General features: G+C 39.7%; 1 protein-coding gene and 2 long non-coding RNA genes across 6 annotated transcripts; all 3 read left to right on the forward strand.

Moving 5' to 3' along the window:
* Nucleotides 1-20,812: 20,812 nt before the first annotated feature.
* LOC138907139 (uncharacterized) lies at nt 20,813-39,660 on the forward strand. The gene is made up of 2 exons (XR_011414898.1): nt 20,813-21,020; nt 39,112-39,660. It is a non-coding gene; the product is annotated as an uncharacterized lncRNA (long non-coding RNA).
* LOC138907140 (uncharacterized) lies at nt 29,390-32,752 on the forward strand. Its single transcript, XR_011414899.1, has 2 exons — nt 29,390-32,108; nt 32,609-32,752. It is a non-coding gene; the product is annotated as an uncharacterized lncRNA (long non-coding RNA).
* A 7,105-nt stretch (nt 39,661-46,765) lies between the features above and the next one.
* Nucleotides 46,766-51,247, forward strand: LOC104120166 (uncharacterized). 4 transcript variants are annotated; one of them, XM_070197401.1, is made up of 4 exons: nt 46,766-49,317; nt 49,401-49,517; nt 49,591-50,460; nt 50,527-51,247. In XM_070197401.1, exons 3-4 carry the CDS (start codon nt 50,065-50,067, stop codon nt 51,004-51,006), a joined length of 876 nt encoding a protein of 291 aa, XP_070053502.1. In that variant the 5' UTR covers nt 46,766-49,317; nt 49,401-49,517; nt 49,591-50,064; the 3' UTR covers nt 51,007-51,247. The 4 variants fall into 3 exon arrangements, with proteins under 4 accessions (XP_070053502.1, XP_070053501.1, XP_070053503.1 ...); XM_070197400.1 differs by having other exon boundaries at nt 49,591-51,247; XM_009631893.4 differs by having other exon boundaries at nt 46,766-47,469; nt 49,591-51,247.
* Nucleotides 51,248-68,734: the final 17,487 nt, after the last annotated feature.

The raw sequence follows: 68,734 nt of genomic DNA on the forward strand, positions 1-68,734 counted from the left end.
TCAACATCAAACCTCAATTTAGGATCAAGACAGTGTTCAAATTAATTTCCATATCTCACATTGGGAGATTTTTAGTATCGATATACCATTGTCCGCAATACCAGTGTTCACAATACCAATGCCACCGTACTTTTAGCACGGAGTCCGATCACAACCCGATCGGCTAGGCCATCCATTAGGGACATCAACCACAATTACTCTCAATATCAATACCACTATTTTCAACACGGAGTCCGATCACGACCCGATCGGCTAGACCATCTCATTAGAGACATCAACTACAATTACTATCATTACCAATTTCCAACACAATCACCACCATGTGTGCGGCATGGTGTCCGATCACGACCCGATTGGCTAGGCCGTCTTATTTGAGACATCAACCTTTTTATATCAATCATCGCATTTCATAATACTTTCACACCTTTTCATTTCATTGACACTAGTGGCTATAATTATAAGATCATTCTTGGCACGTTGGCCATATTCAGTATTTCATGCTCACATTATCAATTTCAAATATCATCCTCATCATCAACAATAAACACAATTCAAATCAAAATGTGTAGTACACATGTGAGCAATTTAGAGTCTAATGCACATAGAGATACTTCACAAAATTTGGCATAATAGCCTTCATTTGAACTTGGCATAAAATCGAAACATTATTAATGCACAACCCATATTTTGACACATCCTCAATTGGTAACATAACATGAATAAAGCATTTGGGATGCTTGTTGAACATATATCTTTCAACCAAATCTTACTCGGAATAGCCAATTTCATAATGAATCACTCGGGACTAACATAATTTACATGAATATCGTGGGATTCAATTCTAAGAGAAGAGTTTAGCCAACATACCTCACTTGAGCTTCCTTAAACTCTAAAACATTCCGGAATTCTTAGCAACTTCAATCTATTGTAGAAATATAACAAATTGAATCAAAATTTGGAAGATGATCATGGTTCTAGCTCACTTGAGCATTTTATCAAACACTAGATGTGCATAAGGTTTCAATGTCCTTTTTATGAAGGATTCCATCATCCCACAACCCAAGCTTTACCATTTTTAGCTCAACAATCTTCCTACACCCTTTGATAACACATGCATGTAAATTAAACAACTCTTATGCCCAAAAATTACCTTGATAGTTACACATTTTCAGAAGATTTCGAAATTAGGGTTTATGGTGTAGAATCTTACCTCTAGGACGAAGACCTAGTGAGTTTCCCTTCTCAATCTTCCAAAACTTGGGCAAGAATTGAAGAACAATTATTGGAGAACACCTTCTCACTCTAGGGCACCCTCTCTCACTCTAAAATGTCAGATTACCTCTCAAAAGTGGCCCAAAATGTGTATTTAACGAAGTAGGGTCGGGTTTTAAAATCCCAAAAATGAAGCTCCGGAATATGTTCTGCGGTCGCATATGCGACCGCATAATGGTTATGCGGACCGCATATTGGTCGCATATTGTGTCCAAAGTAGGCCAAAATCTGCCTGTGTATGCGGTTACTATGCGGTCCGCATAACTGTTATGCGATCACATAATGCACCACAAAATAGTTATGAGGTCGCATAATCGACCGCATAATTTCCCCGGACTGGCCTTTCTCCTGCTCACTTCTGCGGCCATTATGCGGCCCGCAGAGTGATTCTGTGGTCGCATAATGGACCGCAGAATTACATTTTTCTGCCAAAAAATTTCCTTTTCATTCTCGTGCATTGTTCAACCCAAAAAGTCTAGCGAAAAATTTCTATAACCCTCAAACACGTAAGCCTAGTCCGGCACCATAAAACATTATTTTCTTTTCAAATTTTACCGGGCTTTACACTTAAGTTCTTCAAAAAAAATTGGGGTGTTACACTTTCACTAAATCGACAATAATTATAAAGTCACTAATGGCATTAAGCCTTATTACATTGAAATATACTCTAGTCTAGAAAGCAGTAAAGAACAATATCTCCTAGTCTACCTTCTCCATGATTGGCTCTATTGACCCCATCAATCACGTTCCCCAGATCACGCATGTCCAATAGCAAGTAAACTTTTGCCAGCTTCCCTCCTCCATCATCGTCCATGCCTTGACAATCCTAAAGCCTCTTTCTCATCTTTCCCTCTAGTTCCATCAATCCTTGCTCTAGATACTCTAACCTCTCTGTCGACTTATTGGCAATCTCCTTCCATTCTCTGATCGCCTCCATGTTTATTTTATGTTGCTCCATATGCTTAGCTTCGGATTCGAACACCCTTTTGCATAGCCTCTTATACTTCACATGTGCCTCAGCCACCTCATCTATGATCCTATCTTTCATATTGACCCCTGGTTTGACGTCCCCAGCTATGTCGTCCTCCAACCACCAGAGAAAGTACTACATATGTCCGACGTGATACCTGTCTAGCTCAATAGTCACTCCTTTCACGGTGATCTTTTGGTTTCACAAGTGTTGGCTTCAAACTTGAATGGGATGACATCTCCTTTGAAATTTGCTTTATACTGAGCCATGTTGGAAACCCGAGGTATGACTTGTTTCCTACTAGCTTGCCTCATTACCCTTATAAGAGCGTAAGGATAGATGCCTCATAGCCCGATCAGTAAGTGAGTAGTTCCTTTAGATCTGATGATGAACTCACTACTAGGAAACTATTCAAACATCCAATGCACTTACTCGTCCGTCAGATTGCTAAAGAAACGCACCCAGCCTACAACATTTCCAGGATTTGCAAACTTGTCTGGAATGAATATCATCTTCTTTGGATGGTGACTAGCTATGTAGTCATTCAGTGGCCTTCGTAGAAGCTCGTGGCGATAATCACCCCTTTGAAAGTGCTCTAGTAACCAAACTTATAGTAAGAGATTACAACCCTCGAAGTGCCTGAATCCATGCTTGCACCAATCCATAGCTCGGTACATCTCAGCTAAGATCATCGGGATGATGGTGTATTTCTGACCCTAAATACCCTCCATTAAGGTCCTGGCGACCATGGCTAAGCGAGTATGTATCCTTCCCCTTGCATTAGAAAGATCAACAGACCCAAGAAACAAACTATGAAGACATATACCCAGCGGTGCACCCATCCCAAAGAGGTAATGGCTAGCTCCTCATGATGAAGGCGATATGATTTGCTATGCCTATAATGCTCATATATAAATTCAAAAGGGATGTACGATTTCTTCAGACAGACCGGTTCGTCGTTTTTCTTATAACCCAACATTTTTAGAAAACCGCATGGAGTGCGATTTTCTGGCACCAATAGTCCTGGACTATCCCATGGTAACTTGGCGAAACCCCCTATTTATTCTAGGAGAGGAGTCATTTCTATATTTCCAAATTGAAAAACTGCTCTCTTCTCATCCCAGAATATGGTAGCGGCCTGATCAGTTCCCTGTTTGGCTAAATGTTCAAAAAAGATGGCAGGTCACCCAATACTCTTCTCACATGATTTCTGTCACAAAGCGCAAGGTCATTCCACCATTCAATTAGCAGGGGAGGGATATACTGGACCATTCCGAACTTGGGGATTTCGTGCTTCATTTTCTGCAAACAAATAAAAGTTAGCACTTTCCCCTTTCAGGTTCGACTATTTACGCAATAATGATCCGCATGCTAGCACGTTTTTCTCCAACTAATGCACATAATATGATGGTGTACTTTGGGAAATCCCGTTGGACTTTGGACAAGGTTCATCTAAACGGGTTGTTGCGTCAATGACGTCTCAATCCATACTAGGTTTGGCATGATGCATGTACATTTCAAATCGGAGTATGATTTTCTAGAAAGTTCTAGACTAGTACTCTCAAGTGGACAACTTGAGAGGGAAGGCATGGGACCGTCGACTGTACTGCTGATCGACTAGTCTACCACAAATAAGTTTTTCCAGTTTAAAAGGGTGATTTCAGGAAAGCACAGACACTCATCAAGCGTCGTTATGTTGATAATAATTACGAGTGGAGTATGATGTGGAGCATACATTATGCAAAATAGTAACACGTTGCCAAATATTTGCATGATAAAAGTGCAAAAATATAGTAAATAATATGGTAAATATGAACAGGAGGAGGAAAAGAAAAACGAAAGACAAAAGAGAGAAGTCAGTTTAACTTATGAAAATGTGCAAGAACGTAATGAAGCAGATAAGGAAATAGGGATGGGAGAGACAAGATATAGCATTCTTTGACAAGATGAAGGAAATGGAGATAGAGGACGTACATGTCATAGCAATAAAAAGGAAAGAGGGAGGGGATGTTCATGTCATTGCAATTTAGACAAAAAAGAAAATAAGGGAAAGGATGTGCATGTCATACCAATTTAAACAAAAAAAGGAAAATAATGGAAGGGATGTACATGTCATCAAATAATCCATACAAGCCAACTTCGTTATGGTAAGAGTCTCCATGTTGTCGGCACCCGGTTTTCTCACGAAAGCGGGTTTTGACATGTGACAACTCTTTTAAAATAGGTATTAAAAGAGAAGAGTTGCCACCTAGCGATATTAGGGTGCATTAGGGTACCTATTTGCAAACAGCTCTGATTTGACTAGTCCATGTTACCAAAGATCCGGTAAGGGCTCAAATTACCTCAAAGAGAAGATGTTAAGCACTCTTCGAGGTCCACAACTGTAGGTCCCGGCCGAAGTTTACGCTATGTGGATGATTAAGTTATGTGATCATATAAGTGAAGAAATATGTTGAAGTTGAAGGTCCTATTGTAACATAAGCAAGTGTAAAGAAAACAGCATGAGAATTAAACTACATAAATAATCAGTACAAGTCTTAGAGGACACAACTGTGTTGGTCTGTATTTAATAACTAAGGGTGAACGGCAAGCATATAAAAGAAAGGGGGGTCCTAAGTTTTTTAGCCTAAAGGATCACCCCATTCAATATAAATAATACTTTGCAACTCCCTTAAGGTAGGGGTTGCTCATATTATTCAATGGGAACAGACTATTAGTACTGTCACGACCCAAACTAACCCTGTCGTGATGGCGCATATCGTGAAACTAGGCAAGCTGACTCATTTTCAAAACAAACCGATATTTCCATTTCAAAGATAATTTCAAGGCTATTTAACATAAAAACCTTCGTAAAGGAGTTCAAATCAAAAGAAAAGTGGGGAAAAGAAGAAGCCCGACATCGGAGTGTCACTAGTCATGAGAATCTACTACAATTTGTCTAACAATATCGAGACTAACATAGTCTGGAAAATAGCTAAATACCTCTAAAGGAACATAAGAGGGAGAAGAGCAGGGCTGCGATCGCCAGGCAGTAACCTTGCTATCCCCTAGAAAATCTACAACCATAATAGTCAACAGCGCTACCGTGTCCAGATACACCTCGATCTGCACACAAGGTGCAGGGAGTAACGTGAGTACGCCAACTCAGTAAGTAACAACAATAAATAAAGACTGAAAAGAAGTGACGAGCAATAATGCAAGTAAAGTTCATATCACAAAACCAAATTTAGTAAATTACAGCATGCTTTTAAAACCAGGGTTTGAATCAAATCGGCTCTTTTAAATCCAGTTCCAGTAAAATCATTTAAAGACATCTTTCAACAGTTTTCAAACAAAGGCTCAATGAAAAGATGAGCAAAAATAATGAAATCATAATCATCTCCTCGGGCAAACCTCACAATCACTCATATACAGCCCCTCGGGCAGACCTCACCATCACTCATACCTCTCAGTCACTCAGCACTCGGAACTTGGCACTCGCACTCAGTAGGTACCTGCGCTCACTGGGGGTATGTGCAATACAACATAGCGAATAACCATACTCATACTCTCAGAGTATTAATCCACTCAGTCCTCCCAGTCACTCAGTTCTCCCAATCACTCAGTCCTCACAGTAACTCAATCCTCCCAATAGCTCGGCACTCGCACTCAATAGGTATTTGCGCTCGCTGTGGGTGTGCAGACTCCGGAGGGGCTCCGTCAGCCCAAGCGCTATAATAAGCCAATCATGGCATAAATAAAAATAACATGCTGTGGTGTGCAGCCCGCTCTAATAAATATCACTCACAAACAGGCCCTAAACCTCACTCAGTCATCAATCTCTCCAGTCTCCCAGGCTCACAATGTCATGAAAGATCAGCCCAAAAATAATGATGTGATGTATCAATAAATAGTAACAGTGACTAAGATATGACATGTAGATGAATGCGTATGACTGAGTATGTAATTTCAATATAAACAGATAACTCAACAACATAAATGACCCTACCGGATCCCAACATGATAAACATATAGCCTAGACATGGTTTCTAACATGGATCCAAGCGCTATATCAAGCCAATCATGGCATAAATCAAAGAGGTCCTCAGCCTATATCAAACATGATGCGGCATGCAGCCTGATCCCATAAATATCATCACAAATCAAGCCCTCGAAATCACTCAGTCATAAACCTCTCCAACCTCTCGGGCTCTCAGAAAACCAAGTATTCAGCCCAAACAACATTTATATGATGCATCAAAATAGAGTAATAGAGACCGAGTTATGTTGTAAGTATGTATAAACATGACTGAGTATAGATTTTTAATCAAAAACAATGAGAGGATAGCAAGAAAATACCTCTAAGGGTCTAAACAACACTAGCACAAGGCCTAAACATGGCATCCAGCTTGACTTACATAAATTCTTTCTAAAACACATCAGAATCATATAGTTTCAACAAAATATTCAACTTTACAGTTGATACGGGACGGACCAAGTCACAATCTCCAACGATGCACGCCCACACGCCCGTCACCTAGCATGTGCGCCACCTCCAAATAGTAAAATGATACTAAATTCCGGGGTTTCATACCCTCAGGACCAGATTTACAATCATTACTCACCTCAATCCGAGCATATCTCTACTCCGCAATGCCCTTTCCTCTCTAATCGGCCTCCAAACATCCCGAATCTAGCCACAAGCAATACAATATAATCAATATAGGTTAAAGGGATCAATTCCACAAGAAAAATACCAAATTATAGCAAAAATTTGAAATCGGCTCAAACCCGCCCCCGGGCCCGCATCTCGAAATTCGACAAAAGTCACAAAACCCGAAAGCCCATTCACTCACGAGTGTAGTCATACCAAATTTACTCAAATCCAACAATAAAATACCCTTCAAAACCTCAAAATTCCATCTCAAGAACTCTTCCACTTTTTTCCCAATTTTTCACCCCAAATCACAATTTAGATGATAAAAATCAAGATATAATCATGGAATTTAACCAAAATCAAGTGAGAAACACTTACCCCAATCAACTCACTGAAAATCCCTTCAAAATTGCCTAAATCCATGGTCTCTAGCTCAAAATATGAAAAATGGGTTCAAACCCTCGATTTTGAAATTGAACACTGCTGCCCAGATATCCTTAATCGTGATCGCGAAAAAGGCCTCGCGATCGCGAAGAACAACTTCGCTCCCACATAAATTTACTCTACGCGAACGCATACCACCTCACACAAACGCGATGCACTCGCTGCTCACACCTACGCGACCGCAATTGTCCTCACGCGACCATAAAGAGTAACACTCAAACTCTACTACTGCCTCACTTCTTCTTCGCGAACGCAGCCCAGCCCACGTGTTCGCGGTGCACTGCCTGATAACCTTACGCGATCGCGTCTTCGTCTTCGCGAACGCGAAGAGAAATTTGATCTGACCTCTCAGATGACCTACGCGATCGTGAGATCTCCCTCGCGAACGCGATGAAGAAAAATGTCTGCAATAACACCAGAAACTCTGCCAACTCCCTAAGTCCAAAAATGACCAGTTGAGCATTCGAAATATGCCCAAGGCCCCGGGACCTCAACCAAACATACCAACCAATCCTAAAACACCATACGAACTTAGTCGAACCTTCGAATAACTCAAAACAACATCAAAACAACAAATTACCCCCGGATTCAAGCCTAAGAACTTCTAAACTTCTGAATTCCACCAACGATGTCGAAACCTACCAAATCACGTCCGAATGACCTCAAATTTTGCATACAGGTCTGAAATGACACCACGAACCTACTCCAACTTCTGTAAATCCAATCCGACCCCGATATCAAAATTTCCACTACCGGCCAAAATCGCCAAAATTCTACTTTTCGCCAATTCAAGCCTAATTCTACCACTGACCTCCAAATCACATTTCGGACGCGTTTCTAAGTCCAAAATTACCTAACAAAGCTAACAAACCATCAAAATTCAAATTCGAGGTTGTTTACACATAAGTTAACGTCCGGTTGATTTTTCCAACTTAAGCTTCTACTTTAGAGACTAAGTGTCTCAATCCACTCCGAAACCACCCCGGAACCGAACCAACTAACCCGATATATCATAATATAGCTGAAAAGAACAAAAGGAAGCAGAAATGGGGAAAACGGGTCTATAACTCTCGAAACGACCGGTCGGGTCATTACATCTTCCCCCTCTTAGACAATCGTTCGTCCTCGAACGTGTCTAGAAACATACTTGGCGTCTCAAATAGGTGTGGATATTTGCTACGCATCTCTCGCTCGGTCTCCCAGGTGGCCTCCTCCACAGGCTGATCTCTTCATTGCACCTTCACCGAAGCTATGTCCTTTGACCACAACTTCCGAACCTGCCGATCCAAAACGGCCACCGGCTCCACACCATACGTTATATCACCCTCCAACTGAACCGTGCCGAAGTCCAAAACATGGGATGGATCGCCAATATACCTCTGGAGCATGGAAACATGAAACACTGGATGCACACTCGACAAGTTGGGTGGCAAGGCAAGCTTATAAGCCACCTCCCCTATCCTCTGAAGCACCTCAAAAGGCCCAATGAACCAGGGGCTCAACTTGCCCCTCTTCCCAAATCTCATAACACCCTTCATGGGTGAAACCTTCAGCAAGACCTTCTCCCCAACCATGTAGGACACATGATGGACCTTCCTGTCCGCGTAGCTCTTCTGCCTAGACTGCGTCGTGCGAAGCCGCTCCTGAATTAATTTTACCTTATCTAATGCATCCTGGACCAAGTATGTACCCAAGAGCCTAGCCTCACCCGGATCAAACCATCCTACTGGAGATCTACACCTCCTCCCATATAAAGCCTCATACGGAGCCATCTGAATGCTCGACTGGTAACTATTGTTATATGCAAACTCCACGAGTGGCAAGAACTGGTCCCACGAACCCCCAAAGTCAATGACACAAGCGCGTAACATGTCCTCCAATATCTGAATAGTGCGCTCGGACTGCCCGTCCGTTTGAGGGTGAAAAGTTATGCTCAACTCAACCTGAGTACCTAACTCCCGCTCCACGGCCCTCCAAATCTGCGACATAAACTGAGTGCCTCTATCTGAAATGATGGAAATTGGGACACCATGCGGGCGAACAATCTCTCGGATGTAAATCTCAGCCAACCGCTCTGAAGAGTAAGTAATGCCAACTAGAATGAAGTGCACTGACATGGTTAGCCTATCCACAATAACCCAAATAGCATCGAACTTCCTCGAAGTCCGTGGGAGGCCAACTACGAAGTCCATGTGATCCGCTCCCACTTCCACTCTAGGATCTCTAACCTCTGAAGCAAGCCACCCGGTCTCTGATGTTCATACTTAACCTGATGACAGTTGAGACACCGAGCCATAAACCCAACTATATCCTTCTTCATCTGCCTTCACTAATAGTGTTGTCTCAAATCCCGGTACATCTTCACGGCACCCGGATGGATGGAATACCGCGAGTTGTGGGCATCCTCAAGAATCAACTCTCTGAGCCCATCTATATTAGGCACACATATCCAGCCATGCATCCTTAACACATCATCATCACCAATGGTCACATCATGGCATCACCTCACTGAACCCTATCCTGAAGAACGAGCAAGTGGGGGTCATCATACTGATGCTCCTTGACATGATCATAAAGAGAAGACCTGGAGACCATACAAGCTAATATCCAACTCGGCTCCGAAATATCCAATCTGACAAGCTGGCCCGTTAGGGCCTGAACATCCAATTCCAAGGGTTTATCTGCTACTGGGAGATACGCTAAACTCCCCAAACTCTCCGCCCGGCGACTCAAGGCATCGACCACCATATTGGCCTTCCCCGGATAGTACAAAATAGTGATATCATAGTCCTTGAGAAGCTCTAACCATCTTCGCTGACGCAAATTAAGATCCTTATGCTTAAACAGATATTGCAAACTCCGGTGATCAGTATAGATCTCATAATGAACCCCATACAAATAATGATGCCAAATCTTTAAGGCGTGAACAATAACTGCTAACTCAAGATCATGGACAGGATAGTTCTTCTCATGGGTCTTCAACTGGCATGAGGCATAGGCAATCACCCTACCCTCCTGCATCAGAACAGAACCAATACCTACCCTCGAGGCATCATAATACACGGTATAAGAACCTGAAGCTGATGGCATAACTAACAATGGAGTTATGGTCAAAGTAGTCTTGAGCTTCTGAAAGCTCCCCTCACACTCATCCGACCACCTGAATGGAGCACCTTTTTGGGTCAATCTGGTCAAGGGCGATGCAATAGATGAAAATCCTCCACAAAGCGACGGTAATAGCCCGCCAAACCAAGGAATCTCCTAATCTCTGTGGCTGAGGACGGTCTAGGCCAACTCTGAACCGCCTCTACCCTCTTCGGATCTAACTGAATACCCTCACTGGACACCACGTGCCCCAAGAATGCTACTGAACCGAGCCAAAACTCACACTTGGAGAACTTTGCGTAAAGTTTCTCCTCCCTCAATCTCTGTAATACAATCCTCAAGTGTTGGGCATGCTCCTCCTGGATACGAGAGTACGCCAGGATGTCATCAATGAATACAATAATGAATGAGTCCAAATAGGGCTGGAATACACTGTTCATCAGATGCATGAATGCTACTGATTGGTCAGCCCAAAAGACATCACCAGAACTCAAAATAGCCATAACAAATCCTGAAAGTTGTCTTAAGAATATCGGAATCCCGAATCTTCAGCTGGTGATACCCGGACCTCAAATCAATCTTGTAGAACACCCTCGCTCCCTGAAGCTGGTCAAATAAATCATCAATACGAGGCAAATGATACTTGTTCTTGACTGTGACATTGTTCAACTACCTTTAATCAATGCACATCCTCATGGAACCATCCTTCTTCTTTACAAATAGAACCGGTGCACCCCAAGGTGCACACTAGGCCGAATAAACCCTTTATCAAGGAGTTCCTGAAGATGTTCCTTCAACTCTGTCGGTGCCATACGATACGGTGGAATAGAAATAGGTTGAGTGCGCGGCACCAAATCAATTCCAAAGTCAATATCCCTATCAGGCGGCATGCCCGGTAGGTCTGCAGGAAACACATTCGAAAAATCACGTACCACCGGAACAGAATCAATGGCAGGAGTCTCTGCACTAACATTCTTCACAAAAGCCAAATAGGATAGACAACCCTTCTCAACCATCCACTGAGCCTTTAAATATGAGATCACCCTACTAGGCACATAGTCTACAGAACTGCTCCACTCTCCTGGCATCGCCAACGTCACACTCTTAGCGTGACAATCTAGAATAGCATGACATGGAGATAACAAATTCATACCCAATATCACATCAAAGTCAACCATGCTGAGTAGCAAAAGGTCTACTCGGGTCTCCAGACCCCCAACAGTCACCACACATGACCGATGTACGTGGTCCACAACAATAGTATTGCCCACAGGAGTAGCTACATAAATAGATGAAACTAAATACTCACGGGGCATATCCAGAAAATGAGTGAAATACGAGAAAACATATGAATAAGTGGAACTAGGGTCAAATAATACAGAGACATCTCTGTGACAAACTGAGACAATATATATAATCACAGCATCTAAAGTAATAGCATCTGGTGTGGCAGGGAGGGCATAGAAACGGGCCTGGCCACCCCCTGATCTGCCTCCCCCTCTGGGGCGACCCCTAGCTAACTGACCTCCACCCCGAGCTGACTGGGCAGGTGGTGAAGTAACTGGTGCTGAAGTCGAAGGCTAACTCCTCTACTGAGATAGACCTCCATGACGACGAGGACACTGCCTCCACATATGCCCAAACTCCCCACACTCAAAACAACTCCCTAGTGCTGGTGGCGAGGACTGAAGGGAACCCCTAGCACCGGGATAACTGGTAGAAGAACCTAGCATGGAGGAGCTCTGAACTGATGGAGCACAGGACAAATTCTGGTTTGGGAGGGAGCTAAGTGATGGGTGGACCTGATGAGAACTGTGAGAACCATGGCCCGATGATGCACCACGGCAAACTGGGCGAGCTGACTGAGCATGCCTGAATGGATGGCCTCTGCCGTGCTGAAACTGACCCCCATGAGGAGCACCACTGAATCCACCCTGACTATGAGGCCTCTTGGCCTCCCTCTCAATCCTCTCTTGGCCGCGAACCATCTCAATCTGTAGAGTAATGTTGACAACCTCATCAAAAGTAGCACCAGACACTCTCTCTCTAGTCATAAGCAACCGAAGTTGAAAATTGAGGTCATCTATAAACCTCCTGATCCTCTCTCGGTCTGTGGGAACCAACCAGATCGCATGACGTGCCAACTCGGAGAACCGCATCTTATATTGTGTCATAGACATATCACCCTAGCAAAGCATCTCAAAATGTCTACGCAGCTCCTCTCTGCGGGACTGAGGCACGAACTTCTCCAAAAAGACCACGGAGAACTGCTGCCAAGTAAGGGATGTTGAGCCAACAGGCCTACACTTCTCGTAAGTCTCCTACCATCTAAGTGCAGCCCCAAAAAACTGAAAAGTAGTGAATGAGACCCCACAAGTCTCCAGAATACCAGTTGTACGGAGTATCCTCTGACACCTGTCCAAGAAGTCCAATGCATCCCCTCTCTCTGTGCCACTAAAAGGTGGAGGCTGGAGTCGACCAAACCTCTCCAACCTACGTTGATCATCCTCAGGCATAGCAGGAACCACATAGTCCTGAGCAGCTGCAATTGGCTGGGCTAGTGGTGCCCTCGGTGTCTGGAGTCCATGAACAACTTGCTCGGGTGTGCGAGCGGCGGGAGTCTGAGTGCCTCCCCGGCCTGAGAAGTGGCTACGGCCATCAATATAGAGACCGCCTGAGCAAGGCCGGTACATGTTGTCAGAATCTGAGCTAGGGCCTCTTGAAGGCCTGGAATCACAATAGGCACAGGTGGTGCCTGAGCTGGGGCATCAATAACTGGGATCTGATCCTGATCTAGGGTGACTGGTGGGTCTGCAGGTACTACCCCAGCTGTTGTGCGGGCTGCACCTCTACCCCTATCATGGCCTTGAACGCGGCCTCACCCTATGGCGGCCCTGGCTGGTGGTTGGTCCTCCCGTCCGGTAGTGCGAGTCCTCACCATCTGTGAGAGAATGAAACAACAGAAGTTTAGTTACTAAAATCAACAGATTCGCACGACAAGAAATCAAGAATGTGGAGTTTCCTAAGGGTTCTGTAACCTCTCAAAGATAAGTACAGACGTCTCCGTACCGATCTGCAAAACTCTACTAAACCCGCTCATGACTCGTGAGACCTATGTAACCTAGGCTCTAATACCAACTTGTCACGACCTAAACTAACCCTTTCGTGATGGCGCCTATCGTGGAACTAGGCAAGCTAACTCGTTTCCAAAACAAACCGATATTTTCATTTCAAAGATAATTTCAAGGCTATTTAACATAAAAACCTTCGTAAAGGAGTTCAAATCAAAACAAAAGTGCAGAAAAGAAAAGGTCGACATCGGGGTGTCACTAGTCATGAGCATCTACTACAATTTGTCTGACAATATCGAGACTAACATAGTCTGAAAAATAGCTAAATATAACTAAAGGAAGATAAGAGGGAGAAGAACAGGGCTGCGATCGCCAGGCAGCTACCTTGCTATCCCCGAGAAAATCTACAACCGGAATAGTCAACATCTGCTACCGTGTCCAGATACACCTGGATCTGCACACAAGGTGCAGGGAGTAACGTGAGTATGCCAACTCAGTAAGTAACAACAGTAAATAAAGACTAAGAAGAAGTGACAAGCAATAATGCAATTAAAGTTCAAATCACAAAAATTATTCAGTAAAATACAACATGCTTTTAAAACCAGGGTTTGAATCAAATCGGCTCTTTAAATCCAGTTCCAGTAAAATAATTTAAAGACATCTTTCAACAGTTTTCAAACAAAGGCTCAATGTAAAGGTGAGCAAAAATAATGAAATCATAATCAGCCCCTCGGGCAACATCACTCATATACAGCCCATCGGGCAAACCTCATAATCACTCGTATACAGCCCCTTGGGCAGACCTCACCATCACTCATGCCTCCCAGTCACTCAGCACTCGCACTTAGTAGGTACATGCGCTCAATGGGGGTGTGTACAGACTCCGGAGGGGCTCCTTCAGCCCAAACGCTATATCAAGCAAATCATGGAATAAATCAATGAGGCCCTCGACCTATATCAGACATGTTGTGGTGTGCAGCCCGATCCCATAAATATCATCACAAATCAGGCCCTCGACCTCACTCACTCATAAACCTCTCCATCCTTTCGGGCTCTCAGAAAACCAAGTATTCAGCCCAAACAACATTTATATGATGCGTCAAAATAGAGTAATAGAAACTGAGTTATGCTGTAAATATGTATAAACATGACTGAGTATAGATTTTTAATCAAAAACAATGAGAGGATAGCAAGAAAAGACCTCTAAGGGTCCAAACAACATTGACATAAGGCCTAAACATGGCATCCAGCCTGACTTACATAAATTCTTTCTAAAACACATAAGAATCATATAGTTTCAACAAAATATTCAACTTTACAGTTGATACGGGACGGACCAAGTCACAATCCCCAACAGTGCACGTCCACACGCCCGTCACCTAGCATGTGCGCCACCTCCAAATAGTAAAATGATACAAATATTTGGGGTTTCATACCCTCAGGACCAGATTTACAATCGTTACTTACCTCAATCGAGAAAATCTGTACTCCGCAATGCCCTTGCCTCTTGAATCGGCCTCCAAATGTCTCGAATCTAGCCACAAGCAATATAATACGATCAATATAGTCTAAAGGGATCAATTCCACAAGAAAAATACCAAATTATAACCAAAATCCGAAATCGGCTCAAACCCGACCCCCGGGCCCGCGTCTCGAAATCTGACAAATTTACAAAACGTGAAAGCCCATTCACTCATGAGTGTAGTCATACCAAATTTACTCAAATCCGACAATAAAATCCCCTTCAAAACCTCAAAATTCCATCTCAAGAACTCTTCCACTTTTTCCCCAATTTTCACCCCAAATCACAATTTAGATGATAAAAATCAAGATATAATCATGGAATTTAACCAAAATCAAGTGAGAAACACTTACCTCAATCCACTCCCTGAACATCCCTTCAAAAGTCGCCTAAATCCGTGGTATCTAGCTCAAAATATGAAAAATGGGTTCAAACCCTCGATTTTGAAATTTAACACTGCTGCCCAGATTTCCTTAATCGCAATCGCGGAAAAGGCCTCGCGATCGCGAAGAACAACTTCGCTCCCTCACAAATTTACTCTACGCGAATGTGTAACACCTCACGCGAATACGATGCACTAGCTGCTCACACCTACGCGATCGCAATTGTCCTCACGCGACCGCGAAGAGTAACACTCTAACTCCACTGCTGCCTCACATTTTCTTCGCGGACGCAGCCTAGCCCATGCGTTTGCGGTGCACTGCCTGATAACCTTATGCGATCGCGTCTTCGCGAATGCGAAGATAAATTTTAGCTGACCTCTCAGATGACCTACGCGATTGCGAGATCTCCCTCGTGAACGCGATGAAGAAAAATGTCTACAATAACACCAGAAAATCTACTAACTCCCTAAGTCCAAAAATGACCCGTTAAGCATCTGAAACAAGACCGAGGCCCCCGGGACCTCAACCAAACATACCAGCCAATCCTAAAACACCATAAAAACTTAGTTGAACCTTTGAATCACTCAAAACAACATCAAAACACCAAATTACCCCCGGATTCAAGCCTAAGAACTTTTAAACTTCCGAATTCCACCAACGATGCCGAAACCTACCAAATCACGTCCGAATGACCTCAAATTGTGCACACATGTCTGAAATGACATCATAAACCTACTCCAACTTCCGGAAATCCAATCCGACCCCGATATCAAAATTTTCATTGCCGGCCAAAATCGCCAAAATTCTAGCTTTCGCCAATTCAAGCTTAATTCCACCACGGATCTCCAAGTCACATTCCGAATGCGCTCCTAAGTCCAAAATCGCCTAACAGAGTTAACAGAACCATCAAAATTCAAATCCGAGGTCGTTTACACATAATTCAATGTTCGGTTGACTTTTTCAATTTAAGCTTCTACTTTAGAGACTAAGTATCTCAATCCACTCCGAAACCACTCCGGACCCAAACCAACTAACCCGATATATCAAAATATAGCTGAAAAGCACAAAAGGAAGCAGAAATGGGAAAAACGGGGCTATAACTCTCAAAACAATCGGCCGGATCATTACAGGTACAAAGTATCATCTCCTGCTACCCGATTACTATGTTAAAGTTGTTACTTAAAGGCGCTCTAATTCAATTCTAGGTCGTATCCTATGCGTTCACTACCTGTCCCATGCTTATGGTCCAGGAGGCTTTGGACCTACTATTTGGTGGTTCTACACTTTACTTAGGATGCTCAAAATGATAAAATTAGGCACGCATTCAAAACATATAGGACTTCACATAAAGGCAACAAATGGCTCTAGTTCGCCTCCACACATAAACAAAGAATGCACGCGGCAGATTAGGCAATAACAAATTTCAGAGTTGAGAAGCGTTATAGTCATCAAATACTATAAGCGTGATTTCTAGGTAATTCTGATTCCCAGTAGTGTGTAGTAGCGTTACAACTTTTAGGCTAATAGATTTACAGATTATAAACGTTACAAACCCTATCTATAGGCATAATATCTAATTAGAACGCAATGGACGGTAAAAACAACTTTAAGAGCCCAGAAGCATTGATTTCGTAAACGGTTTCTTATGCGGGTGACAATATCCTATAGGCAGGATTTTTAACAATTGACAATTAGACTTGATTTTATAACATTTTATCCCTATAGGCATGTCATCTAAGTGAAAAAGTAGCAGAAAGCAACTGATTAATTATTTAAAACCCTGTTGTCAAGGTATCTAGATGAGTATTATCAAAGGCGTGCATTATTGTATCCTATAGGCATGCTGTCTAATAATTAGATAAGTAGTTATTGACGTTTGATTCCTATAAACATGTTGTCTAATAGCGCACAACAGTAGGCATGGAAACGGGTACAACAATCACTCAAACCAACATACTTTGAACAATGTATATGTACTTAGACAAATTAAGTGAAGTATGTGCGATTCCTATAGACATGATTTCTATTAATGTGTAGAATCAAAGCACATCAAAGCAAATATCAAATAAGGCAATTAAACCTTATAGGCATGCTTTCTACCCGTTCATGCAAGCATCGGAATACTCCAACCCCCATTTTTTACTAATTTCCCCATCATTCATTGTTACAGACTATTACAGGCCAAAATAGAATAAATACATGCCTAAACACAAAATGTGAAATAACCCAGCGATGCATCTGGGTCTTCAAATAGGCTTTAAAACTCGGACATGACCATATCCCAGGCACAGACAGTGTGCTCAAAACCACAGTACCAAGAATCAGATCAAGGCCCAACAACAAAACAATTCTCTTGCCCATCCATTACCAGTTAAAAATAATAAAGACATGGATGGCAACTCATGCAAACCAAAATCATTTAAGGTAACTCGAATGCTAAGGAAGGGCATACACACATTTGGACCTTAATATTACACCTAGCAGGAGAAAGAAAATACCTGAAGGACAAGGCACACATTTGAATATCACATAAACACACATAAGATGTAGGGGATGTGTAGAATACATAAAATTGACATATACATGGGCTTTCAGATTAGCAAACAAGTTCAAAGTAATAGGCTTCTTGCGCTACACATGATTTGATTGCAGGAATCTGGCATACAAGAATCTATAAGGCAAAGAAACTAAGCATGAGAGTTCCAAGCAGGCAAGGTTATGCATTAATTCCAGGAAGGTTAACAAGTAGCAATGACATGTTCGAGAGGCAGGGACCAACAGTAATCTTCACAAGAAGATCTCAACATAAGAATGCAGGGCAAAACATAACTAAGCATTGTAGGTCAGTTCATGGTAAGAAGGGGTATTAATAAGGAAAGCTTATTAAGAAAATTAAAGGTCAATAGTATCACAAACTCAGCACAACAACTAATTAGCAAGAAAGTATCTAATTCTAAGAATGCAAGCTTATCATATAGCAAGTTCCATTATACATACCAAAGATAACACTAGGCATTAAACTGAGAAAACCTAGCACTAGTAGGCATGGCCTATAGAACAGTATTGTGGCAACAAAATTGTAGTAAAACATGCAACTATAGTACAATGTTGAGGTTCACAAGTAGCATAGAAATATGCAGCCTGAAAAGTTCAGAATTCACATAGGCATGATCATTTTAAGAAATTGAGAAAGTAGAAAGTTATGCATAAATGACTTAGCATGAAGATCTTAGGCAAGATATTGTCAAAATTGATCCTATAACCAAACAAGAATCCCTATAGGGAAGGGTAGCATGAACTTTAAGGCAGACAAGTTATGATAACAAAAGCACTTTCCACATGTAAGGATTCAACATGAAATTCTAGGGTAAGCATGGTTAAGGGCTAGTCCGGATAACTAGTAAGTAGTAATTCACGTATAAATCTAGAGAAAGGTTTTCAACATAGATATTCAAGGAAAGACACATCTATGAACTCAATGCTAGGGTCCTGACAATCATAAATACCCACATGAAAGGCTTATCACAAAAATGCATGGCCAATAGGATCATAAGCACAATAAAGCAGATAAATACCTAGTTCTAAGAAAGCTAGAAGATATTCGAGCCAGTCACATAAGAATAACTATGTGTGTCAACTTTGCCTTAATAGTTTTAGACTTAAGCAGACCTTAATACTAGTAAATATGGATTCACAGAACAACATTAAGACAGGGAAATTGTAGTGAGGCATAATAATATGAAAATTCACGAATAGCAAGGAAACTGAGTTATGCTTACCCATAAATGTTCAGCCAATATTGGTATACAAAACACACATGACATATCGAAGGAAAAATGTAAGAGTCAAGAACACTAACCAGTTGCAAATTAATGAGAATGTAAAGAAAAAATCAAGTGCCAAGAGTAGTTCAGACAGCAGTAGTAGAGAAAGAACAGTAGGACTCCCAAAATCTCAGTGCGTCAAAGTTCCCAAGGGTTTCAAGTGAACCTCAAGCAGTACTCACACTGAGAAAGAGCAACAATCGAACTCCGGTGGCCTTGAATTTCAACCGGCCAAGGTCTCAAGTTTCAAAACAATAGAATAAGTGAGAGTGAGAGAATAATAACAATGATTAAGGTCCATCTAGGGGAATAAGGGGAAGGGGTTTATATATTGTTAATTACAGGTAAACAAAAATGGAAAGAAACCCAATCATGCAGAATAAGAAAATAAAATCAGTCATACAGAATAAGGAAAAGACCACATGCAAACCGATTTCAAATCGGATTAGGGAAATGAGTAAGAAAAACCTTAATCAAGCCGGAATCAATGGAGATGTGCCCAATCGGAGAGATACTCCTTGTCCTTTGATGCACCTAAACGGAATCCCGCAAGATCTTCAAGATCGAGCCTGTTTGGACATGATTTATACGAAATACACCTTCCATAGATGGAACAACACTTAGTATTACCATATCAGAGTGGTAAGCATTCAGAAAAGGTAAGAAGATATCTGGTTCCCTGGAAAATGCAGGGAAAAGGGCGAGAAAATTCTGGTCGCTAGGTTTTAGGTTTGAGAGACAAAAAGGGAGTGTTTGAGGGCGACTGCGGGGTTGAGAATGGGCTAGGGTTTAGGTTGATGAGATATAAGGAGGAAGGGGGAAGTGTTGTGAGCCGTTGATCATTTTGTATCAACGGCTGAGATTTAAATGAATTGGGTCGGGTGTAACGGGTCGTGAATTGGGGCGGATCTATTGGTCATTTGGTTTTAGGCTTCTGGGGGTCGATCAGGAATGGTCTCATTTGTTTGGACCTTAATTGGTCCGAAGATTAGACATCACTTGGGCCATATTTTAAAATAATAAAATTAAGAGAAATAAATTAATAAAATAGCTAAATAAGTATAAATTATTATTTAAACAAATAATTATATACAAATAATAGTTGAAGGTTGTAAACATATAAAAAGTTATTTTGACCCTAAATAAAAATAATAAAATATAATTAGTTGTAAAATATAGACTATTATTGCAAAAAATGTAAATAGCTCAAAAATACAAATATAATTATATGAAATAAAGTAAAAAAATTTATAAATATATATGTGGGTATAAATAATAAATTTAGATGATTAGGTCATCATAAATAATTTGAAAAGGTAATTTATAAATATTTGAATAATTTAAATGCAATAAAAATTAATTTTAAGGCCTTAAAAATATGAAAGAAATACAGAAAATACTTATATAACCCCAATAAATTAGACAATAGTGCAAAATGATATTTTAAAAGTATATACAATAACAACAATATATCCATTATTATTTCACACTTTGAAAGTATATATAATATTTATAAAAATATGAAGAAAAAATTGGGTATCAACGTTAGATGGATTTGAAATAAACGTTCTTAAAATAGGAAGAAAGTGTTCAGTCTTTTAACTTTAGGACTCAAAGCGGTATTTACACAATGAAAACTCTTTTACGTTCTCTCTCCCTCATCGGATACAGAAGGAGCTTTAGGGCATACTAAAAGCCCTAGCTCAACATGCAAGTTCGGCGGCGGCGATACTCCGATGCAAAAATGTTTTGCCGGTCGGCGGCGGCGATGTTCTCTCGCGAGATTTCTCGAGGTTCGTAAACTATGCGAAATCGTCCTCGTCCCTCTTGTATCTCACGGGGATAGGCATATTATGTCCTACTCTAATTTTTTATTCTGATATTAACGTTTTTATAAAATTCAGGTCATGAAATATCTGAATCATTTATGAATATGAACACTTGAAGTATATCCTACGTGGTCTTTTGTGTTTCTTCTCTTTGTATTCAAATAAATCTTGAGCCAAATCTGAATGATCATTCTTTCTTTAGTTTCAATTTCAGCATAGTAGTGCTCTGGTGCCTGTATTGCAACGGTTAAATTCTAGGTTACCAAGAAATTTTCTAGGTTTAGACTTTAAATGTCTATCTATGTATTTGAAATTCTAATAAATTGACTGAGAAGGGAAGTGTTGAGGATAATTTAGAGGAATTTAAAACACTTAGAGCTCAAGTGTTGGTTAGAAATCTTGCTTTGAATGAAGCTTATTTCTTATCTAGTTTCATAAGAGGGCTTAAGGAGGAACTCAAGTTGTCCGTAAAACTGTTTTGCCCTTGTACATTAGGTCATGCTGTAGAACAAGCTAGAATTCAAGTAAAGGCAATTGTGTCTATTCTTAAGAATAGGAGAATGATGATAAAAACTGTAGGATCATACAATCAATATGGTTCCTTGCAATTTACTTCCAAGGTGATAGAAGCATCTAAACCTATTAAGTACTTAGCAAGGATTATTTTTGGATGAAGAGGAAGAACCATACAACAATGATAAAAAATGAAAGGCTACTCTAGAACTAGAATTTCCTGCTACTGAAATCATGGAAAATAAGGGGCAGAAAGATAAAGGTCCTCAGAGAGATGAAACTGGTCTGAAAACTGCAGACATCTCAAATGTGGATACTGCTCCAAGGAATATAACACAAGTAGTGCCGCGAAACTTATTGCAAATGCAAGTGCCAAACAACCTCCTAGAAGGAGCTATTGTTGCCTTCTTTGATTCTACTTTGGGTTATAGCCCAATGCAAAGTAAGCTCAAGAGTTTTTGATTTTGATTTGCATAATAAAAATGCAAAAATATAGGAGGAACAAAAGGAATATGGCATTAAGGCCGGAGATGGAGAACTGTGGCCAAAAAGAATTATTTCTAATGGATCAAGGGCGGTGTCCTGTTCTTTGAGTTATTTCAAAATTAGAATGAGGAACTGTCGACACGTGAGACTTGAAACCGCTGGGAAGCTTATTAACTGTAACTAGTTACCTTTAAGTAGTGAACTTTTAATATTAATTGGACAGAAGAAAGATATTGAGGCTTCCCGTAAAAAAATGGGAATTGAAGATGTTATGGAAGCTCTTTTGAGAAATAGTTTTAATACATTCTATGGGTAGTTGAATGCTTGGAGTTGCTGACAATTCCAAACACTTGCCATCATGCTAATTCTGTTTAGGGGTGGCAAACGGGTGGGTCGGGTCGGATATGGGATGAGTCAAAAACGGGTAATGAAAAAACTGATAAATTATCTGACCCAACCCATATTTAATACGGATAAAAAACGGGTTAATCGGCGGATAATATGGGTACCCATATTATCCATGGCTTCATGAATATGATCACTTTTGGAAGAATTCACAGTCTCCCAAACTTGAGGAACCCCCAATTTAAGGTTTTCCAAATGTAAAAGGTAAACCCATTAGTTATCCATGGGTTATCCACTTGGTTATCCATTTTCTAAATGGATAATATGGTTCTTATCCATATTTGACCCGTTTTTAAAAAGTTCATTATCCAACCCAATTTTTAATGGATAATATGGGTGGTTAACTGTTTTCTTTTAACCATTTTGCCACCCCTAAATTTCTGGTTGATGTATTCGTTTGCTCAAACGAAAACATTTATTTGCATTCCACATGGATTTGCAAATGCCAAAGCTGTGTCATTCCTTTCATTCTGAAGAAAATGACGCCGCTATTGAGGTACCTATTGAATCACTGATGTTTATTGAGGGTTTATCCTAATTTCTGGGATATAGCATTGTGTTGCCTTCTGAAGAAAATGACACCACTACTGCACTCTGCTAACTCTCTGGTCGCTCAAGTCTATGACTGCGCGATCGAGAGCTTACCGGGTCATAACGCAATTCAGATCCGCAAAAATTAGTTCAAGACACAAAGAAGGTAAAGGGTAGAGTACACTTCAGAAACATGTAATCGCTCCCAAATTAGCACAGCCTTCAGTCTTATCGTTGAGTGTGGGCGTATTCTACCTATGCAGTAAACAATAATTTAAAGCAAATAAGGAAAAAGAACAACTACCATTTGAATTCTCTAAAATATTTAAAGATTATACACGCATTTGCTATCAGTTTTAACAAATTTTATTTTGATTAAGGTACTGCAATTTATCTATGGCTGCTTAGACCTAAGAGGAACCCTTTTGACGAGCCTAACTTTCAGACTATCTTTCATTTGAAAGATAATAGAAGCACTTGGAGAAACTGTTTGTGGTTCCATATATGATGGTGGCTGTCACTATTTTTGTTTGAATCAATGTCATTTCCTTCCCTAAGCAAGTCCTTGGACCTGCATTAAATGCTGAGAATTTGAAAGTGGCTCATGTTTAATCATTCCTCGCTCTGAAATCCATCTTTGGCTTGAATTCTAAGCAATCTTTTCCCCATATAGTTCCCATTCTCCCCATTACTTAGAACGATAGCACCATTCTCGTACTTGGAATAACACTGTGACCGCTCGGAAGAATGTCAAGTTGAAGAGGGCACTTCATGATTGAAAGGCACTTGTGGAAATAGCCAAAGAGTTTCGCGCAAAGCACCTTGTAGATAGGTCAGTTTACGTGTTTCTTCTATGTTGAAAAACCTGAGGTTTTCATCTTCTTTTAAAAGCAATAGTTGTTGAATCTCTTTCCTGATCCTTGTCCCTACTAAGGGATTTTTAGCTAAGAGCAAGAAAAATCAAGTGAGAGCTGCGCTTGAGATGTCTCTCCCAGCAAACATCAAATTCAAGAAAATCACTTAGAAATTCTTTTACATTGCCCGAAACTCCAATATTCTTCCATAGGTTGTATGCTTTAACATAGACAGTTAATATGCGGAAGTACTCATCTTTGATTGTTTTGTTCATCAACTCCTCTGGCTTACGTGAAATGCAAGGATATAGAAACTGATCAAGAGTTTTTGATGCTTGAATGAACTCCTTCTCTTTACCAATGTGAAGCCCTTTTTTGCAATTTCTAACAATCTTGTGGTAAGATATATCCATAAAAAATTGCATCCACAATGTCGTCGAATGGCTTTTCGCATGGCACATGATGTAAACCAACATTGGATTAAACGTTTTGGATCATGATCAAATAACAGTTTGCTAATAGCATATTCCTCTATAAATCAGTTCAAGCATGGGAAAAAAATAAATTCAAGGTATGAAAACTGAAAATTAAGGACCGTTGTTTGTGGATTGAAAGTTAATTGAAACCATAAGGCGAATTGTACAGTCTTGTTGGAACGGAGCAGCAAAAAGCTTTATCGGTTTGTAAATTATAATGGTTAAACTGTTTGCAGAGGTGTTCTATCAACAAGTATATTATGAGTTGCTATGCTATTATTGTTATCTGTGACATTTTTTAATGTACACTGGGGAATGTTTTATACATTGAGCTATGCATGTTGATTAAAATTTGTTGTATAGTTAACTTTTTTCGTTAATCATGATAAGTAGAGAATAATTGCATCTCAGTTTACTATTCACTTCTCAATTCTCAAGGACTAGTTGTTTTAATTTTATTGTGGTAGGAAGGACGATAATATTATAGCATAAAAAGTTCAAGGATAATACATAATTGAAGAGACATCAATTAGGATACCAGGATTACCAAGTCTAGCTAAACTATTACATATACTAGCCGAAACATATCTAGGAAAACTTGTCCCTATTTTCTCCATTATTAAACATATTGCCCTATGGTGGAGTAACATCTTTACGGTAGTTTTCGTGGAAAGTTTGATTTGGAAGTTTCACCCATGTGAGGAAGTAAAATTTCATTGTCAGGGGGCTTTGGGATGTTAATGTGCATCGTTAAATGATAGGAACTGCTGGTTGGCATTGAAGGTTACGGCAATCAAAAGCTGATGTAATTAGGCTGCAAGATGAATGGAGTATATGGATTTAGTTTGGAGAGACTAAAACCTTTCTGGTGTATATGTATATATGCTCTTCCTTATCAAAAAAAAAAAAAAAAAATGTATATATGCTCTTGTCGAAAGTTATGGTTTTAGATGAATCCGTAGCCAAAAGACTACATCAGCCCCTGTATATTATAATGGATCTATTTTGTTTTAGGATATGACAGTAATATTATGACGTTGCTCAACAAGAGTGCTAAATATTGATATGTTGTTTTGAAGGGCTTATAGGACCAAAATTTATAGAATAACAAAGTTTCTGAGGGGGGAAGGGAACAAATCTTCAGAACTAATGGAACTAGAGGTATATCAATTTCTTTGCATTATGAATCATGCCCGTACAAATTGAAGATAATCAGAAAATTGGTTCAAACCAATTAAATATATACTATATTGATTATTTAGAGGAATTTGAAACACTGAGCTCAATTCTTGGTTAGAAATCCTGCTTTATGATGCTAATTTCTTATCTAGTTTCATTAAAGGGCTTAGGGAGGAAATCAAGCTGTCAATGAAACTGTTTAGACCTAGAACTACAAAGATTCTCTCTTATGGGTCAAGGGTGTTGTCCTGTTCTGTTGAGTTATTTCAAAATTAGAATGAGGAGACTTGGGACCCCTGGGAAGCTTGTTAACTATAACCAGTTATCTTATGGCACTGAAGTTTTTATATTAATTGGACAAAAGAAAGATATTGAGACTTCCTGTAAAAAAAGTGGGAATTGAAGATGTTATGGAAGCTCTTATGAGAAATAGTTTCAATAATGACATTTTCTGGTAGTTGAATGCTTGGAGTTGCTGACAATTCCAAAAATTTATTTGATGTGTTCGACTGACACTACTGTGAAGCATAACAAATAGCAGCAACCTCTGCATGAATGTGTGTACCAGTCTCCAGGTGTACGCTGTAAGACATAACCAAATCACCTTTATCTTTGTATTGGTGAAACAAAGACATGACATATGGAACATCAGTAAGCTGACGAGGCACGACGCGTGGAGCGTCTATATAGCGACAAGTGGCACTCTCAATTAATTGAATTAAGAATGCAAGAAAGGTACGAGAAAAACACCCACGGGGTAGCATAGAGAAAAGAACCGGGCCTGACATTTGTCAAAAGAGAAACGGATGGATGAAGGCTGCAAAGAAGGGAAGATACATGAATCAGGAATAAATAAGGAAGGCGAATCAGAGCAATTATGAGGAATCTTTAGTCATAAATATGCCAGTTATGGTTATCTATGGTAACGGGCAATCAATACAATTAATGCCCTTAATAACTCCAAATTAAGTGTGAGAACCGATATGATTATATGCTTCTATATAAGGATAAGAATTTCATTTGTAAATGGAGGTTACGATTATTACTGAAATACATACTATTATTCTTTGCTTACTCTACAAGTTTTAAGTCTTGGTTTTGAGTAGTGATTGTCAGTTCATTCTCTAATTTTTCTTTGTTAATCATTTTCATACTTCGATCTATTCTTCCTAAAATTGTTAGGAAAGTGAAGTAAATTTTGGTTATCAGTAATCTGTTTTCTTCTAAATATTGAGTTTGACCGAGAAATCTATTTTTGGTTAAACAAATTGGTTTCATTACCGGGAATCTGATAATCTTTTCATTTTCCAAATTTCATTTTTTTGACAACCAGTTATGTCAACAACTAACGAGAATAACCATATAAACCAACAAGGTGAAACTCCACCACACCACTTACCAACGTGGTCCCCTCGGCAATCCCGTGGAGGTTCACCTGAAAGGTCTACATTACGTGTTGATGATCAACAAGGGGACGAACAAACCGTAGAGCAAGACGCTCTAAAACAATTGATTGTGGAACACGTGAATAGTGCACTACAAGCTTTTGTCATAGGATTGCCCAATACGCCACAAACTCCTTCACCGGTAAATACAGCAACCTTAGAAAACCCGCGCTTAGGCTTGACAATTCTGGAACTGGAGAAATTCCTAACGAATCTCGTGATAGAGGGTTAGGTACACCAAATAATTCTAATTTATGAAATTTAGTACTAACTTTGCAAAACAATTGAAGGAGCAAAATGATCGCATAGAACAAATACCTGGCGTGGTTCCCGTGATCAAAGGGGTGAATATTGACAAGTATTCACAACAACCCTGGAAGCCAAGTGCAGCACCTTTACCAATTCCTAAAAAGTTTAAGATACCTGATATTCCAAAATATGATGGAACCACTGACCCTCGGGACCACGTGACTGCATTCACTACTGGCGTGAAAGGCAACGATTTAACTAAGCAAAAGATCGAATTGGTTCTGGTCAAAAAGTTTGGTGAAACACTCATGAAGGGAGCATTAACATCGTATTCTCTTTTACATGAAAATTCTATTGATTCTTTTCCTGAGCTTGCAGATTCATTTATAAAAGCACATTCGGGAGCTCAAAAAGTTGAAAAAGGATGGAAGACATCTTTAAGGTTAAGCAGGGTAGTACAAGATTGCTCAAAGATTTCGTAGATAGATTTCAGCAGGAGAGGGTGATGTTACCTCGAGTACCTGGTAATTGGGCAGCTATGGCATTCGCGAGCAATTTGAACAAGAAAAGTTCCGAAGCCACGAGAAGGCTGAAGGAAAGTTTGCGAGAATTTACAACAATGTGTACAACATGTACAGTATGAAGTTGCAGATAGAAGAGGATACGGTCGCACAACCAAGGGTCAATGAAAGATTAGGATTGAGACGGTCAGAATAAAAAAAAGGTCCGAAAAGGACAGGTATGAGCCATACATGGGACCTGTAGGTCGAGTCTCTCGATCTAAACAGGAAAACGCGCGATTCGTCTCAAGACCAAGGCAAAAAGGTACGAGTTCTTCATCTAAGTTCAAAAAGGAACGAGATGCCCGAAACGATGATTCCAATAATCAAGCAAGGATAGGGGATTATAGCTTTAATATCAGCACATCCGAGTTAGTAGTTGTTTTAAGTATGGGGGATAAGGTGCAGTGGCCTAAAGAAATGAGATCAAATCCAATCAGAAGAAATCCAGATTTCTAGTGCAAGTTTCATAATGATCATGGCCATAGAATAGCAGATTGTAGACTTCTGGGAGAAGTCGAGCATTTATTGACTTGTTCAATGAGAAAGGAAGATAATCATATATGAAGAACAGACAGGAACCCCAGAAACCCCCAACAGTCAATGTAATAACTGGGGGAGATGAGGCCAATGGTGTAACATATATGTCTGCAAAGTCAAAAGTCACGGTCACTGACGGGAAGCGAGTTCGCCGGGTCTTGGATAATGACAGTATAATATTTTAAGATGAATATGCGGACGACTTGATGATTCCTCACAGTGATGCACTAGTAATATCTTTTACTTGTACACGATACTAACGTAAAACGAGTTTTTTGATTGATCCAAGTTGTTCAGCGAATATCATTTTACTGAGGGCGGTGAATGAAATGCAAGCTAATGACAAGGTGATACCAAAGGCACGGTCCTTGTCCGGGTTTGATAATTCCAGCGTTATCATAAAATGGGAAGTTGTACTCACCACTTTCGCAGAAGGAGTTGCCAAGGATACAAAGTTTCAGGTGATAGACGCGGACATGGCCTATAATATAATTTTGGGAAGACCGTGGATTCACGATATGGATGTTGTCCTGTCCATATTGCATCAAGTTATCAAATTTCCTTCATAGTGGGGAATCCGTCAAATCCGTGGAGATCAGCAAGCTTCAAGAAGTATCAATTCAGTGGTAATTGCAAGCGCGGTAACCAATGATGCAGACACGAAATAATTCGGTTGAGGACGTTGTTACAAAGACCTAAACTGAAGACATACCAGGACAAACTGATATTGATTCAAGACCCGATGTTATTCAACAGCTAGAAGAAAATGAAAATATTAAGACAACTACTGAAGAACTTGAAGCTATAGTGCTATTTACACATTGTCTAGACAAAAAAATTTATGTCGGAGCAAATTTAAGCCTATAAATGAAAGGTAAGTTAATTGAATTTTTACAAACTAACGCAGATTGCTTTGCTTGGTCGCATTCAGATATGACAGGTATACCATCGGAGATAATGACCCACAAACTAAATGAGGACCCATCATACCCATCTGTCAAGCAGAAGAAGATGAAGCAAGGATCTTTCAAAAATCAAGTAATCCAAGATGATATACAAAAGCTTTTAAAAATTGGGTCGATATGAGAGGTAAAGTACCCTAACTGGTTAGCTAATACCGTGGTAGTTCCCAATAAGAATGGAAAATGACGAGTTTGTTTAGATTATACTGATCTAAATAAGGCTTGTCCTAAAGATTCATTTCCTTTGCCACATATAGATCAACTAATTGATTTTACCGCAGGACATAAGCTTTTGAATTTTTTAGATGCATATTCAGGATATAACAAAACAAAAATGAACCCTCTAGATGAAGAAAAAACCTCGTTTATCACAGACAGGGAGACTTATTGTTATAAAGTCATGCCATTTGCTTTAAAAAATGTTGGAGCCACGTATCAAAGATTGGTGACTAAAATGTTTCAAGAACATCTGGGAAAAACTATGGAAGTCTACATTGACGATATGCTAGTCAAGTCAGCACAGGCGGTAGATCATTTTCAACAATTATCGGACACTTTCGAGATTCTCCGCAAATATAATATGAAGCTAAATCCAGAAAAAATGCGCTTTTGGTGTGGCTTAAGGTAAGTTTTTAGGTTTTCTCGTTTCTAATAGGGGTATTGAGGTGAATCATGCGCAGATCAAAGCTATCAAGGAAATACCAGATATACTCACGAGCAAAAAAGAAGTGCAGAGATTAATAGGAAGGATAGCAGCCCTGAGGAGTTTTATATCAAAATCGTCAGAAAAGAGTTTTAAATTCTTTTCAGTATTGAGAAAACAGAATCAGTTTGAATGGACTGATGAATGTCAACAAGCCCTCAAGGACCTAAAATCGTATCTGTCAAATCCTCCTTTGCTAGCTAAACCAAAAGATAGTGAAAGGCTTCTCATTTATCTCGTTGTGTCAGAAGTGGCGGTAAGTGCGGTGTTGGTCTGAGAAGATAAAGGTAAACAATCCCCAATTTATTATGTTAGTAAGCCTTTGCTAGATGCTGAGACATGATACCCCCATTTGGAAAACCATGCTTTAGCGTTAATTATGGCATCTAGGAATTTAAGACCTTATTTTCATTGTCATCTTATTTCTGTAATAATTGCTTTCCCCCCTGAGGAATATACTGCATAAACATGAGCTATCAGGTAGATTAGCTAAATGGGCAATAGAACTCAGCGAGTATGATATCATATATCAGCCCAGAACTGCAATAAAATTACATGTTTTGGCAGATTTTAGTACGAATTTACTTCCTGAAGCAGAAAAGGAACTACAGGTATTTGCCGGAGCTAATCTGGGGACTTGGACTCTATTTACCGATGGTTCTTCAAACGTTAAAGGAGCGGGTTTAGGAATTGTTCTAATTTCACCTTCCGGGGAAGTCATAAGACAAGCAATAAAATGTTATCCAATCACTAACAATGAGGCAAAATACGAAGCTGTGATTTGGAACTGGCGCTAGAACTTGATATAGAGCAGATTGTGATCAAAAGTGACTCGCAGTTGGTGGTTAACCAGATGCAGGGGACATACGTGGCAAGAGAAACACGAATGCAACAATACCTGAAAAAGGTACGAGAATTGCTTAGACAATTTCAGTCGCGGAAGGCCGTGCAGAGACCCAAGGAAGAGAATGCAGAAGCAGATGCGTTGACAAATCTCGCGTCTGTCACGGATGTAACAAATGCAGAAAATGCTATTGTGATACATTTGTTTCATTCGGCACTTGACCAATATAAGAGTGAGGTAAACTTTAATAATCTAACTTGGGATTGGAGAAACGAATTTGTGAACTTTTTGCAGTATGGTATCTTACCTGAGGACAAGAAGAAGTCACAATTGCTTTGTTAAAAAGCCGTTTGGTATTGCTTAATTCGTGAAAATTTATATCGTAGCACGGTGCATCGGTCCATCACAAACGGAGTATGTGATGAAAGAAGTACATGAGGAACACTTAGGCAATCACGCCGGGGTAAGATCATTAGTAAGGTCATTAATAAGAGCAAGATTTTATTGGCCAAAAATGGAAGAAGAAGCAGAAAACTTTGTAGCAAGGTGCGATAAATGTCAACGATATGTCAATAACATGCACCGCCCAGCAGAGCTGTTGCATTCAGTTATTTCACAATGGCCCTTCATGAAATGAGGCATGGACATTGTAGGGCCGCTGCCTCAAGCTAAAGGAAATGTACAGTTTCTATAAGTCTTAACAAATTATTTTTCAAAATGGGTAGAAATAAGTGCTTTCAAACAGGTGAGGAAAAAAAAAGTCGGGGACTTTATTTGGCAAAACATTATATGCCGATTTGGGGTTCCAAAGTAAATTGTGTGACAATGGCCCGCAGTTCATAGACACGAAAATCACAGAATTCTTTCAAAGTTGGCAGATTAAACGGATTACATCTGCACCTTACCACCCTGCGGCCAACGGACAAGCTGAATCAACGAATAAAGTTATTATCAATAACTTGAAGAGATTAGAAGAATCAAAAGGCAAATGGCCAGAAGTATTACCATGAGTGTTATGGGCTTATCGAAGGACAACAAAAACAAGTACGGGTGAAACTCCTTTTTCACTTGTATATGGTGCAAAAGCTTTGATTCCGGTAGAGATATGCGAGCCGAGTACGAGATACACACATGCTACTGAGGAAGTAAATAAGGAGGAGATGCGAGTAAATTTGGATCTATCAGAAGAAATGAGAGAAACAACATTAATTTGAATGACAGCTCAAAAGCAGATGATTGAACGATATTTACAACAAGAAAGCTAATTTGAAATACTTCAAGATTGGGGACTTCGTCCTCAAAAAGGTGTTTTGATTGACAAAAGCGGCCAACGCAGGAAAGTTGAGTCCAAATTGGGAAATCCCTTATAGGGTTCGAGGCATCGATGGAAAGGCAGCATACGAGTTGGAAACCATGGATGGCAAGGTACTACCATCAAACTGGAACGCAGTTCATTTAAAGAAGTATTACTTCTAGACGAGGAAATTACCCATGGTAAGGTATCACGCAAGTTCAATTTTATTTTGTTCTTTTGAATTTTACTAACCATTTTAGATGATAGGCAAAAAGCTAGCCCGTACCAAATGATGATATTAAACCCGAAAGGCACGCGGAATACTAAATTATTTCCGGTCTAGGTAGCAACCTTTCTGATGGAAAAAGGGTTATGCAGCCATCATCTAAATAATTATTTTCGAGTCCCGTTCGTATTTTCCTTTTCGATGAATGGACCAAAATGGAGTAATCCAGTGTTCGAGATTTCATACTTCAAAGCTCCAATACTGGGGGGACTATGCACATAAAAGAAAGCAAAAGAACCAAAAAGGCATATTTCAGTTCAGCATGAATCAAAAACCTTGAAGAAACCTTGAATTTTTCAAAGGAGTGTGAACTCGCGAAAAAGATGCAAGATATTCCAAATTCCTACGAGTTTTAGGTTAAGGCCAAAATTTAGTCACGGGATAATAAACCCGATTTTGTATTTTAAAATCTGCTACAATGAAAGTAGTTATGAAAGTGTTGTACGAACAGTTATGAAAATGATGTACGAAGTTTATTTGAAAGTTCAAAACATAAAACTTTCTCAAATTATTTCTTTTTTTATGTCTACTTCATGTTTCATATATTTGCACCAATATGAAGATGAGACGTCATTTTCATCAGTGTCGTTAACATAAAAGGGTCCTCTTTTATAAAAACCCGTCTTTATCAAAGTCATGGGTTATTAAGGCATTTGTAAATTGCAAAAAAAAGCTCAAATATCAAAAGACAAAGAGCATAATATGAGACAAAGGCAACCGAAATATTTATATATGTTAACTTTGAAAAACAGGGGTGCTAATTTGTCATTAAACCCCAAAAAGAAGACAGGGGTAGCCAAAAACAAACCTTCCAAAAAGGTTGTTAAACTAAGGGAAAAATAGCATAAAATCTAACAAAAAGTGGGAAAAGGAAAAAGCTAAGGAGCATCATTAACGGGAGCATCATCAACGGGAGAAGAAGGATTAACTTGAGAATCTGAATGAAGTCCATCTCCATTACCTTTGGAACCTTCATCTTCGGGTGAGGAAAAGCTTTGACGTTGATGAGTTTTAGCAATCTCAGCATTGAGGTTAAAACCCTCCTGGATGGCTTCAATTAGAGTCTCGAGGCGAGTGTTCAAGAAAGCCTAGCTAACATCCAGCGATAACTTATCCTCGAGGGCCTCATAATTTTTCTCCCACTGATCAATCTTAGCTCTCAACTCTTCTTTTTCTTCTTTCGAGGCTTCATAGGCTGTCTTTAAAGGGGCGAGAGAACTTTCCAAGAATGAATTTTATCAGTAGAGGTGTGGAGATCTTCCTGAGCTTGGGTAAGTATCTGAACCAAATCACCAATGTAAACCTCTTTTTGATTAAGGAGTTTTTTCAAACCCCTTATTTCTTCAGTAGCCTTGGAAAGTTGTTCAGCAAAAGAGGATTCCAGTCTATCTTTATCCTTCTCGACCTAACTAGAAGAAGCTTTTTCGACTGCTAACTCAGCATAAGTCATTCTCATTTGTCGCTCCAAAGCACTTTTCTCTCCTGCAAGAACGTCCCTTTCCAATTGAAGACCTTCGAATTGCTCTTTCCAGTTGTCAACCTCGGTGCACAATTCAATAATTTGCTGGTCAGCCTGAGAAACTCTTTTCATAAGCTCTGTGCCAATCAAATTAATCTGCAAAAGAGGAAGGAAAAGTTATGAATAAGGAAAGAGAAGGAAGTGTAAATAAACTTATATCTTCAAAGAAGAATGAACAATGTCATTCATTAGGGTTAGCGAGCTATGGCTTTCTAACTTCCCCTTCTCCACGGGCCTAGCAGTGGCTTCAACAACACGTCAGCTTGACCAGATTTTTTCAATAAATTCCCACCTTCAGGGACCTCAATTACAACTCTTTTCATCTCCCTTCTGCTGCCAGAAAGTTCAGCTTCTACATGAGAAGCAGTCACGGGAGTAACAACTGGAGCAACATCAGGTAAAGGCACAGAGGGGTTGATGGTAGATGGAACTATAAGGGAAGCAAGAGGCAATTCATCAGAAATAGGCCTGAAACCTTCTTCACCCTCGAAGCCATGGGCAAACAACCTATCAACAGGACTAGACGAAGGAATAGCAGTATCTTCATCGGAAATCACTAAAGGAGCACTTTCTGGCTCATCTATGAGTCTGAAAGGAACAGAGCTTGATGGAGGTTCATAAGAAGCAGGAGTTTCATCATCAGAAATCATGCGTCTCCTAACGCACGATTTCTCACTAAAGAGCCTTATTCTATTTTTTCCTCATCATTAGAGCCACAAGTTTCATCAGTTTTCCTTTTGGAGGAAGTATCACTTAAACTCTGTTCCTGAGTAAGATTCACGGAAAGCCTGGTTGATGGAACATACGCGGGACTAATACCACGAATAGCAAACCCTGATAAAGGAAAAAAAGGGAGGATGAATTTTTTTTATATGAACGAGTAAAAGAAGAAGAATAATAATGAAGGTAAAGAGTACCGTGTGTTTTCACTTTCTAGTCAAACTTTTGAGAAAGAAATTTTCACGATCTTTTGTCTATAAGAGCAACAGTTAACATCTTTTCTACCCAAGCACGGAAGTCGGGAATCTCATCGTAGACTTCCATGGTTGCTGAAAAATAAATGTGTGATCACATGAAATAGTTCGAGACATATAAAAAAAAAATGAAAACTTACGTGCAAAGTTTCATTTTTCTGGAAAAGGCATGTTTTCTTCACCCACTAATCTACTAGTGGGGGCAGCAACAAAGCGGGCATACCAGTCACAGTCTCGGTCATCTTCGGGACTAACCAATACTCTCTTACTTCTAGCCACGAGAGAAAAAAATCATTCACGAAACAACAACCACGATTAGCTAGTGATACAAGGCTATGAAGTCTACCACCTCTCCTACTTCTAATAGGGGCAGTAGAAGGAGAAAGTTCATCAACAATCACAACTTTGCGGGGGTCTGGTGTTGACGAAGACATGGTTATCCAAGGAAATAAGGAAGAAAGGGTGCAGAAATACAAAGGAGTAATGTAATGGATACTGAAGAAGGAAGGCTCCAAGAAATAAAAAAGAATGAAGTATTTATAAGAAGATACGACCATCGTTAAAATTGATCATTATGAAGCGTCATAATGGAATCGTCACTTCGTGACTGACGCAGCCGCAGAAAAACCCTAAAAAGCCTTGAGAAACTGCAGATCCAATCGTGAGAAGCCACGTGGCATGGGCATTAAATAGACGTGACTTACGTCACATCGATTTTGAAGGAGACATGATGATACTCGAGAAATGGCGGCAAGGAATTCCCGCCATAAAAACTTACCAGTTCCCGAACATTCAGTTGAGAATATTCAGAAAGTGGGGGGACTATCTATATTGGTGGAAAAAAGACATTACATGTGGAACATCAGTAAGCTGACGAGGCATGACGCGTGGAGCGTCGATATAGCGACAAGTGGAACTCTCAATTAATTGAATTAAGAATGCAAGGAAGGTACGGGAAAACCACCCACGGGGTAGCATAGAGAAAAGAACCGGGCCTGCCAGTTGTCAAAAGAGAAACGGGAACGAAATGAATGAAGGCTACAAAGAAGGGAAGATACATGAACTAGGAATAAATAAGGAAGGGGAATCAGAGTAATTATGAGGAATCTTTAGTCATAAATATGCCAGTTATGGGTATCTATGATAACATACAATCAATACAATTAATGCCCTTAATAAGTCCAAATTAAGTGTGAGAACCGTTATGATTATATGCTCCTATATAAGGATAAGAATTTCATTTGTAAACGGAGGTTACGATTATTACTGAAATACATACTATTATTCTTTGCTTACTCTACAAGTTTTAAGTCTTGGTTTCGAGTAGTGATTGCCAGTTCATTCTCTATTTTTTTTTTTTGTTAATTATTTCCATACTTCGATCTATTCTTCCTAAAATTGTTAGGAAAGTGAAGTAAATCTTGGTTATCAATAACCTTTTTTCTTCTAAATATTGACTTTGACCGAGAAATCTATTTTTGGTTAAACAATCTTATCGTTGAATGTGGGCATATTCTATCTATGTAGTAAACAATAATTTCAAGCAAATAAGGAAAAAGAACAACTTCATTCGAATTCTCTAAAGTAGTTAAAGATTATACATGCATTTGGTATCAGTTTAACACATTTTATTTTGAATAAGGTACTGCATTTTATCTGTGGCCGCTTAGCTGGATCTAAGAGGAACCTAACTTTCAGATCATGTTTCATTTGAAGGATAATTGAAGTACTTGGAGAAATTTTTTGTGGTTCCACTAGTTGGATAAGATAGCTTTATATGATGGTGGCTGCCACTATTGTCATTTGAGTGAATGTCATTTCCTTCCCCGAGCAAATCCTTGGACATGCATTAAAAGCTGGGAATCTGGAAAATGACTCATGTTTGATCCATCCTTGCTCCAAAATCTATATCTCTGACTTGAATTCTAAGCAATCTTTTCCCCATATAGTTTTGGCAGAATAGCCTAGTAGACCATGTACTTTTTTCAGTTTGTTACCCCGGTTCATGTACTCTATGAAGTTTCTTCTAGACAATTCTACTTGATCAAAACCTATGTTTAACCCCCCCCCCCCCCCCCACAACCACACTGCATATTCCTCACTCGCTCTTACATGCATTACACATCAGATAATTAATACCATGTCAAAAAAGAATAACCAAAAATTAAAATTAAAGCTCATCCTAAATCCTCAAATATTCACCAATATCAGTCTGATGAAGCACTACAATCCCATTAGGATCCATCTTCCTACAATCTTGTGTACTCTTCGCACTCAAATCCGAACGCCACATACGGCATGATAACACCATCACCCCTTCATTCTCCCAAATACTCTCCGTTATCCTCCTTACCCCACCTCCCTAAGACTAATTCCCTTTTTTCGCACCTTCTTCTCCTACTCAACAATAACCTTCAAAGTCACACTTCACTCGTTCATACTCTCTTGAAATTTTTAGGGTATTGTTCAATGGTTAAGAAGAATAAAAGTCTAAATTTTTGTCATCTTCCCCCTTTTTCAGCAACCAAAATCCTAAAACTTTTCCCATTTTCTGCAATCAATAGATTAAGAAAATACAATCTTTAAATTTATAAAAAAATTGAATCGTATGAAGTGAAGGTTTCTCTCCTCTGTCCCGTTGATTTTTCTTTGGTGGATGATAAGAAGAAAAAGTTGATGGACGAGTGGTGAAGGTCGGCGGTGACAGTGATGATTCCCAACGAGAAGAGTTGGAAGGAATGTGTTGTTGATGACCTTTCCAATCTACTCTGGCGGTGGTGTAGGCCTTTAGGGGCTGCCTCAGGCGATGCAAGTTTTCTTCTGTTGTTTCTGAGTCCATGGATGGAGGAGAATAAGTAAAAGGTTACTGGTGGTGCAAAGGTGGTGTTAGATTTGGAGAGGTGAGCTTTTCCGATGAAATTTCCGGTGTGGGATTTTGGGTGGAGACATCAATGGGGAAGAAGGGGAAACGAGGTGCAAATGTTTTATTTTGTTTTCCCGTTTTATTTTGGTCTCTTTTTTAATCTAATGAATTGTTTTATTTTGTTTTCCCGTCTTATTTTGGTCTCTTTTTTAATCTAATGAATTATACACATTTTGTCCAACTCAGCGTTCAAGTTGCCACATATTCTCCGTCAACGGTCACAGGAGTTTAAAACATAGGTTTTGATCAAGTTGAAGTGTTTTGATGAAACTTCGTGGAATACAGAGGGACCGAATGACAAATTGAAAAAGGTACAGGTTTGTAGTTTTCATTCTCCCCTTTGTATAGAACGATTTCACATACATGGATTAACACGGTGACCGCTTGAAAGAATGTCAAGTTTAAGTGGAAATCTGTGAATGAAAGACATTGCTGGTGGGAATAGCCAAAGAGTTTCGCACAAAGCACCAAATAGATAGACTAGTTTGTCTTTCTTCTATGTTGAGAAACTTGAGGTTTTTATCTTCTTTTAGATGATTGTGGTTGAATTTCTTTCCTAATCCTTGTGTCTACTAAGAGACTTTTAGGTAAGAGCTACAAAAATCAAGTGAGAGTTGCACTTGTGGTGTCCCAGCAAACATCAAATTCAAGAAAGTCTCCCTCAGAAATTCTTGTACATTCCTCGGAACTCTATTCTTCCATAGGTTGTATGCTTTAACATATTCAGCTAATATGTCGAAGTCCTCGTCTTTGATTGTTTTGTTCATCAAATCCTCTTGCTTATGTGAAATGCAAGGATATAGAAATTGATCAAGAGCTTTCCATGCTTGAACGAGTTTTTTCTCTTTACCAATGTGAGGCCAATTTTGCAATTTCCAACAAACTTCTAGTAAGATATATTTGTGCATAAGTGTATCCGCAACATTATTGCATGTCTTTTCACATGGCACATGAGGTAAACCAATAGATAAACTTCTTGGATCATGGTCAAGTCAATTTGGTAATTGCATCAAAAGTGAATCTTCGAAAAATGTCTTGCAAATCATATGGGGTCCCTTGTTCTGCAAAAGCATCAAGAATTGGTCAAGCCCTTTTTCAATAGTGTCCCATGTGTTCCTTTCTAGCAATGTCCCATCAAGGACATGGTGTTCTTCCTATGAATCTCCGAAACAACATTCAAGATCCCATTTTCCAATGTCTGAAATTTTACGGAACACAAGCCCCTTTGAATAGTTTGAGAAATTTCTACTAAGGATGTGGTGGATATCTGCAGGATCACTAGTAATTAATATGTTCATGTTGGCAAGAACAGGACCACGGAACTCAATTGTGCCCTTAGTTTCTACAAGAACATCAACTGCATATTCAAGGACACGATGAGCATTTCGAATAAGTCCAGGTAACATTCCAAGGAGAAGCCAATTTGTTGGCACTGAGCTTGATTTCCACCATCTATTTCTAAGGTACCACCATGTAGAATAAGTAAAACACATGATGATAATGAAGAGTGAGATAAAATTCAAGGACATCCATTAGGTTGTGGTTTCTTTTTCAAACAAGCTTTCGTTCTTTTAGTGTTTTCTAGCACACTAATGAGCTGTTTCAGAAACTACATGAAACATCATAGAAAAAAAGAGAGGATTTTTTAGAAATGACTATTGTTTGAGGCTTATTGTCAGACGTAGCTATAATTTAGCTAATTACATTCTGTAGCTACTTATTGCTTGCCAGGGGATGTATGTCGTTGTATTCAATTCGATTGTATATACTGTATTCAATTTCACTCTATTGAATTCAGTTGTATTCAAACAAAAAAAAAAAAAATAGGGTATAAGCCGTTGTATTCAATTTGGTTTGTGTATACCCCGTATTCAATTCAGCTATATTCATTCTTAACTATTTTACATTGTATTCAATTTCACCGTATTCAATTCGATTGTATTAAAACAACAAAAAATAAAAAATACAGTGATATTTGGCTGTATTTAATTCACTGTATACAAAAAAGAAATAAACTGTATTTGTATTAAAAAATACAAAATACCCTCAAATTTTAAGTGTATTTGAACAGAATATAATGTATTTTTATCATTGTATCAATAACAAAGAAGAGAAGAAAGTTTGCTGGAGATGGTGTCTTCCGGCCAAGCAAAACAATGTATACATTGTCTTAAAATTAAAAATGAAGACGAACAAAAATCTGGCCAGATCTGAGAATACACTATCACGTTGTATCTACCAAAATTTGGTCAGACGAATACACTCAGATGTGAGATACAAAGAAAGAGAAGAAGCCATGGATTTCGGCATCTCCCTTAGATCCAAATCTGGTGACGCCTTCAGTCTTTTTCCTTCATTGTTTTCGCTGCCGATAATGGACCAATTACGACTTCGTGATTTTTATATCTGGATCTGACGGTGGGATGAGAGAAGGGAAGAGAGAGAGAGAGACGGCTGGATTTGATGTTGGAGACGAGAGAATGGAAGAGAGAGAGAGAGAGGTGGTTGTTTGGTTAGGCTCCGGTAGAGCTTCAGAAAATGACCGACGACGACAGAGATGGACGGCGACCTTGCCGAGGGCGAAGAGAGAGGGAAAAACAAGAGAGATGGTTGAGAGAAAAGATTGATACATTGAAATAATTCCATGTATTTGACATAGCTACGATGGGTAAATTGAAAAGCTATGAAAAATAATTAAATTAAAAGGTACTCCCTCCGTTCACTTTTACTTGGCACATTTTGACTTTTCACACCCCTTAAGAAATAATAAATGAAGTGCATAATTTACCATGATACCCATATTAATTGATGCATATTTTATTGGATTTGAAAAAATAATTTGAAATGAGTAATAAATACTGTGGGTATAACAGAAAAAAATAAATTATCTTCTCTTGATATGCGTAAAGTGACAAATAAAAATAAAAATCTATTTTTAGTATACATTCCAAGTAAAAGTGAACGGAGGGAGTAGTTATTATCCATAAATAGATCTTAGATTACGTAAATTTTCCAAAAATAAATGGTGAGAGAGAGAGTGCACGCGCTTAAGTGTTTAAGTTCGCAACTATCTCTTCTACTCTGAAGGGGAGGAACATTACATTTTATAAGGAGAGTTTTGTAAATAAGATGTATAATTTGAAAGAACATTTGAAATAAATAAATACCTTGCAACTAGGTTCATTGGTTCAAAAAGTTTGGGTGTGAAATTTGAAGAAGTGTTGGTGATTGAAAATAATTGTTGGGTTGGGTTCGGCTACTTCGCAATAGAGAGCTAAAAATTTGTGGGATTGAATTATTGTGCTTGTTCCTAAAATCGGCTACTGAATGTTGCGTGTTTGGAGGGATAATTTCGTGACCTCTATGGCTGCTTCTTCGAGTTCAAATCTGTAGCTTTTAAAAAAATCGAATTGATTTGTTGGAGGTTATTTGATTCTGGAGGTTGCTTCATATTGTTCCTTGAGCTTCATATTGTTATTTCCTAGCTGAAAGGTAAAGAAAAATGGCTCAAATCATGATAGTCATTGTTAGGTTTTGAAGCTTGGAAGAAGAAACTTAAAAATGGGTTTTGTTGATCCGATGTTTGTTTGAAGAAATTATTTTTTGGGGTTTGTTCATGGAGTTGTAGGGAACTTGTATCTCAACTATGGTGAGGTTTGGTGAAGATTTGAGGTGTTTTTTATTGGATTTGGGATTGAAAAATGAAGAACTTGAGGAAGAATGCTCGAATTTCGTTTTTATTTTTGCAGAAATAGCCCAAATTTGTTCATTTTGCACCATTGACCACCTTGCGCTAGTAACAACTTTATTTTTTTACCCAATTTCAAATATAGCATTTTTAGTTTATTTTTCCGTTCTTTTCTTATATATTCTAGCTAGTTTACTTAAGTATTAGTTCATACTTCATGATAAACTAGTTTTTGGGCGCTTTATTTTATTTCGTGCTAATTTTATTTGTACTTTTCTCTTTAGTTTCGTTGTTAATTTCTTGTTTCCATTGTCCTTTAGTTATTTTAGCTTCTTTGTTGAGTCACATAAACTCCATTCTCGCCCCGAAGTTGGAAGATCCACTTGAAAGTACCTTGATTGAGTTTGATATCAACTTTGGATATTCATCCAAGAGTGAAAAGGGGCTTGAATGGTGAGATTCTTAGAGTGTGTGCCTAAACGTCGAGGGTACAAGAGTGATACATGAGTGGTAAAATTTGAGTGCAATTCTTTGAGATACACTAAGGGAGTGAATTGGAGAGGTCCTTTTATTTTTAACTTGTTTTCTTTGTTTGTAGGTACTATGTCTTTGAATATTGGAGGTACTTCAACTCCAAAAGAGGGAGTCTCTAATGAGACCATTTTGAAGGCTTTACAAGCTTTGATTATGAAAGTTAACAACATGGAACATATGGTCAAGTCTCATGAAAACCTTCTTAACCAATGGTAAGGCTTGTCACCTAATCCTAACCAAGGAGTGGGAACTAGTGCAACACCACAAAATAGTTCTACTCCTACCACACCACACATTGCAAGGCTAATCAATCAACCACAAGTTGATAACAATCAAGTACCAAGACAAGGTCCACTTCCACAAGGTAGACAAGCAAGAGTTGAGCATAAACAACAACCTCTTAGGCCACAACAACCGTAAAATAACTTTGATGATGATTTGGACTATGACGAGCAATATGATAAACCGGTTAGAGTCCAACCTAGAAGGAATGGGTAAGGAAGCTTTACAGGGAGAGGTGGAAGGCATGGTAGGAATTTTCAAGGTAGAAACTTGAATGATGCTTATGATTATGATTATGATAGAAATGTTGGTAATGAGGAACATGGTAGAAGGTGGGAAGAAGAAGAGGACCGGGGTCTTAATAACATCAAGACTTAACTTCATACTTTCAAGGAAAGTAGTGACCCCAAGGAATTTTTAGAATGGGAAATACAAATGGAAAGGATGTTTGAGCTTAACAATGTATCCGATACAAAGAGGTTCAAGCATTCTATTTCTAAACTTGTTGGTTATGCTTTTTCTTGGTGGGAGAAAGAGAAACGGGATAGAAATAGAAATGAAGATATTGTCATTGACTTTTGGGGGTTTCTTAGAGTGGTTATGAGAACAAGATTTGTGCCCGAAGAGTATATGAATGACTTGCTTACCAAATTTTATAATATGAAGCAAGGAAACAAGAAGGTGGAGGCTTACTTTGAAGAGTTGGAGACCACTAGGGTTAGAGACCATCTTGATGATAATGGAAGACTCGTGATTTCTAGATTTTTGGCGGGGCTTAAGCATGAAATCTCTCCAAATGACTTTGCACAAATTTGTTACTATACATGAGGTACTCCAAGGAGATATCAAGGTTGAAAATAAACTCAAAGAAGAGAGGCAACTCAAAGAGAGCAAATCCAAAAATTACAACACTTTATGGAGCAAAAACAAGGAAACTTGACAATCTCTTACAAATGAAAACAAGCCAATAGTTGACTCTAAGTGGCAAAATGACAAAGGCAAATCAAAGGTGGAGGTTAAGGAGGGAGGTAACAATTCTAAACTTTATTTCCAAAATCCTAACTCTAATAGGTGCTACAAATGTCAAGGATATGGTCATAAAATGAGTGAATGTCCTAATAGAAGAACCATAATCCTTATGGAAGAAGCTTATGAAAGGGAAAAAAGTAGAGAATTATGTGAAGAAGAGGAGGTCGAATGTGATGATGAAGTAGAATATGACACTCCTAATTTACCTTTGTATGTTGTTAGGAGAGTGTTGAGTGCACAAGTAATGGAAGATATGAACCAAATAGAGAACTTATTCCATGAAAGGTGTAAGATTAAAGATCAAGTGTGTTCTTTGATTATTGATGGTGGTAGTTGTACTAATGTTGCTAGTGCTTCTATGGTTGACAAATTGAACTTGAAGACTCAAAGACATACTCGTCCTTATAAACTCCAATGGCTTAATGAATAAGTGTTGTTGAGTTTTAAAATTGGAAAGCATGCTGATAATATTCTTTGTGATGTGGTGCCCATGCAAGCATGTCATTTATTGTTGGGGAGGCCATGGCAATATGACAAGGATGCTCTCCATTATGGAAGGACTAATAAATATTCTTTTGAGGAAAATGGCAAGAAAATAGTCCTTACTCCTTTGACTCCATTTCAAGTGAGTGAAGACTATAGGCATATGAAAGAATTGAGTGAGAGAGCCAAGAAAGAAGGAAAGGAAAAGATTGAAAAGAAAGAAGAGAGAAAACAAGAGAGTTCAAGTGAAGGGCATTCTTCTTATAATTCTTTCATGACTAATGCTTTTCTTGCTAGTTGTTTGGCTTATTGTATAGATCCTTAGAAGGAAAATTCAAGTGGAAGTCTTCAAGTAAGAACTCCAAGTGAAGTGACCGAAGCCACCCTAGCCCAAAGTGAAGATTCTTCCATTTTTCAAGGAGGTAAAATAGAATCTTTAGAAGTGCATCAAGGTATGATTGCTAAGCCTAACACTTTTTCTTCTTGTGATGAGCATAGTGATATTTCAACTGTTAGTTTGGGCACATTTATTGATTCTAATGATGCTTTGAATTGTGGAGATATACTAGATAGTGATTCTAGTTGTTTTGATGGTTTGAATGACCTATTTGCTTATGAAGAAGCATTGATTGAGGTTGAGGAAAGTATAAAGGTTGCATCTTTATGTGATTTTGTTGAGTTTGATCCATTGATTCCTATTATTCATGCTTTCCATTTTGAGGATCATTCTTTAATTGGTGATGATTGCTTATTTGAAGGTGAATTGAGTGGTAAAGTTTCAAGCTTTACGCCATTTGATTCTTTCTTATTTGATTGTAAGATGGAATCTTTTGAGTTTGATTTGAATTTACTAATCAAAGGTTCTATTTTTGAGAAGTCGTGTGAGATTACTAATGAGATTGTTTTGGAAGCTAAACTTTTTGAAAAAGAAGAAAGTTCTTTACTTGATGTAAATTTTCTAACCTTTTCCACTCATATATTTGATAGAGCTAATTTGTTCCACTACACTAGTGCTTTGAGTTTAAAAGAAGTTGATAACTTTCATGTAGATTGGTGTGATGAGTTTACGAAAAAGCATGCAAAATCTTTCTTGAATGATAATATTGGTGAAGCCAAGAGATTTATTTTATTTGAACATACCATTCTTATTCTTGATTTTTCATGTCCTCTTGAATTCAAGAATGTCTTGTTTATTTGGCTTATACTTATGCTTGGACTTGATAAAGCTATGAGAGTTAATACTTTTCTTAATGATTCTTATATTGGGGCCCACTTGGTGTATATATTGGAGGTATTTCATGACAATTCTCATATTTTGGATAGCTTTTATGCTTTGTTTTGTCCATGGGTATCATTAGATTTTGGTTTGATTGGTAGATTTGTCTTACTTATTGGTTTGGATGCTTGGATTTACCATAAATTTGTTAAAATATGGTTTACTTGTTAGTTTGAGGCACTTGCTTATGTCCAAGTTAAAATTTTACTAATGAAGCTCCCTTTCTTTTGCTTAAAGGTCCAAATTCGAGGACAGATTTCTTTTAAGGGAGGGAGGATGATACAATCTAGATAGTCATCGAGCATTGGAGGCTACTTTCATAATGGGGCGGCTACATGTATAATTTCACCAATAATTATAGACTATATTACATTTGGTGGCTATATTTGTAATATTTAGCTCCCTAGTATTAATAGCCCTTAAGGCTCTCATTTTAGGGTGAGCTTATTTTGATATTGTGAATGAAAACTCATTGAGAGTGTTAAAGATGAATTCCTATGTTGGTTGATTACTTGTTAAGGTGAACTTTCAAGAGGATTGCTTCCCCTTGAGGGTTGTTCCTATAGTAAATGAGACTCCACTAGTCTCCAAAAAATCCACCGTGTGAAGAATCTGTTGGCATCGGTCTATGAAATCCTGAGCATCCTCTGACTCAGTCCCACTGAATCATGGAGGCCTGAGCCTCCCAAACCGCTCTAGCCTCTTCTGCTCCTCGTCACTCATCGGTGGACCCACCTGGGCATGAGCAACTATAACCAGCTGGGCTAGTAGTACCCCGGAGTCTGAAGCCCCTGAACTACCTGATTTGGAGTACAGGCGACAGGAGTATGAGTACCTCTCCTGGCCTGAGAAGTGGCAGTCGCGACCGGAACTGAAACCACCTGAGCAAGGCTAGTGCATACAGTCAGTATCTGTGCCAAAGCCTCCTGAAGGCCTAGAATCACAATGGGCACAGCTGGTGCCTGAGCTAGTCCCACCGGCTCAACCACACCTGGGATCTGCTCCTGAGCCGGAGCAACTATTGGCTTCATGGGTGCTGTTCTGGCTGCTACATAAGTTGCACCTCGGCCTCTACCGCAGCCCCGGCCTCTCGTGGCCCTAGCTGGTGTATTAGTGTCTGTCCGCCCGATCCGGTAGCACGTGTCCCCACCCTCTATGAGAGAATAGAATAATAGAAGTTTAGTTTCCGGAATCAACAAATTCGCACGACAAGAATACAAGAAAGTGAAGTTTTCCTAATGGTTCGGTAGCCTCTCGAAGATAAGTACAGACGTCTCCGTACCGGTCGGCAAGACTCTATTAAACCTGCTCAATGACTCGTGAGACCTATGTAACCTAGGCTCTGATACTAACTTGTCACGATCCAAAACTTAACATGCTGTGATGGCGCCTATCACAGTACCAAGCGAGCCGACAACCACAAATAACTACGTATTTTTAAATTGAAAACAAGATGAAGTCGGTTTAACAGTAACAACTCTCATAAATAGTCGATAAGAAATATTGCGACTCAAATACAAAATCCCCCAAAATTCGGGTGTCACTGAGTATATGAGCATCTAAATGACAATACAGCCAAGACTTCGGATACAATTGTCTGGAAAGATAGAACAATGCTAAATAATGAAAAAGAAGGAGAGTCGGGGTCTACAGACGCCAAAAGAGCTACCACTACTAGAAATTGGAGTTATGGCAACGCTTTTTATTGCTATGGATCCGTAACCGTTGCTATATATAGTCTATTGTTACGATTTTAACCGTTACAAATAATTATTGGAACTACCGGGACACTTAGCAACTGAACCGTTGCAATAGTCTTAAAACCGTTCCGATAGAGGTATATATGGCAACGTTTTGTATAACCGTAGCAATAAATCAATCTATGGTAACAGTTATATCTATTGTTACGGTCATTAATTCCCTCATTATTTTTCACCCAAATTTTATATACTCGCTAAAATGGAAGGGGCCCATCATATGATTTTTAATTTTTATTTTTTAGTTTTTAAACCTAATAAAATACTATGAAATACGTAAACCCCTAAAAATTAGGGTAACTATCGGCGGAAATTACAAGGAGATCGTTTATCTCCTCCAGTCATCTTCACCACTTCTTCCAGCAAAATAGCTCCTCCAGTCCCCAAATCACCTTGAAATCAGATCAAAAATCAGCGAAAATCAGTCAAAAAAACCTCGAAACAATCACCTCTCTGCAGTAATTCGTTTTCCTTCAAAAATTCCCATTATTTGTTTATGTTTATTTACTGGAAAAGACCTCCAACTCCAATTCGGTCGTCTTCTTTGGCGAGTTGAGGCCGCGCTCGGCTGCTGCTCTTCTTAATCTCCTTCTCCGGCGAACTCGGTTGAGAAATCGAGTGGTAAGCACCTTTCTTCTCTCCCTGTATTTTCTTCTATGCGTACCTCTTCCGTCCGGAACCCTAATATCTTTTTTATTCAATTATTTTTGTAAAATACGAACTGTGAAATAGATCTTATGCTTTGTATCTACTCTCGGTGCATAAATAATAGCCTCAAAATATGCTTTGTACAGTGCTTTGTATTTTTGCTAGTTAAATAGTGAATATGGCCATAATAGATTGAATCTTTATCAGTAATTCGTGTGTTTTCATCAGTTTTAGAGGTTAGCACTATTACAGTAGTAATATGTAGTAAAAAAACACTTGGACCAAATCTATAACTCACTCGTTCAGCTAAGCTGTGACTATCAGTGGCTTGACCTCGACGTGCTCTGATATGAATATAGTCAGGCTTTTTATCTTCAGTAATTTTGGACTTATCCTTTGAAGATTCAGAAGATTCCTTACTGTTGTTACTGTTATTGGAGCTCCTTTTGTTGTTGTATTTCTCTGTTGTTAGTTGTTACCTTGGAATCTTCCTCCTCTATGCATTCTTTCATTTTTAATTCGCTTACATTTTTCAAGCATTGTTAATCAGACCTGTAATTTTTGCTATGCATTGTTAATCAGACCTCTATGCATTCGTTTACAAAAAAGTTATGAAGGAAATTAAGTTTAGAACAAATATTTTTCGGGGCAACTAGCTCAATTTTTATTGCTGTGTATATGTTGAGGTTTACTTATTGGAGAAATAAAAATGCATATGCTGAGGCTTGTCATGATATCACGTAAATATTGTGATACAAATCTTAGATGCATTTATCTATGTCAATCAAATATTTATTTAAAGCTAGAAGCATTATGTAGGACAGTCTCGAGGTATAGATGCTCAATCACCGAGAAAATCCACAAAAAAGTTAAAGAGAAATGCAATTGGGACAAAAAACATGTCGTAGTTCCATCGCCCGAGGAAGCGATTACTACCCACGTGGAGGGGTTCCTAAGTGTTTACACTTACCCCTTCACGTTAGGGCTGTTCATTTGGATCGGATATCCGAACCGATCCGCTCAATTTCAAATTTCGGATTTCGGATATTTGAATCGGATTTCGGATTGTGTTTATTAAAATTTCGGATATTCGAATCGGATTCAGATTGGTATACTTGTAATCCGATCCGATCCGAAATCCGAAATTATTAGGGCATGTATAAATATTAAACTTTAATTTCGGATAGTCACTACTTCCTTTATATCTTCCTCCAAGTTATTACCTTTACAATTGGTGGATTTAGCTATATTGGCACCATAGTATTCTCATAATTGCATAAACACGAATTTTTCTTATTGTATTGCCTCTTTTACAAAGAAAATATACATATGAGTTTGCAACTTTGAGGCATAATAATCCGATCCGAAATTCAAAAATCTGATTCGATATTAATTCGGATCGGATTGCATTTTGTAGAATCCGAAATCTGAATCCGAAATATGCTAAATCCGATCTGATCCATGCACAGCCCTACTTCACGTTAGGTCCCTTAGATCCTGTCATCGTCGCCTTCTGCAAGAGATACGACGTGACCCTCGGCCAGATGCATCCTTCCTTTTGGAGGATAGTGATTCTCCTCTGATTCCTCATAAGCAAAATCAAGGGGTGTCTTTTCACCTTCGATCACCTTATGCGTCTTTACAGTCCCCGACTCTATCGAGGGGGGCTGATCAAGCTTGCTCGCCAAGACAACAAAGCCCCATTCTCGAGCATAGATGAAGCTCGTGACCGAGGTTGGATGGGCCGATTTGTTCGAATAAGGACTTCGGACCCGATCCCTACTGAAGACATGTCATTTCCTGAGAAATGGAACATGCATCGTAAGTATTACTCCGCCTTGGATGTTTCTATTTGATGTTTTACTTCTTGTCTTCTTTCTATATTTATGTTTTCGATGTTGCAGTTGTGGCCCAGATGCCGGAACTCAAGCAATGGGTTGAGGGCCTGGTATCGCAGAAACCATACTCCGAGCGTGCTTGGATGGAGCTATCAAAGGGTCGATGGGAGGCCCGCAATCACGGTAAGTTTCTCCCCTAGATCGATTTACCGTTTGGGTTTCTTTCTCGAACTTACTCAACTTTTTTCTTTTGTAGGTCTCGGTAAGGATGTTGCAATGAGGCCCCCATCTGGCGACAAAGAAGTTCTTCCCCAACCACATGCTCCGAAGCAGGCCAAGGATAAAAAGAGAACGGGCTCCGAGTTCCTCGGGCTCGGAACAGAAAAAACCGGCGAGGAGGTCTCGCAAGCCAAAGGGGGACACCGATGCTATGACTTCGGACTCAATTCGCTGATTAAGGGATGAGTCCGAAGAAGAAGAGGAAAATAGTTCTTCACTTGTGGCCCGTGTGCGGGCTAATGTTTTGATACAAAAGTCTTCCAAACTGGCGGAGGTTGGTGAGGGAGCTTTGGTCGAAGTTCCTGAACTAGGAAGAGTTGAGGCCACTCCGTCCCAAGCCGAGATGGTCAAAGGAGAGACCGGGGGTGAGGCTTCTCGGGCAGGGGAAGATGTTTAGAGGGACGAGCTCGGGGTGGTCAATATTTTTGGATCCCCTCAGATTTCGGACGCTATGATCTGTGAGGCCAACATGTTGGAAAGTCGATCTTACGAGGGTATTCAGGGGGCAACTGATATCCATGCCTTTTTGGATAGGCTTGAGTTCGCTGCCTCAGAGGATATTACCAGGTTTGGTGGATTATCGGTATCGAAGAAAGTGCCATCATCGGGCACTATCGGGTCTTCGTCGAGCCCAAAACTGGTGGATCGATTCTCGGCCCCGAGTGTTAACCCCGACCGTAGGCGGAAGATAATGCTTTCTGTCCCGGAGGATGTCCGAATTCGGGAGGTGCATGAGGCTGAGGTTCGGGACCTCGTTGAGAAGAATGACACCTACAAGCTTCTTAGTGAGAAGCTTCAGGCAAATTTGGTAACGGTTCGGGATGAGCATGCCGAGATGGCTGAGCAGGTATTTCGAGTGCTTCACGATAATGAAGACGAATTGGAGATAACTACTAACGACCCGATTCTGCAGGTCCGACAGAGGCTCGAACAAATCGGACGGCTCCAAACGCAGGTGGATGCGATACAGGCTGAGGCGGAAGAATTCGAAAAGAACACGGACATCCTAGCCTCCAAAAAGGAGACCGTCCAAGCTCAATTGGAGTCGGTCGAGGCCCAGCTCCAAGCTGCAAAAGAGAAGGCCTCGGTGCAAGTCGAGAAGATCAAGGAACTTCAGTATCGATTAGATTTGGTCGTTTCTGATAAGGCAAGTTTGGCCAATGAACTCGAAGTGGCCAGATCCGAGGTGGTCGTAGCCAGATCTGAGGTGGCCATAGCCAATGAAAAAGCTGATGCTAAAGTTGCCCAGTTTAGGGTTGATGTCGAAGTTAACCAGGACAAGGCCAAGGGCATGGTGGAACATGCGAAATGGCAGGCTCGAAGGGAAGCCCTCGAGGGGGTTCAGGCCCAGGGTTTCGATATCAAGGCTGAGATTGAAAATGCTAGAGTATAGGAAGCCAGAGCCCGAAAGCTAGCCTCCCCTGAGGAAGACTCTGAGAATTCAAGTGAATCCAGGACGGAGAAGATTCCGAGGATGGAGATGTGACCTCCGATGGAGACCAAGCCTCTTAGGACTTTTTGTTTTTTCTTTTGCATTTTTTCCGAGGCTGTTTTTGGTCGTCGTAAATTTTTGTATTAGGCCGATTTGGTCTTTGTAAAAAACTATTGTGTATAAATATAAGGCTTTTCTTTCTCGTTCGGCTCTCATATTTTTCCTTTGCTTTATTTGTATTTATAAAGGTTGAAATGCCTTGGCATGAAATAATAGGGTGGTGTTCGAGGGTTAGAACAAACCTTGCCTTTATTTCCTTTCTGGGTTAAGGCATTATTGGGGTTCGATGTTACCAAAGTTTTTTCCGGAAAATATCTTATGTTTGAGACTTTGCCGAGGGTAGCCTTTAGAACCGGTTGTGGAAGAATATTTTTCGAAGGCTTATTTTTGTTACGGATTTGGATTTCGGACGTCTCCGAACCATGTTAGATTTAGCCGTAGCCTTTTAGTTCGGAAGTTACCCATTGGGCTTATTTCCCATTTTATCCGGGCTTACCCGAGATAATAGTCCCCGAGTAGAGTGGTCGTGACCTTTAGAAATCGGGGAATTGCCTATTAGGTCTTTTGCTCCCGAGGCCTGATGACTTGGGCCGTTTGAGTCGGGCAGTCCTCGAGTGAAGGGATGATCTTTTGTATGGTACTTATGTATTTGCCCTTGGACTTGTTATTTTTGGAAGTACAAAACTCTTTGAGATGTAAAGAGAAAAAATTTCACACATAATATGATCGCAAGAAAGTGCTTCTCTTTATTCTCGATCGAGACAATCATACATGCGTACATGTTTTATGTCAGGGTTCGAACGATCTACGTGGGCACGACTCGTTTTGACCGTTTGGCCCTTACAATAAATCCTATCTATCGAGACCCTCCCTTTATAGAGTAGTTTTCTTGCTAGAGTTAATGTTTTGAAGATAGTGCATATCCGAGGGTAGCCCCCCAATATTCAAGGTTGATTGCAAAGGAATCTCGAATATTGTTATATTGATCTTCAGTGCTGATTCGTAATCGGGTTCGATTCTAAGTTAGCACGTTTTCATTGTTGCCTCATTAAAAACCTAGACGAAAAAAACCATTTGGGACAAAATTCGTCTGAGGGAAAAATAGTGCAACACGTGCTTTCAAACCTAAAAGACTTCATCCTGTTCACTAAAAAAATCCATCGTCGTTTCGTGTAGACCACCTGCAAGTGTTAATCTGCAATAGAAAAGGAATGGAAAAGGGGCGTACCTTAATAATGGTACCGTTTTATGTGAGATATGTTCCAATTACTTGGCAGTTATTCCCCATTCATCGTTTCGAGCTTGTATGACTCTTTTCCGGTGATTTCGAGGATTTGGTACGGTCCCTCCTAATTCTGACTCAATTTTCCTTCATTGGGTTTCGGGTGTTGAGGGTGACTTTCCTTAACACTAAGTCCCCGATGCTAAAATATCGAAGATTAGCTCTTCGATTGTACAATCTCTCGATCTGTTGCTTTTGGGCGGCCAATCGAACGAGGGTGGCTTTACGCCTTTCGTCCAATAGTTCTAGGCTTGTATTCATGGCCTCGTTATTTTATTCCTTTGTCACATATCGGAACCAGATGCTCGGTTCTCCGACTTCGATAGGTATTATAGCTTTGGCTCCATAAACTAATAAGAATGGAACTAATAAGAATGGGGTAGCCTTGATACTGGACTTCGAAGTTGTGCAGTATGCCCAAAGAACTTCGGGCAGAATTACCTTCCACTTTCCTTTGGTGTTGGTTAGCCTCTTCTTAAGATTTTGGATGATGGTTTTGTTGGTCGATTCGGCTTGTCCGTTCCTGCTAGGATGATAAGGTGTTGATAGGATTCTTTTAATCTTATGATCTTCGAGGAATTTGGTCACTTTGCTTCCGCCGAACTGTTTCCCGTTATCACACACAATTTCGGATGGCATCCCGAATCAACATATGATGTGATCCCAAATGAAGTCGATGACTTCCTTCTCCCTAAATTTCTTGAAGGCTTGTGCTTCAACCCATTTAGAAAAATAGTCAGTCATAAATAAAATGAATTGAGCTTTACCTGGTGCACGTGGGAGAGGGCCAATGATGTCCATTCCCCACTTCATCAATGGCCATGGTGACAAAACCGAATGGAGCGGTTCCCCGGGTTGGTGTATCATTGGTGCATGCCTTTGGCATTTGTCATATTTTCGAACAAACTCTTTCGCATCTTTTCCCATATCGATCCAGTAATAGCCGACTTTGATTACCTTTTAAATCAGTGATTCGGCACCGCAGTGATTTCCGCAAGTGCCCTCGTGAACTTCCCTCAGAACATACTCGTTGTCTCCTGGTCCTAGACATATCGCTAATGGACTGTCGAACATTCTTCTAAACAAAGTTCCATCTTCAAACAAGGTGAATCGTGCTGCCTTCGTGCGCAGGGCCCTCGATTCTTTCGGATCTGAGGGAAGCTTTCCGGTTTTTAAATACTCTATGTATTTATTTCTCCAATCCTAAGTCAAGCTTGTGGAATTTATCTCGGTGTGGCCTTCTTCAACTACTGACCTCATGAGTTGCACGACGGCCCCCGAATTGAGCTCGTTGTCCTCGACCGATGACCCTAAGTTTGCAAGGGCATCTGCCTTGCTATTTTGATCTCGAGGCACATGTTGCAAAGTCCACTCCTTAAATCAATTTAAAGTTACTTGTAACTTATCTAAGTATCTTTGCATTCGCTCTTCCCTAACTTCGAAGGTTCCGTTAACCTGATTCACCATGAGGAGGGAGTCGTATTTGGCTTCGATCACCTCTGCTCCTAAGCCTTTGGCTAGTTCGAGACCTGCAATCATGGCCTCATATTCGGCCTCATTGTTAGTCAATTTCACAGTTCTAATAGATTGTCTAACTATGTTTCATGTGGGTGGTTTTAGTACGATGCCGAGTCCGGACCCTTTTGCGTTCGAAGCACCGTCCGTGAAGAGGGTCCAGACTCCTGAGGTCGTACCCGAATTTATCAACAACTCTCTCTCAATTTCGGGTACTAGGGCCGGCGTGAAATCAGTTACGAAGTCTGCCAAAATTTGAGACTTAATTGTTGTTCGGGGTCGATATTTAATATCCTACTCGGTGATTTCTACGGCCCATTTGGCCAACCGTCCCGAAAGCTCGGGTTTATGCAAAATACTTCGAAGTGGATAAGTTGTTACAACACATATGGGGTGACATTGAAAGTATGATTTTAGTTTCCTAGAGGCGCTTATCAAAGCGAGCGCTAACTTTTCTAGGTGGGGATATCTAGTTTCGGCCTCACCTAAGGTCCGGCTAACATAATAAATAGGGAATTGCGTACCTCGTTCTTCTCAGACTAGGACTCCACTTACTGCTACCTCCGATACTGCCAAATACAAGTAAAGTCGTTCGTCCGCCCTTGGGCGTGTGAAGCAGTGGCGGGTTCGATAAGTATCGTTTAAGTTCTTCCAAGGCCTGCTGGCATTCCAGGGTCCATGCAGAATTATTTTTCTTCTTTAGCAATGAGAAAATTAGGTGGCCCTTATCGGAGGACCTCGAGATGAATCGTCCCAGGGCGGCCATGCGCCCGGTTAACCTCAGCACGACCTTTATGCTGTCTACCACCGTGATGCCATCGATAGCTTCGATCTTGTCGGGATTAATCTCGATCCCTCCGTTGGATAACATGAATCCGAGAACTTTGCTTGACCCGACCCCGAATGCGCATTTTTCTGGGTTCAGCTTCTTGTTGTATTTCCTCAATATACTGAGAGTTTCCTGCAAGTGCTTCAAATGGTCCTCTGCTCGCATGGACTTAACTAGCATGTCATCAATGTAAACTTTCATAGATTTCCCTTTTTGTTCTTCGAACATCTGATTTACTAGGCGTTGATAAGTGGCACCAGCATTTTTAATCCAAATGGCATTACATTGTAGAAGTAGGTACCATATTTAGTGATGAACGAGGTCTTTTCCTGATCATCTGGGTTTATTTGTATTTGGTTGTACCCGGAATGGGCATCGAGAAAACTGAGGATCTCATGACCTGCCGTGGCATCGATCATGCGATCGATATTAGGCAAAGGAAAAGAATCCTTGGGGCATGCTTGATTTAAATCCTTGTAATCTACACACATTCTAAGTTTGCTTCCTTTTTTTGGACTACTACTACATTTGCTAACTATTCGGAGTATTTTACTTCACGGATGGACCCTATTTTAAGAAGCTTGGTTACCTCGTCTTTGACGAAAGCATGTTTGACCTCAGAATGGTGTCTTCTTTTTTGCTTCACCGGGTGGAACTTGGGATCCAAGTTTAGTTTATGGGTGGTGATTTTTGGTGGGATCCATGTCATGTCAAGATGGGACCAAGTGAAATAATCCATGTTAGCTATAAGAAATTGAATAAGCTTTTTTCTGAGCTCATGATTTAACCCCGTGCCCAGGTATACCTTTTGTTCGGGCAAATGTTCGATTAGTATGATTTGCTCTAGCTCTTCGACCATTGATTTGGTAGCGTTGGAATCATCGGGGACTATGAAGGATCGAGGGACCACATAATCATCATCTTTGTCAGTCCCCTGCTTCTCAAGTTGGGTCGAGACCGGCGTTTGTGATTCCTATTTGGCCTCTTGTTTTCCCTTCGAATTTGACCCCTTTATTGATGAAAGTGACGATATCGGAATCACTTCGTCAACGGCAAACATTTTCTTTGCGGCGGGTTGCTCCCCGTAGATTATTTTAATTCCCTCTGGTGTTGGGAATTTTAGAACCTGGTGAAAGGTCGAAGGCACTGTTCTCATATTGTGGATCCATGGTCTCCCAAACAGAGTGTTATACCTCATGTCGCCCTCGATCACATGGAACTTCGTCTCTTGGATGGTCCCAACCACGTTTACTGGCATAGTTATCTTGCCCTTAGTAGTTTCACATGCCATGTTGAATCCGTTTAGCACTAGGGTCGCGGGCACAACCTGGTCTTGTATACCGAGTTGCTCTACGACCCTCGATCAAATAATGTTGGCTGAACTACCTGGATCAATTAACACACGCTTAACTTGAATTTTATTCATGAGTACATATATTACCAGTGCATCGTTATGGGGCTGCATGATTCCTTCTGCGTCTTCGTCGTTGAAGGACAAGGTTTCTTTTGATATGTAATCCTGGGCCCGAGATCGCTTCTCCCTTACGATCGACACCTTAGTGCATTTTAACACTGGCCCTTGGGGAACATCAATCCCTCCGACAATCATGTGAATAATGTGTTGCGGTTCTTCTTGCTCGTTTTGTCTATTGAACTCTCTGTTTTTGAAGTGATTCTTGGACCGATCACTTAAAAACTCCCGAAGGTGCCCTTCATTGAATAACCAGACTACTTTTTCTCTCAACTGCCTGCAATCTTCCGTTTTGTGGCCATGGGTGCCATGATACTTGCATACTTGATTGGGATTTCTCTGGGCTGGATCGGTCTGTAGAGGTCGAGGCCATTTAGTATCCTTGATGCGTCTGATAGCCGATACGATGGCAGATGCATCAATATTGAAGTTATACTCCAACAATCGCGGTGCTTCCTTAGGTCCGGTATGCCTGTCGAAACCGTTCTTGCTCATGAGCCCTCGAGAACCCTGGCCTCGATCACTTCTCCTTTCACCTCATACGGAGTTGTGCCCAGGTTCAATGCTCCTACGATCTCTATTATATGGCACGTATCGATCCCTATTTAACCTTGGTTCTCGATCGACATCCCTTTTGGTAATGGATCCGGAAGGAGCCCCCAGTTGGTCGTCTTCGACTCTAATCTTCGATTGATATTGATTATGTATATCAGCCCAGGTAACAGCCGGGTACTCAATCAAGTTCTGCTTCAACTGTTGTGAAGCCACTGAGCTTTGTTCATTTAGTCCTTAGGTGAAAGCTTGAACGACCCAATCATCGGTGACCGGTGATAAGTCCATTCGTTCCATTTGAAAACGAGATACAAACTCTCTAAGCATCTCGTTATCTTTCTGCTTTACCTTGAAAAGGTCCGACTTCCTAGTCCCGACCTTTATGGCTCCGGTGTGCGCTTTTGCAAAATAATTTTCAAGCATGGCAAAAGAATCGATAGAGTTAGGTGGTAAATTATGGCACCATATCATCACTCCATTTGACAGGGTTTCCTCAAATTTTTTCAGCAAAACAGACTCGAGCAAAACAGACTCGATCTCGTCGTCTTCCAAGTCGTTTCCTTTGATAGCACATGTATAAGAGGTTACATGCTCGTTTGGGTCGGTCGTTCCGTTGTACTTCGGTATTTCGGGCATACGAAATTTTTTAGGGATCGGTTTTGGGGCCGCGCTCGAAGGAAAAGGCTTTTGCACGAACTTCTTTGAATCCAGCCCCTTCAGTATCGGGGGTGCCCCAGGGATTTGGTCTAACCTGGAATTATAGGTTTCGACCTTTTTATCGTTTGCTTTGATCTTATTTTCCCCGGACTCTATCCGCCTTGTTAGTTCCTCGGGCATTTTTATAATTTCGGGGTTAGTCCCCGATTCTTGCTTATTTGACCTTACCGCGGCTGGGCCCGTTCTGTGAGCGACTTCTTGGGGTGGACCGGGCTCAGCCCTGCTCGGTGCTTGGGTTTGGCTCTGCAATTGAGCTATCGCCACCTGTTGAGCTTGCAGCATTTCGAAAATCATACGCAGGCTGATCCCGTCTTCTCTAATATTTTGGGTATTTCAAACTGGAGATCGGGTTCCACCATGGATGCTATTTTCGGGACCGGAATGTTGGTTCGCTTCGACGGACACCTGCGAATTAACGTCAATCGGATCCACGGCCAGAGTCCCAACGGGGTCAGCGGGTGGCCTTTCATCCCCGGGCGTCACGTTATTCTCACCTTGATGGCGAGATTCGTTGTCGATATGTTGGGGCAGTAATTGAGAGTTCGTCATTTTTAGCCTGAAATCAAAGATACTTCCAAGAGCAAGTGTAAAATAGTGTGTTCTATAGAGATTTGTATCAAATAACCATTATTATCCTTAGCCCCATTGTGGGCGCCTAACTGTTTACCCGGAAAATGGATAGCAATTGAATTTATACGCGGTTCTAATGATACGTAGTATAAATTGGTACAAATTGGGAGAATATATAAATGAATATCGAAATTAACTGCAAAGAGAACAAATATAAATCAAACGGATCAATTAGCCTTAGCTCTCGAGTTAGATCACCCTCGAACCAAGTGTAAACTCTACTAATATACAAACAGAATAACAAGATATTGAAGGCTGAAAGAAGGCAATGTCTTCCTCTATATTATGTGAATGTACTCTTTATACAAATGATCAGACCCCCTTTATATAGTAGGGAAGTTCTACTTTTAATATAATTCTAAATATAGCAAGAAATCCCATGATAGATTAATTAATTGGCATTTTCTTGATATGCGCTAGGATTTCCGCCGTGATTCTCGCCCCATTACGGATATTCCGGGTTTCTGTCTTTTGGCTCGATTAACCTTCCACGGTCTCACTCGATCTCTATTTTGTTTGGTCTCGATCTTGGCCGATCTCGATCGGTCTCTGGGTCACGAGTTTGGCAATCTAACTTTGCATCATGGTTCGTTATTATACGAGTCCGAACCTTGTCCAATTATCTTCCAGTCTCGATTAGTCATACAAAGGGCAAACTTGATTTTGACTGTATACAAGCTGACATAAGTAAACGCTTTAACATAGAAAAGAAAAGAAAAGAAGAGAGAGAAAAAAAAATTACAAGTTATTCAGTATGGCTTTGAAGTGGTCCAGTGATCTTAATGAGAAGGCGAATCTATGTCAACCAAAAATATTATAGCAGTTGGTCCTGGAATTGTCATGAAACTGACTTATCATGAATGTAGCTTATTATAGCTTGAGAGATGCAAGGTGGGAATATATTCCTTAACCTTTCCATTTCGAGCCGGTCCATACCTAGAAAACTAGAATGAGGTCGAGTGAAGAAAGGGTTGTGAAAGATTTTTTATTTTTAAATAGAGCAAAATTCAATTCATCACGTTACTCATACAAAATTATGTATTTCAATGTATCGGGATTTAAAGCTAGCTCACTTGGTGAGCTCCTTACCTTCCAAGTTGAAGTGGAGGGTTCAAACTTCATCGGTAGCGTAGTATACCCCTTTCCCTCTTCCCCTCCCCCGAAAACTCAGGTGTCATGCGGAAGTTAGTAATGTAAACCTTTAACGATAAATCATACAACAAAAGAGAATCATACTAAAAGAGACACAAACATTTAATGTGGTTCGGCTAATTGACCTACGTCCACGGGCGGAGATGAGCAATCCACTATAATAAAAAGGAAGTACAAAAATATTGAGAGAACAATCTCACGAACAGGCAAACACAAATGACAGACTAACACTTCTCCCGTAAAGTTTGTATACGGCCGAATTGATCGAGTTCGAAACATGATGGATCGAAGTAAGGCTTTGAGATGAGTTCCGAAGATGGAACAAACAAGCTTCGAGCCTGAGGGACCGATCGATGTCGAGCTCGATATCATTATCAAGCTCTATATCTAAAACGAACTATGATGCAAAGTAAAGTTATCGAGCTTATGATCCAGAGACCGACCAACATTGACCCCGAATCAATTCAAGGATCCGAGTCAGAATCGAGCTCGAGTCAAGATCGAGCTCATGGACAAGAGCCGTTGCAATCCCACCAGAGGAGAAAATCTTGGCAGGAATTGTGGAAAAGCTGATTTATCGTGGGTCTCCCACTATATATTTTTAATTATATCTAAAGTAAGATCTCTCTATTATAAAGGGGATGGGTATCATTTATGTAAAGGGAGAGTTTTTACTTACATGGTAATTCAAGCACCATATTCTTCCATATTCAAGAATTGTTCTTTTGAGTTTCATTAATTGATTCATTGTGCTGAGTTCTAAAAATCATCTTCTTTCCTACCTTGTTTATGTCGCTTTCTTTACAATCCATATTCGATATTTCTATTTATCCTTACGGTTCGTATTAAGCTATACCACATATCCTTAGAACCACATACAAATTTAACTCTATCCGTTTTTCAGGTAAATAGTTTGGCGCCCACCGTGGGGCTAAGGATAACAGTGGTTATTTGATACGAATCTGCGAAAACACACTGTTGTGTTTTGCGCCTGTTTCCGAAAGTATCTTGGATTTCAGATTAGCAACGACTAACTACCAATCAAATGGCTTCACCTACCGACTACGAAGCTGGTCTTCAAGATGAGAACAATAACCTGACGCCCAGTACCGAAAGACCACGTGTCAACGCCGTTGGAGCTCGAATCGAAGTGCCGACAGATATCAATTCGCATGTTGCCATCGAGGCGAACCTACATTCTGACCCCGAAAATAGTGTTCATGGCGGCACTCGATCTGCACCTCGAGACACCCACAATATTGAGGAAAACGGAATCAGCTTGCATACGATCTTCGAAATGTTGCAAGCTCAACAGGTAGTGATAGCTCAGTTGCAGAGTCGAACGCAAGTAGCGAGCAGACCGGAGCCCACTCCACCCCGAGAGATCACCCGCAGAACAGAGCCAGTTGTAGCAAGGTCAAACGAGCAAGAATCGGGGACTAATCCAGGAGTTGTTAAGATGCTCGAAGAACTGACAAAACGGATCGAAGAAAACAACAAAAAAGTGGAAGCGTACAACTCCAGGGTTGATAAAATCCCAGGGGCACCCCCGATATTGAAAAATTTAGATTCCAAAAAATTCGTACAGAAGCCTTTCCCCCCGAGCGCGGCCCCTAAACCAATCCCGAAGAAGTTTCGCATGCCCGAAATTCCTAAGTAAAATGGGACGACCGACCCCAACGAACATGTCACCTCTTACACATGTGCCATTAAATGAAACGATCTAGAAGATGGTGAGATCGAATCTGTATTGTTGAAAAAATTCGGTGAAACCCTGTCAAATGGGGCAATGGTATGGTATCATAATTTACCATCTAACTCTATTGATTCTTTTGCTATGCTTGCAGATTGCTTCGTAAAAGCACATGCCGGAGCCATAAAGGTCGAGACTAGAAAGTCGGACCTGTTCAAGGTAATACAAAAGGATAACGAGATGCTAAGGGAGTTCGTATCTCGTTTTCAAATGGAACGAATGGATCTGCCACCATTCACAGACGATTGGGTTGTTCAAGCTTTCACTCAAGGTCTAAACGAGCGAAGCTCGATGGCTTCGCGGCGGCTGAAGCATAATCTGATTGAGTACCCAGCTATTACTTGGAAAGATGCGCACAATCGATATCAATCCAAAATAAGAGTCGAAGATGACCAGTTGATTTCTAGGTCCGTTACTAAAAGAACTACCAAGCAAAGGTCGATCAGAGACCGATACCGGCCATATAACGGAAATCCTACAAGCTCGGTCTGATAGAATGGCAGTCAACTACCAAACAATTGAAATGTGCAACGCCTAAAACGATACTACTGCTAAGTATCCTAGGCCTTTTTACAATCAACCTCGAATACTGAGGGCATTATCATTGAACATATCTGTGATGATTATCAAGTTCGGTGCAAAGGAAGTTACTTCGTTATTTCATGACAACAGTGTCTCGACAGGAAAAGTTGTAAGAGCCAAATGGTCAAAACGAACCATGCTCATGTAGTTGGCCCGAGCCCTGACGCAAAACATGAACACATGTATAATGACTTGCAAAGAAAGGTCTCTTCTTTACCGATATCTTATATCCAAGAAAAATTCCTCTATTTCGAGATTTATTATGCAAACAGGATCGAGTTCGAGCATGCACTCACTCGACCATTACGCCTATGGGCTACATTACTTCGAGTTCGAATCGTTCACTCGACTACTAAGCCTACGGGCTACTTTTATTTCGAGTTCGAGCAAGCACTCACTCGACCATTACGCCTACGGGCTACATTACTTCGAGTGCGAATCATTCGCTCGACTACTAAGCCTACGGGCTACTTTTATTTCGAGTTCGAGCAAGCACTCACTCGACCATTACGCCTAAGGGCTACATTACTTCGAGTTGGAATCATTCACTTGACTAATAAGCCTACGGGCTACTCTTATTCCGAGTTCGAGCAAGCACTTACTCGACTATTACGCCTACGGGCTACATTACTTCGAGTTCGAATCATTTGCTGGACTACTAAGCCTACGGGCTACTTTTATTTCGAGTTCGAGCAAGCGCTCACTCGACTACTAAGCCTACGAGCTACTTTTATTTCGAGTTCGAGCAAGCACTCACTCGACCATTACGCCTACGGGCTACATTACTTCGAGTTCGAATCATTCACTCGACTAATAAGCCTACGGGCTACTCTTATTCCGAGTTCGAGCAAGCACTCACTCGACCATTACGCCTACGGGCTACATTACTTCGAGTTCGAATCATTCACTCGACTAATAAGCCTACAGATTACTTTTATTTTGAGTTCGAGCAAGCACTCACTCGACCATTAAGCCTACGGGCTACATTACTTCGAGTTCGAAACATTCACTCGACTACTAAGCCTACGAGCCACATTTATTTCGAGTTCGAGCAAGCACTCACTCGACCATTAAGCCTAACACACGCCGCCAGAACGCACTCCTCAGGACGAGGATCCACCGGTGTTTTGTCGGCGGCGGATTGGAAAGAAGAAGCTTTTTCTTTTTGGGGGACGGTTTTTGATGTCTTCACCATTTTGGATTTAAAGAAGGTGACAAAGAATTGGTAATTTGGATGGAGAATTTTGCAAAGAGGAATTACAGATTTGTGAATTAACTCAGAGAATACGAAAAAGAACTTGGAAAATTTGGAAGATTGAAGATGTAAAAGTGATAAATGATAAAGGAAATGGTTATTTATAGGTTAAAGCAATGGCGGTTCAGTATCAGCGGTGGCCGACCACCGTCTGACATGCGTTAAATACCTTGTAAGACTAAATCGACGGGACAACTATCACGTGCGTCATGGTCGAGCCCAATGTAAACGTCAGCTTATAAACTGATCGAGCCGTTGAGAAATCATATCGTTTCTCACCACATTTTCCTGAGAAACGAGGGGACTATTTGTATACGGTCGAACTAGATTTCGGCCTTCGTACGATTGATCGAGTTCGAAACATGATGGATAGAAGTAAGGCTTTGAGATGGGTTCCGAAGATGGAACAAACAAGCTTCGAGCCCGAGGGATCGATCGATGTCGAGCTCGATATCATTATCAAGCTCGAATCTAAATCGAACTATGATGCAAAGTAAAGTTATCGAGCTTATGATCCAGAGACCGACCAACATTGACCCCGAATCAATTCAAGGATCCGAGTCAGAATCGAGCTCATGGACAAGAGCCGTTGTAATCCCACTAGAGGAGAGAATCTTGGCAGGAATTGTGGAAACACTGATTTATCGCGGGTCTCCCACTATGTATTTTTAATTATATCTAAAGTAAGATCTCTCTACTATAAAGGGGATGGATATCATTTCTGTAAAGGGAGAGTTGTTACTTACATGGTAATTCAAGCACTATATTCTTCCATATTCAAGAATTGTTCTTTTGAGCTTCATTAATTGATCCATTGTGTTGAGTCCTAAAAATCATCTTCTTTCCTATCTTGTTTATGTCGCTTTCTTTACAATCCATATAAGATATTTCTATTCATCCTTACGGTTCGTATTAAGCTATACCACATATCCTTAGAACCACATACAAATTTAACTCTATCCGTTTTTCGGGTAAACAAAGTTCTCCCCCTAAACACGACTTTCAAACCCCATATGGTTACATTGTAGATGTTGCTGAATGAGAACGACGGATCTTTAATTTATAGAACTCCAAACCTTTTCCTACAAGAAAAGGGACTAGCCAAATATGAAAGAATTATATTTTCCTTTTAGGAAAAGAAAAACTCAATTATGATAAATATGTTTTTTTTTTCTTCGTGAAATAGAAAAATCAATTATAACAAGAAAATGTGGACGTTACCTAATAATAAGCGCATTACATGTGTTTTATATAAACAGTACCGTTTAACTATAGTTGGTTTACTCATTCTCACCTCAATTCTATCAACCATGATAGACAAAATTAACAAAATACTTTTGTATAAACACGCTCGGCAGACTAGTCGATACTTTCTTAAATTCTGGTTTGTGGAAAAGATATTTTACTTTTCACAGTTTTCTACATGTGACACTCATTTCTTCTCAATTAGAGTCCAAAATAATTAGATGCAACACTCCTCTATCTTTAAAAAAAAAAAAAAAAATTGTTCTACATATTGGATTCATCCATCAGAAAAATGGTTCTTGTTTGCTCTGTTAATTGGCCACACTTCTAAACTTGTGCTGGAAATTAATTGAGTCAAATTAATTATAGTGAAAAATGGTTGCATGAATTACCCGAAGACTTAAAAAAAACAAGCTTGTGTTTTTTTTTTTTTAAAAAAAAAAAAAAAAAAAAAATACAACCAAGGTTGGTTGAAAGCAGTAACATAAAGGTAATAATTCACTTTGTCCTTTCAAATAGTAGGATGAGGGATAATACATCCTTCCTACTAGTTTGGGGAATGCAAATTTACCTAACTAAGCATATTTTTTGTGGCAATTGAATAAAATAATAGAAAAATGATAATGTACAGTTGCTTTCAAAATAATAGTCAAAAAAATATTTTTCTTATATTGTTTGTATATTTTTTTGTATATATATACATTATGTATGTTATATACAAAAATTATACAAATTTTACTACTGAATGTAAATAGTTTCTGGCGCGATCAAAAAGTGATAATACCCCTAAAATAATCATAAGTCCCTAAAACTTTGGAGATTAAAGTAATCTTGTTTAAGAAAGAATAAAAACGTTTTATATTATTTATTTGGTTAAATAATATCATCACTGGTGTCTGTCCATTCAGCGTATGAAATAATGAAATATGTAAGCAGAAGTTGAGTTATTGGAAAAAAGAAAACAAGTTAACTGGAAATTGCGTGTAAAATTATACTTGATGAGATGTCCGATAATGACTTTCGCTTTTTTTCCATAATATCCGTTTTGAAAAATCTCCCCCCTAATTGTTGATTTCTATTTTTTTTTTCATGATTGTTGATTTCTATTTAGTCCACTAAATATTGGTTGACTCTATACTTTTCTAATAGTAATTTGAATTTTCTTTCTGCACATATTGGTTAGAAAAAGAGTAGGTCACAATTAAGATTCGATGATCTTATGATACCTTGTTTTTGAAGATATTAACTTGAATTTGTTCACTCTTAAAAGAAAATAGCAAAAGGGAAATTCTTACGAGAGGTGTACACATCTAACCGAAAAACTGCACCAAATCGAAAAGTCAAACCAAACAGATTAAAAAGTCCAATAAGGTTTGATTTGGCTAGTTTGGTATTGAGTAAAAAAACTCAAACCAAACCGACATATAAATATATAATTTTTATATATACTTTTAAGACTTTATATATATTTTTTTAAAATGTCAAAAAGTATTTGGGGTTCTATTATGGGATGTAATATTATATAGAATATGAAGTGCTCCATTTTTATTAATTTTAAATAATGTGTTGTATAATCACTTTCTTATAAAATGTTATTGAAATGCGTCAATCTCTTTGTTTTTTCATATTCATATGTCAAGAATTCAAGATATATTATATTCTTATATTTTTTCGAATTTGAAGTGGTATTTCAATAATTAAAAATTAATTAGAACATATCATTATTTAGGTATCATATTGATTTTTATGTTTAATTATTAAATTCGGTTAACTTTGAAAGTGTACATCAATGAAAATTTATTGTCAGACAATATTATTATGAGTTATCAAGAAAATTCTCCCATAAGAATATTTTAATATATCATATGTTTATTAATTTTTTTCAGTTTTTATTAAAATATATTTATTTATAAAATTTAACAAAGTAAGATAGACATATTATTCATGTAACAAAAAAATCCGAAAAAACCCGAAAAATTCGACAAAACCAAACCAATCCAAACTGATATAAATGATTTGGTTTGATTTAAATAAAAACCGAACCAACCCGATCCATGTACACCCTATTTCTTACACCACTACATATCGAAATGGTCATTTCATAATTGCTACTGGATATAGTTACAATTGGAACCTTTTTTTCTTCAAATATACTAAAAAATAAAATATTTTTCAGTAAGTATAGACCAGAAATCAACTAAAACATTGATATTGATCAAACCAATTGGAGAAATGAAATATTTTCAAGTAGAAAAAAAAATGGTCTGATCTGTTGATTGACCTATAACTATTTTTAGTTTTGATGGAGCCATCTAGGATTATCCGGATATGTATACGGTGTCGAGCGTGAATATTAACTTTGTTTTAGCACCGTAATTTAGAGGCGTGTTTACTCAAAAAATGGATAGAGTTAAATTTGTACGTAGTTCTAAGGGTATGTGGTATAACTTGACACAAATCGTAAGAATGAATAGAAATATCGAGTGTTGACTGTAGAGAATGAAAAATAAGCAACGTTGGAAAGAAGATGATTTATGGATTAAGCAAGATGGATCAATCTATGAAGCTAAAAAAGGATAAATATTCAATATAGGAGTGTATGATATCTTAGTTACAATGTATGTCAAACTTCGTCCTTATAGAAATATAGCCATCCTTTTTATAGTGGGGGATCCTACTTTAAATATAATTAAAAATATATAGTGGGGAACCCATGATAAATCAGTTTTTCTCTAATTTCCCGCCGAGATTCTCTCCCTTAGTGCGACTGCAACGGCTCTTGTCTATGAACTCGATCTTGATCGGAATCGGTATTGGTCGGTTTCCAGTTTTAGAGCTCGATGCGGGTTTGAGGTCGATGCTCACTCGGGGTCTGGTAATGACTTGGGCTCGGTATTGGTTGGCCCCTGACCCTTAAGCTCGATTCCATCACATCTCATCATAGTTCGATTCAGGCCTGAGCTTGATAATGACTTCGAGCTCGGTATTTGACCTATACCTGAAATTTGAAGCTCGTTTGTGCCTTCTTCGGATTTCATCTCGATATTATGAAGACTTTCTTCGATCCATTATGTTCCCATCTTGATCAGACGTACGAAGGCCGAAATCAGTTTCGACTGTATACAAATAGTCCCCTCGTTTCTCGGGAAGGATGTGGCGAGAAACGATATGATTTCCCAACGGCTCGATCAGATATAAGTTGACGTTTACATTGGGCTCGATCATGACGCACGTGATAGATGTCCCGTCGGATTAGTTTTTCAAGGCATTTAATGCGTGTCAGACGATAGTCGGCCACTGTTGATACTGAACCGACGATGCTTAATCTATAAATAGCCTCATTCTTTACCATTTTCCACTTTTGCGTCTCCAATCTCCAAATTTTATAAAGTTCTTTCTTGCATCTTCTGCGTTTATCTGTAAATCTGTGATTTTTTCACTACAAAATCTCTCTTCAAAAAACACCAAATCTTTGTTACCTCCTTGTATTTTTGATCTTTAAATCCAAAAATGGTGAAAACATTAAAAACCATTCCTCAGAAAGAAAAAGTTTCTTCTTCATAACCTGTCGCCGACAAAACACCGGTGGAGCCACGGCCTGAGGAGTGCGTTCCTGGGGCGTGTGTTCTTACCTCCGATTTTAAGGTCGATAAAGGCTCGTCGGTTCCCGGCCGATGTGACCCAGTATCGAGGTATATGTGTTCGATAACCGAAGGGCACCTCAAACAGCTAAAGAAAGATTGCAATTGGGAGAACAAAGAAATAGTAATCCCGTCTTCTGAAGAAGATATCACCACTTACATGAAAGGGTTTTTAAGTATGTATACTTACCTTTTCACGTTAGGTTCCCTCGACCCTATTATTATTGATTTTTGCCGTCAATACCAAATAACCCTAGGCCAGATCCATCCTTCTTTTTGGCGGATCGTTATTTTGATCTGTTACTTCGTGAACAAAATCGAGGGGATGCCTTTCACCCTCGACCATCTCATTCGATTGTACTGCCCTTGCCTCTTTCGAGGCGGGTTAATAAACCTTTAGCGTCGGGCTATCAAGGTTCTGTTCTCGAGCATAGACGAGGACAGGGATCGAGACTGGATGGGCAGGTTCGTTCGAGTGAAGACTTCGGACCTGATTCCGACTGAAAAGATGCCATTTCCCGAGGAGTGGAACATGAAGCGTAAGTGTAATTCTGTTGTTATCTCCTACTAGTTTGCCCCCTTTATTTCTTTTCTCACCGATATCCCCTTTTGTGATGCAGTTCTTCCTGGGATGCCCGATGCAATTCCCGACCTCAAGAACTGGGTACGGGATCTAGCTTCGACCTCCACATATGTTGAGCGCTCATGGCACGATTTGTCAAAGGGCCGATGGGAGGCCAAAAATCATGGTAAGCCTCTTTCTCGTATCTTTGGTAATTCGAACGAGATGCTTTCTATATACTTAAATCAATTTTCATGTATGTAGGTGTGGGCAAAGATGCAGTTTTGAGGCCCCCGCTCGGCGAAGAAGAGGCTTCGATCTCTGTTCCAAAACTGGTGAAGGATAATAAGAGAAAAAGGGCCTCTGCTTCCGAAGATCCAAAACCGAAGATGAGGATAGCTCGTAAGCCAAGGAAGAATACCATCCCTTTAACGATGGAATCA

The sequence above is a fragment of the Nicotiana tomentosiformis genome, chromosome 3 (genome assembly GCF_000390325.3).
Source record: "Nicotiana tomentosiformis chromosome 3, ASM39032v3, whole genome shotgun sequence".
Taxonomy (NCBI): Eukaryota; Viridiplantae; Streptophyta; class Magnoliopsida; order Solanales; family Solanaceae; genus Nicotiana; species Nicotiana tomentosiformis.

Bases quoted from the DNA above. Each gene is read 5' to 3' on its own strand.
- LOC104120166 (XM_070197400.1), top strand. From the start codon at position 50,065: ATGATCTGTGAGGCCAACATGTTGGAAAGTCGATCTTACGAGGGTATT.